The 64,000-nt window shown below is 46.7% G+C and overlaps 2 long non-coding RNA genes across 2 annotated transcripts; one reads left to right on the forward strand and one right to left on the reverse strand.

Annotated features, from left to right (window-relative positions):
• The first annotated feature begins 10,652 nt into the window (after window positions 1-10,652).
• LOC140407069 (uncharacterized) lies at window positions 10,653-20,648 on the forward strand. Its single transcript, XR_011939426.1, has 3 exons — window positions 10,653-10,839; window positions 17,911-18,030; window positions 20,174-20,648. It is a non-coding gene; the product is annotated as an uncharacterized lncRNA (long non-coding RNA).
• Window positions 20,649-41,151: 20,503 nt separating this feature from the next.
• LOC140407070 (uncharacterized) lies at window positions 41,152-59,609 on the reverse strand. Its single transcript, XR_011939427.1, has 3 exons — window positions 59,501-59,609; window positions 42,690-42,857; window positions 41,152-42,509 (listed from the first exon to the last, which is right to left on the reverse strand). It is a non-coding gene; the product is annotated as an uncharacterized lncRNA (long non-coding RNA).
• Between the last annotated feature and the right edge of the window lie 4,391 nt (window positions 59,610-64,000).

The raw sequence follows: 64,000 nt of genomic DNA on the forward strand, positions 1-64,000 counted from the left end.
CTCAAAGGCAATAAACTGGCAGGAATTAAATGCTCTCCCATTTGTATTGCTGAGGGTTGTCTGGCGGGACAATGCTTTGACTGGTGGAGTAGAATAAAAGCTCCTTTCCTGGCACACGGGGTAAGCACTTTGTTACTTTATTGTGTCAATTATAGAAACGTACAAGACAACATGAATCATCCCTGCTTATATCACTTCAAATTTGCAATTCAGTTCAAATCATTTCTCATGCTTTGCTGTCAGAGAAATAAAAGAATTACAAAGAGTTACAACAAACAGTTCTAGAAGCTTTATTGGGCCGATGAATGCACGTATGATGTATGTGATTGTAAATGTGAGGCAATGTCTCTGCTGAAGTTATATTTTGATATATTATGAGGGAAAGGATTTTTGTCTTGTTTCGAGATTTACATTGCTCTTTTATTTTCAGTTTAGTCAACCATTTTTCACGTGCCTTTAAATGGATTGTACAGCAACTTAATACTGCTCTGGACATTTTAATTAAGTATTATCATGGTGCACTGTAATCAATTAGTCTGAATAACCACTGTGTCCCGATGAGTACTCTAAGCTTGAGATTTAATTGCAATATATGAGGCTGGCCAAGAATTGCAAGTGAATGATCTCCAAAACCACAATGGTTCCCCACAATGACTCACCATGCATTTTATAGCCTGGTAGATTAAAAATTAATAAATTAAATGCACAGAATAAGAGGGATGTTTGCAGTAACATAAACCTAATCTTATCCTCATTAACCACCATTTATTCTGAATCTGTAGAGCTTTACTTTTGATTAAATAATGCAGGACCTTCAGATGGGCACTATTTTTTTTTTGCGTAAGTAGAGTATTAAAAGAGGTTACCGTGAGTATGTGGCGTTTCTCAATGGCTAAATTAGAACAGGAAGCCAGCTGGTGAACGAGGCTATGAAGTCTCAGGCAAGGGACCACTCGGAAGCGACGGCCGTCGACACAGTTAGATTTATTTCCTTGTATATTCACACCTACTTCCCGAAGGGACTCCACAGCCACCCCGCACTCTGGGCCGAGGTATTTATGTCCCAGCAGTCTCTAGTTTAAAGGGTTGGCTCCGCCCCCAACACCTGGGTAAATCATATTCAGGTGAGGCCACAGGGACTCTGAGGTTGCAGAACCCTGGGTCTTCTGCAGGGTTATAACAGAGACGTACTGAGTCCATCAGCAGAACTTGCGGAGGGCCACCCTGCAAGGTGAGAATACAGCTTCATGACGAGCAATAGGTACAATACGTTGTCTTAAGGTGTACATTCTTCTTTTAATTAAGAACAATACATCAATGCTGCACCAAGAAGATAACAGAACAACTTTACAAATAATAATAGTCATCTTTAGTGTCACAAGTAGGCTTACAGTAACACTGCAGTGAAGTTACTGTGAAAATCCTAGTCGCCACATTCCGGCGCCCGTTCGGGTACACGGAGGGAGAAATCGGAATGTCCAATTCACCTAACAGCACGCCTTTTCGGGACATGTGGGAGGAAACCGGAGCACCCGGAGGAAACCCACGCAGACACGGGGAGAACGTGCAGACTCGAGCGAAGCCGGGAATCGAACTTCACTGATGCCATAGAAACCTATTTGGATTTCATTGCTCCTCTCTTTCTATTGTTGCACCCTTTTTATTGAGGAAATCTGGCAGTAAGACCATAAGACCATAAGACATAGGAGCGGAAGTAAGGCCATTCGGCCCATCGAGTCCACTCCGCCATTCAATCATGGCTGATTTCAACTCCATTTACCCGCTCTCTCTCCATAGCCCTTAATTCCTCGAGAAATCAAGAATTTATCAATTTCTGTCTTAAAGACACTCAACGTCCCAGCCTCCACTGCCCTCTGTGGCAATGAATTCCACATACCCACCACTCTCTGGCTGAAGAAATTTCTCCTCATCTCTGTTCTAAAGTGACTCCCTTTTATTCTAAGGCTGTGCCCCCGGGTCCTAGTCTCCCCTGCTAATGGAAACAACTTCCCTACGTCCACCCTATCTAAGCCATTCATTATCTTGTAAGTTTCTATTAGATCTCCCCTCAACCTCCTAAACTCCAATGAATATAATCCCAGGATCCTCAGACGTTCATCGTATGTTAGGCCTACCATTCCTGGGATCATCCGTGTGAATCTCCGCTGGACCCGCTCCAGTGCCAGTATGTCCTTCCTGAGGTGTGGGGCCTCGGGAGGTGGGGCATCCAGAGCTGATCCAAGCTACACTCTTCAATTGAGTACCATTATCACCATGTCTCCTGACCACAATGTTTGTGCATTTGCTGTAACATCTTAAAATGACAGGTAGACTTGGCCGTCGTCGACAAGGAAAACGCAGACGTATTTTCTGCTGGCATAAATGTTGGTGCTGTGAAGCAACATGCTAACCACTGTGCTACCATGCTGTCCAAATTGTATTATTCTTTACAATTTATTACAAATTTCAACCGTGAGCCAAGTTGTATCGTTCATGGTTGACCTTTGCGATTAATTGTGAAGAAAAGCACAATTTGGGGGAGATAGAACATAGAACATAGAACAATACAGCGCAGTACAGGCCCTTCGGCCCATGATGTTGCACCGAAACAAAAGCCATCTAACCTACGCTGTGCCATTATCATCCATATGTTTATCCAATAAACTTTTCAATGCCCTCAATGTTGGCGAGTTCACTACTGTAGCAGGTAGGGCATTCCACGGCCTCACTACTCTTTGTGTAAAGAACCTACCTCTGACCTCTGTCCTATATCTATTACCCCTCAGTTTAAAGTTATGTCCCCTCGTGCCAGCCATTTCCATCCGCGGGAGAAGGTTCTCACTGTCCACCCTATCCAACCCCCTGATCATTTTGTATGCCTCTATTAAGTCTCCTCTTAACCTTCTTCTCTCCAACGAAAACAACCTCAAGTCCATCAGCCTTTCCTCATAGGATTTTCCCTCCATACCAGGCAACATCCTGGTAAATCTCCTCTGCACCCGCTCCAAAGCCTCCACGTCCTTCCTATAATGCGGTGACCAGAACTGTACGCAATACTCCAAATGCGGCCGTACCAGAGTTCTGTACAGCTGCAACATGACCTCCTGACTCCGGAACTCAATCCCTCTACCAATAAAGGCCAACACTCCATAGGCCTTCTTCACAACCCTATCAACCTGGGTGGCAACTTTCAGGGATCTATGTACATGGACACCTAGATCCCTCTGCTCATCCACACTTTCAAGAACTTTACCATTAGCCAAATATTCCGCATTCCTGTTATTCCTTCCAAAGTGAATCACCTCACACTTCTCTACATTAAACTCCATTTGCCACCTCTCAGCCCAGCTCTGCAGCTTATCTATATCCCTCTGTAATCTGCTACATCCTTCCACACTATCGACAACACCACCGACTTTAGTATCGTCTGCAAATTTACTCATCCACCCTTCTGCGCCTTCCTCTAGGTCATTGATAAAAATGACAAACAGCAACGGCCCCAGAACAGATCCTTGTGGTACTCCACTTGTGACTGTACTCCATTCTGAACATTTCCCATCAACCACCACCCTCTGTCTTCTTTCAGCTAGCCAATTTCTGATCCACATCTCTAAATCACCCTCAATCCCCAGCCTCCGTATTTTCTGCAATAGCCTACCGTGGGGTACCTTATCAAACGCTTTGCTGAAATCCATATACACCACATCAACTGCTCTACCCTCATCTACCTGTTCAGTCACCTTCTCAAAGAACTCAATAAGGTTTGTGAGGCATGACCTACCCTTCACAAAGCCATGCTGACTATCCCTGATCATATTATTCCTATCTAGATGATTATAAATCTTGTCTCTTATAATCCCCTCCAAGACTTTACCCACTACAGACGTGAGGCTCACCGGTCTATAGTTGCCGGGGTTGTCTCTGCTCCCCTTTTTGAACAAAGGGACCACATTTGCTGTCCTCCAGTCCTCTGGCACTATTCCTGTAGCCAATGATGACATAAAAATCAAAGCCAAAGGTCCAGCAATCTCTTCCCTGGCCTCCCAGAGAATCCTAGGATAAATCCCATCAGGTCCCGGGGACTTATCTATTTTCAGCCTGTCCAGAATTGCCAACACCTCTTCCCTACGTACCTCAATGCCATCTATTCTATTAGCCTGGGGCTCAGCATTCTCCTCCACAACATTATCTTTTTCCTGAGTGAATACTGACGAAAAATATTCATTTAGTATCTCGCCTATCTCTTCAGACTCCACACACAATTTCCCATCCCTGTCCTTGACTGGTCCTACTCTTTCCCTAGTCATTCGCTTATTCCTGACATACCTATAGAAAGCTTTTGGGTTTTCCTTGATCCTTCCTGCCAAATACTTCTCATGTCCCCTCCTTGCTCGTCTTAGCTCTCTCTTTAGATCCTTCCTCGCTACCTTGTAACTATCCATCGCCCCAACTGAAACTTCACACTTCATCTTCACATAGGCCTCCTTCTTCCTCTTAACAAGAGATTCCACTTCCTTGGTAAACCACGGTTCCCTCGCTCGACGCCTTCTTCCCTGCCTGACCGGTACATACTTATCAAGAACACGCAGTAGCTGATCCTTGAACAAGCCCCACTTATCCAGTGTGCCCAACACTTGCAGCCTACTTCTCCACCTTATCCCCCCCCCCAAGTCACGTCTAATGGCATCATAATTGCCCTTCCCCCAGCTATAACTCTTGCCCTGCTGTGTATACTTATCCCTTTCCATCATTAACGTAAACGTCACCGAATTGTGGTCACTGTCCCCAAAGTGCTCTCCTACCTCCAAATCCAACACCTGGCCTGGTTCATTACCCAAAACCAAATCCAACGTGGCCTCGCCTCTTGTTGGCCTGTCAACATATTGTTTCAGGAAACCCTCCTGCACACACTGTACAAAAAACGACCCATCTATTGTACTCGAACTATATCTCTTCCAGTCAATATTTGGAAAGTTAAAGTCTCCCATAATAACTACCCTGTTACTTTCGCTCTTATCCAGAATCATCTTCGCCATCCTTTCCTCTACATCCCTAGAACTATTAGGAGGCCTATAAAAAACTCCCAACAGGGTGACCTCTCCTTTCCTGTTTCTAACTTCAGCCCATACTACCTCGGAAGAAGAGTCCCCATCTAGCATCCTCTCCGCCACCGTAATACTGCTCTTGACTAGCAGCGCCACACCTCCCCCTCTTTTGCCTCCTTCTCTGAGCTTACTAAAACACCTAAACCCCGGAACCTGCAACATCCATTCCTGTCCCTGCTCTATCCATGTCTCCGAAATGGCCACAACATCGAAGTCCCAGGTACCAACCCATGCTGCCAGTTCCCCTACCTTGTTTCGTATACTCCTGGCATTGAAGTAGACACACTTCAAACCACCTACCTGAACACTGGCCCCCTCCTGCGACGTCAAATCTGTGCTCCTGACCTCTATACTCTCATTCTCCCTTACCCTAAAACTACAATCCAGGTTCCCATGCCCCTGCTGCATTTGTTTAAACCCCCCCAAAGAGCACTAACAAATCTGCCCCCCAGGATATTTGTGCCCCTCAGGTTCAGATGTAGACCATCCTGTCTGTAGAGGTCCCACCTTCCCCAGAAAGAGCCCCAGTTATCCAGAAATCTGAATCCCTCCCGCATGCACCATCCCTGTAGCCACGTGTTTAAATGCTCTCTCTCCCTATTCCTCATCTCACTATCACGTGGCACGGGCAACAACCCAGAGATAACAACTCTGTTCTAGTTCTGAGCTTCCATCCTAGCTCCCTGAAAGCCTGCCTGACATCCTTGTCCCCTTTCCTACCTATGTCGTTAGTGCCAATGTGGACCACGACTTGGGGCTGCTCCCCCTCCCCCCTAAGGACCCGGAAAACACGATCCGAGACATCACGTACCCTTGCACCTGGGAGGCAACATACCAAACGTGAGTCTCTCACGCTCCCACAAAATCTCCTATCTGTGCCCCTGACTATAGAGTCCCCAATTACTAATGCTCTGCTCCTCTCCCCCCTTCCCTTCTGAGCAACAGGGACAGACTCTGTGCCAGAGGCCCGTACCCCATGGCTTACCCCTGGTAAGTCCCCCCCCCACAAGTATCCAAAGCGGTATACTTGTTTCTCAGGGGAACGACCGCAGAGGATCCCTGCACTGACTGCTTTTTCCCAGTCCCTCTTACAGTTACCCACCTATCTCCAATCTTTGGTGTAACTAATTCCCTGAAGCTGCTATCTATGACCCCTTCTGCCTCCCGAATGATCCGAAGTTCTTCCAACTCCAGCTCCAGTTCCCTAACTCGGTCTTGGAGGAGCTGGAGATGGCAACACTTCCTGCAGGTAAAATCAGCAGGGACACTAACTGCATCCCTCACCTGAAACATCCTGCAGGAGGAACATTGCACTCCCTTCCCTGCCATTCCTCTAACTTTCTACCAAGATTTGGCTAACAACTAAATTAATTTTTTTATAAAAAATAATAATATAATAAAATATGGTACTTTCCTCAGACCAATGGGTTTTATTATTAGGGTAGAGGAGGAGGGCGGGTGGGAGACACTACACGTGTAGTGTCTCGGGTTTCCTCTCCACCATAATTTATTGGTGAGGGTCTTCCCAGACGTCCGCGGGTCGACTTCCTGTTCCCGCCTAAAACACTAATTTAAAAAAAAAAAAATTCTCAGCTCCTGCTGAAATTGACTAACCAGCCAGCTCCACTCCCGCCGAAATCGACTGGCCTGCCCCTGCAAAGACAAGTGCTTTTAAAGGACAGACTTACCTCCCAGCAGCCACTTCCGCACTGCTCCCGCTGAAACTGACTCACCAGCTGTTCTCCCGCCGAAATCGACTGGCCTGCCCCTGCAAAGACAAGTGCTTTTAAAGGACAGACTTACCTCCCAGCAGCCACTTCCGCACTGCTCCCGCTGAAACTGACTCACCAGCTGTTCTCCCGCCGAAATCGACTGGCCTGCCCCTGCAAAGACAAGTGCTTTTAAAGGACAGACTTACCTCCCAGCAGCCACTTCCGCACTGCTCCCGCTGAAACTGACTCACCAGCTGTTCTCCCGCCGAAATCAACTGGCCTGCCCCTGCAAAGACAAGTGCTTATTTCAAAGAAGATTCTGCTGAGGCATTTGTTCCAATAGCAGACTCCGGGAGAAGATGGATCAGACATTATACCATAAGCCAAAATTAGCTTCACAACATCCAGAGTGCCATGCCGCTGGTGGATGTGGCAGAGTTGTTAGTGGAAGCCGGGTTAATGGGGGGGGGGGGGGGGGATTTAACTTTTACGAGAAAACACAAAAGACGACCCTCTCTGTCCTCGTCTCCTTCGAAGCTAGCAGGAGAATGTGTTTCATCTGAAGAGCAAGTATACTACGGCAGGAAGCACAATGTCACAGTGTGAAATATGTGCATGTAATCTCAGCAAGACCTGGCGTAACTTTGCAAAAGGCCCTCAATTCAGGGGAAGGGACCGAGAGCACACACAGAACATGAGCCTTTGGCCCCATCCTTACAGCCTGGAGCTATCTGTACATCATTAAAGATGGTGAGTCAGGGAGCAAATAGTGCGCAGAGGTCAATAAAAATCAGACAAAAACTAATGTTCACCAGCCGTTTTTTTGGATCACTAAATTTGGCCAAAGGAATTTAGCTTGAAGCACTCGAGGCGGGAAGATCTCATTTGTTTGTGCAGAGCTGCACCTGCAGACTCGGAATGATCTTGATAACACAGTTGCTCACCACAAGAGCTGCTCAACAAATCCACAAAAAAAAATTGAAAGACATTCATCTTTCCGATCGGAAGCTCCGTATGATAAAAGTCAGAGCATAACGAATAGATTTCATGTTCAAATGAAGAAGCATTATCTAAGCAACTAGACTTGTGCCAGTTACACAATAAACTTATTTATCCAATATAACTGACTGCTCTTTAAATCGGAACCTGCTTGCACATGGCTGGGGGGCAGTGGGAGTTGGGGTGGGGGGGTAGTGCTGGTCTGGTAATGGCGGTGGGAAATTATTACTGCCCGCCCCGCCATGTGATTCAGCGTGCTACTCTGATGCATAATTACAGAGTTTCTGAGCGGAATCGAGTGCGACTTTCCTCCATACCGCACGGTGGAAATGCGCCACTGCTTTTAATCTCTGGAACAGAACATTCTGCCCTCTAGAAGTTGGAAGAAGGGACCAAGGTTCAGGTTTGGCACATATCGTTCACCCTTCCCCACCTCAATAGCCATAGCATAGAATTTACAGCGCAGAAGGAGGCCACTCGGCCCATCGAGTCTGCACCGGCTCTCGGAAAGAGCACCCTACCCAAGGTCAACACCTCCACCCTATCCCCATAACCCAGTAACCCCACCCAACACTAAGGGCAATTTTGGACATTAAGGGCAATTTATCATGGCCAATCCACCAAACCCGCACATCTTTGGACTTTGGGTGGAGAGATGATCACATACATTGGAGATGGAGGCTGAATGGCCTTCTTCTGTGCTGTAACTATTCAATGATTTTCTTCCATGATGAAGTCTTTGTCTTTGCAGGGGCAGGCCATGATAAGGGCAAAAAGGGCTGGATTCTCCGTTCCTGAGGCCGGCGCGAAAGGAGAACCCGTGGGAGTTTCACGATGGGAAAATTGGCCCGATTCCGGTACTGGTGAGGGGTTAGCACCGGCATCGCGTGAAACACCTGCGGATCGCGCGGAAAACAGCCGGAGAATCGCCGGGTCCCGCGCCGCGCATGCGCAGGGCTGACGGCCTGCATTGGTCGCATCAGAAAACATGGCGCCGGCCATGCTGGAACCCTAACCCGCCCACCCCGACCCCACAGCCCACCCCCTGTCCACCCTCCACCACTCCACCAGCCCTAGCAGAAGCTGCCCAGCCAGCGGCACGGATCCCAGACGAATGTGGCGGCGCTAGACACTGTCTGCAGCTGGCACGCCGGGTTCCCAACCTCAGCGACCACATGTGGCCCGCAGCTTCGGGAACTCGGCCCACCGGGGGCGGGGCATCACAGGTGGGCCGGCCGATGATGCACCAACGGCGTTGCAACTGCGCGTGGTGCGCGGCCTGATGATGCTGGTTTGGAGGGGAAGAACATTGCGGAGCGGCACCAAACCGCCGGCTGCCCCGGATCCGACATCGGAAGCCACTCTCCGCCCGATCGTCAATCCCAATTCCGGCGTGGGCTTCGGAGAATCCAGTCCAAAGTCCTTCGCATGAGGAACGATCAATGCATGGAATGAATTTATGGCTAGGTTTCTGGCTTATTTGATGGGGGAACTGTAACTTCTTTCTGGGGGGGGGACTACTGAATGGCCCTCCCCATCCAATCTATCTTTAATAGAAAAACTGGATGTGTAAATCTTTGCTGCTGCAATGGCTGATTTACAGACCTGACCTACATAAGATAATAAATAGCTGGTGGTGAACTGCAATGCCATAATTCAATCAAACTGCTCTGATAACATTATATCCATGAGAGAGAAGCTTGTATCATTTCTGTGTGTCAGCCGGGCCCCCTGAGGTTGAGCTCTTACTATAAAACACAGGGCTGCAGAGGCGCATAAATCAATTAGTCCAATCTAATTGATAAATGGCCTACCTTTGTCTCTTTCTTCAATGAGCATTTGTCAATTGCATATAAAACCAACAGTGCAGCGAACATCACATTTCATGGAAAAATAAGTGTCAGGCGGCAATGGCTCTCATTACCCGCAAAGTGGAAAATCCGAACTCTTTCATCCCTCCCAACACCCGTAGAAAAGATTCAAGATGTCCTATCAGGCTCACTCCTGCAACATGGGCGCCTTTGCCTGCGAGGCTAAATAAGCAGCCCCTGCGCCATCACTCAACTTATACATTTTCTTCTCGCATAGTGCACACCGATATTTTACACGATATGTACAGATACAATTTAGCCCCCAGCGATTCGGAATATGTATTAACGAGCATCCTGTTCCATGCGCTGTACCGAACAAGGGTATGAGCGATGAACTGTCAGAGAAATAGCCGAATGCTGTTGGAAAGTTCCTCTTCAGCGCTATGCAGTATGCTTGTTGGGCTGGTGATTGGTTTTTTTTGCCTTTTGCGCTATGAAATGCGACTTTGGTGGATTGATATGAGACACGGGCATAAAGTTGGTATTTGGTTACAGATTGTCAAATCCATCATTTGTGAAATATTAGACTTGAAAGGCTCTCGCCAAATTTCAGTGAAAGCAGTATTACTTCTTGAAGTAAACCTTTCGATTGTCAAACCACCGAGATCCCATCAGAGCCGTAATGTATCTATGAAATGTTGGTTCATTAGCACGTTAAAACCCTTCAAGCAAGCACCACTCTCAAAAGTGGCATCCATGCTATCGTGCAGAAATAATTAAGAGCGATAATTATGTGAGTTGTGCATTTATTTAATTAGCTACAGGAAGTAATATCCTGCCATTTCACACAGATGCCTTCATCTGAATTGCTAAAATAATTAATTACCTAAATGAAAACTAAGAACAGGAAGAATTAAGTCAGCACATCACACATTCTTTTCAAGCTGCAGCTGGAAGGCTTTATTTGCGATAAGTTGCTGAAGGTACAAGGCACCATTTCGATGATTGGCATGTTGCGGAAGGTTTGCGCATTGATCCTAACTTTGGAACTTGGTGCTGTTGCAGAAGCTCCTCGGCCAGCGGTGCAGATCCCGGACGAATTGTGACGGCGCTGGACACTGTAAGCAGCCGGAACGCCGGGTTCCCAACCTCAGCGACCAGATGTGGCCCGCGTCGTCGGGAACTCGGCCCATTGGGGGCGGAGCATCACAGGTGGGCCGACCGATGATGCACCGACGCCGTTGTAACTGCGCGCGGTTAACCACCCAAAGGGGTGGTCTTTGAAACTTGGGCAATGCAGAAAGGTCGGCACATTGTTCTGCTGTCTGTGGGAAAGGAGTTGCTTTTCCTGCTCCTTTTACTTGGAAAACATGGCACATTGTGAACATTTGGCTGGCTAAAGTAGTACGGTCCCTATTTCACTAATATGCCCACTGAATTGGTCGAGATTGAACTATCACCATGCAAGGTCCGTGCCGGAATTAGCACTGGGCCCTTTGCAACCTCAAATAGGGAGTTTATTTTCTGTTTGAGAGCCCCTTTCCCGACATTTGGCAATGTTCAGACTGGACCTTCTGCTTTCAACCTTGTGTCTGAATGTGGTACTCAGAGAGACAGAGCAAGCCATCATCGAAAAGGCAAACTTTTAAAATAAGGCCTTATTTCAAAAAAGGTTAGGTTTAGGGTTCCTTCCTCCACACCAGTCCTGAAAACCATTGGGGACACACACCCAATGCTCTCCCGATCCCGTTGTTCCAGTGAAAGATGCTGCCTGACATACAGTAGTCCCAAATTTTAAATCCACTTTGTCTGTAACATGCCTCAGGGCACGCAGTAGATGTTCACAGCTAACCTGTCCAAGGCCCAAAGTCAAGTACACGTGAGCTTCAAAGAAGAGTCATGTTGCACGAGAAACGTTAGCTCTATTTCTCGCTCCACACATGCTGCCAGACCTTTCCAGCACATTCAGTTTTTGTTTCAGATCTCAAACCTCCGCAGTATTTTGCTTTCGCTATCGAGTATATTATATTACTATTTCTGATAGTAATGTATTGCTTGGTGCAACATGTGTTACTCACTTGCTTCTTCCAGGATGATCTTTAACTCAATGTGGATTAACACTCGTAGTCTTCCAATTAATGCAAATACTTTATTGAGTAACGTTGACTAATTAACTTGTTTGTTGTGGAGAAGATATGAATTTGTGAGATTCGTTGCCATGCCATGTTATGTTTGTACTCCTGCCATTGTTTTGGACTGTGCTGCTACATTGTCCTTCATTTGCAGAATTGTACCATATTGTACAGGTTGTTGTTGTTGTCTTTGTTGTTGTTTTTGTTGTGCTTCTTGTTGTGTTTCTTTTAGTTGTTTTTGTTGTTGTTCTTGCTGTTGTTGTTTATGTTGTGTTTCTTGTTGTTTTTGTTGTGCTAAATGACTGTTCCATGTGGATAATTCTAGTCATTCTCAAAGTTACTGGTATCAGTGTCCTTTGTGGTATCTGATGTTTCATTGAGCTTTTCGACTTGAGGTATGTGTGAATGATCTGATGTTGCATTGATCTTGGTGACATCAGTCATTTCTGGTTGATTTGGTTTCTCTTTGCTACCTTGGTGCTCCTTTTCTGGAGTGATTTCTGATTGACTTGCTTCATTTTTTATCCCTTGGTGCTCCTCTTCTGGCGTTAACATTGTCAAGATTTCAGTTTCTTGTGGGTTGTCAAGAGTGGATGAGGTTTTAATTGATGCGGACTCACTGGACTCAAGTAGTTTTACTTTGATTGTTGAGTGCTTCTGTACAGATGAGCTCAGATCATAGATTATCATAGAATTTACAGTGCAGAAGGAGGCCATTCGGAACATCGTGTCTGCACCGGCTCTTGGAAAGAGCACCCTACCTAATGTCAACACCTCTACCCTATCCCCATAACCCAGTAACCCCACCCAACACTAAGGGCAATTTTGGACACTAAGGGCAATTTATCATGGCCAATCCACCTAACCTGCACATCTTTGGACTGTGGGAGGAAACCGGAGCACCCGGAGGAAACCCACGCACACACGGGGAGGATGTGCAGACTCCGCACAGACAGTGACCCAAGCCGGAATCAAACCTGGGACCCTGGAGCTGTGAAGCAATTGTGCTATCCACAATGCTACCGTGCTGCCCAATCTGTCAGTCTCGCTGTGATCTTGTACATCGTGTATGCTGATTATGATCACTGTGTCAGTATTCGTACATACAGTGGTTGGACATTCATTGTCTTCTTGTTGTTCATCAAATAAGGTGGATAGACCTTCATAGTCGGCTTGTTGTTGATTAAATGAGCTGGGTAGATTTTCTTCTGGTTGCTGAAATAAGGTGGATAGACCTTCTTAGTCTTCTTCATGCAATGGTTGTCACTCTGGAGTCTTTTATTGCTTCCATTCTGTGGAGTGTATCAACGAGCTCTCTGTGGAGGCTTGCGTCGCTCTCTGTGTGGAGTCTTTCATCGCTGTCTGTGTGGAGTCGTTTTCTTCTTGTATTTGACAGGTTGCTGTCATCCAATGTATCAACGATCACCCATTGCATCATGGAATTGGATTCACCTACCATGAGTAGAGTCGTATTCAGCTTTTCAACCGTGTTGCTGATGCTATGATGATCATATCTGAAAAACTCAGCCATGTCTGAGTAGTATTCTTTAATGAACAAATCATCTTCTTTCGTTTTGGATTTGTTAATGTGCTCTTCACTTTAGATGCTGCAGACTGTGTGTCCTCGGGTGCTGCGAAGGTTGTTTTCAGCTGCTGGTTGAAATTCAGGCAATGTTGTGCCTTTTGAGGTAAAACATTTGGGTTTTGTACCTTTAAGAGTTTTATTTGTGATGTTCGGGCAGTTTCCCTTTAAGTGCATGGTCTGAGTCTTCTGACGCTCGTGACGTCATGCGTAATAATCGATTGCGCATGCGGAAATCAATCTTCAGACGGTGTGCGCTCCTTTTTCAACTGGGCATGCACAGCTTCTTGGGCATTCACAGATCGATCTTCACCCAGAGTGCACTTTTTTAACTGCGCATGCACGGCTTCTTGCCGATTTGCGTTTTTGGTTGATGTGCGCCTGTGCGTACTTGTTCGAATCAGAGGTACCGCGATGAGGAAGCTGGTTTGAAAGCTGAGAAACCATTTTAACAGACTCGACCTTGTGGTAGACCCTTGTGCCGCTTTCATGGTAGTACAACTCATACGGTTCTTTACTGTTTTCGTGAGTTAAACACTTTTGGTTCGCGATTTCCAGCGTTAAATCTTTCTCTTTTAATAATGATTGGCTGAGTACCTCATCACATATTCCCTTAACAATTTGGTCTCTGAGCATTGAGTCTCTGAAAGCAGCAAAGTTGCAGGCTTGTGCAATTGCCTTTAAATCTGTGACAAATCTGATGAATGATTCTTCATGTTTTTGCAAATGTCTGGTGAACCCGAATCTCTCAAAGATTTCATTTTTCTGCGTTTTGCGATGGGTTTCGTTAGAGAGAAGAAGGTTAAGAGGTGACTTAATTGAGGCATTCAAGATGATCAGAGGATTGGATAGGGTGGACAGTGAGAGCCTTTTTCCTCGGATGGTGATGTCTAGCATGAGGGGACATAGCTTTAAATTGAGGGGAGATAGATATAAGTCAGAGGTGGGTTCTTTACTCAGAGAGTAGTAAGGGCGTGGAATGACCTGCCTGCAACAGTAGTGGACTCGCCAACACTAAGGGCATTCAAATGGTCATTGGATAGACATATGGATGATAAGGGAATAGTGTAGATGGGCTTTAGAGTGGTTTCACAGGTCGGTGCAACATCGAGGGCCGAAGGGCATGTACTGTGCTGTAATGTTCTAAAGTCGAATACCGGTACAAATTTTCATCTTTTTTATATTTCTGGTTCTAATCTAATTTATCTAGTAAGCTTTCTTGAAGTCACTTCCTGATACCATATTATATTACTATTTCTGATAGTAATGTTATATTGCTTTGTGAAACATGTGTAACTCAATTGCTTCTTCCAGGATCATCTTTAACTCGATGTTGATTAACACTTGTAGTCTTCCAATTAGAGCAAATGCTTTATTGAGTAATGTTGACTAATTAACTGTGAGTTTGTTCTCTCTCCAATGCTTAAACGAGATGTTATATGAACAAGATTAACTAAGAAGTTCTTATGATTATCTACACCTGTGCTGAGCTGTCCGTGTATGCTTGTGGTCACTAGACCCTGTTCTTGTGAAGAGACTGATCCTGGCTTCCATCTGTCTATTTATACATCCCTAGTGCTGCCCTCTAGTGATTACTTTGTTGTAATGTCTTTACATTAAACCCTTGCAGATCACTACAGAGTGTGCCTGCCCTGATCCACTGCAGGATTGTTCCCCTTGCCCAGTTTGTACTATGTTCGCCAATCCCACACCAGAGACCCAAGCACCAAATCAAGGCTAATGCTCGAGTGCCAGAGGAGCACTGCACTGGCTGAGCGCCATCTGTTAACTGAGGTGCCATCTGCTCTCTACGTTGGACCTAAATAACCTCATGGCACTATTTGAAGGACAGCAACAGGGTTCTTCCTGGTGCCCTGGCCAATATTCAACCCCCCACTATCTTCAAAACAGGTATCGGTGGCAGAATTCTCCGATCACTGCCGCCGAAATCACATTCGGCGATTGGCTGGAGAATCCCCGTTCACGCTGGAATCGGATGCGGTGCCATTTTTCCGCTGCTCCGCACCCTCATTCGGCGTACTCACAGAGCATGCCGTCGGGATGGCCTCAGGACATCACATGAAGCCCTCCCCCCATGCCCTGCCCCCAATGGGCCGAGTCCCCGACGGCGTGGGGCGCGTGTCCTCACAACGTTCGGGGATCTCGCGTCGCGGCTGTGGAATGTGGGCAGCATGGTAGCATAGTGGATAGCACTGTGGTTTCACAGCGCCAGGGTCCAGGTTCGATTCCCCGCTGGATCACTCTGTGCGGAGTATTCACGTTCTCCCCGTGTCGCAAGAAGGCTTACATTCACGCTGCAATGAAGTTACCATGAAAATCCCCCCGTCGCTACATTCCGGCGCCTGTTCGGGTACACAGAGGGAGCATTCAGAATGTGCAATTCACTTAACAGCACGTCTTTCGGGAGGAAACCGGAGCACCCGGAGGAAACCTACGCAGACACGGGGAGAATGTGCAGACTCCGCAGTGTGACCCAAGCTGGGAATCGAACCCGGGTCCCTGGCGCTGTGAAGCAACAGTGCTATCCACTGTGCTACCGTGCTACCTATACTACACTCCCTCCCTAGTTATAAAAATACAACTTATAAATTACAATGCAAAATGGTACGCAGTGGTATTGTCACTGGACTGGTGAATACTCTCCACTTGCCGGGATGAGTGAAGCTCCAACAACACTCAAGAAGCTCAACACCATTCAGGACAAAGCAGCCCCGCTTGATTGCTCCCCCTTCTGCAAACATTCACTCCCTCCACCACCAACGAACAGTAGCAGCCGTGTGTACCATCTACACGAGGCACTGCAGTAACTCACCAAGAGTCCTTAGACAGCACCTTCCAAACCCACGACTGCTACCATCTAGAAGGACAAGAGCAGCAGATACCTGGGAACCCCACCACCTGGAGGTTCCCCTCCAAGTCACACACCATCCTGACTTGGAAATATATCGCTGTTCCTTCACTGTCGCTGGGTCAAAATCATGGAACTCCCTCTCTACCTGCACAGTGGGTGTACCTGCACCACATGGACTGCAGCGGTTCAAGAAGGCAGCTTACCACCACCTTCTCGAGGACAATTAGGGATGGGCAACAAATATTGGCCCAGCCAGCGAAGCCCACATCCTGTAAAATGCACAAAAATGAAAGAACCCAATGTGACTAAACCAATATTAACAAGAGCTGAATGTTTAACAGGTTGGGTTCCCTACTTGTGTTTACTGTGACCATAACCCAAACATATATGACCGATACTGCCAGAGTAACTTACATGTGAAGAAAATGTTTTTCCTTAACTCCAGTTTGTGTTTACCAGAAATAATGAAACAAACAACTTTGTTTCTTCTTCCTTTCAACAAACTTTTACTTAATCCATCAGGCTTCTTTTTCTGCCTGGGTATCTCCTTCCAGTCCTGTTAGCTCTCTCACCATCTCTAACTGTGTTAAAGCTGAACTTTGGTCACAGGTTTTGCCCACGACGGACAGCCTTTCTGTTGTGGCAAATGTAGCAGAACGGCACAACAATCGTACCCAGACATGGCACTTCCCATTTTCACTGGGGCTGGAATGTGGGCGCATTTCACAAATTCACATTTTATGGAGGCAGGCAACCATTTAAATCAACACTTTAGAATTTTATTCACTGCCTCAAAAGTGGCACAAAACAAATTCCAAATGTCTTCCCTTAACTCAAGCGAGCGGGAGGGTGGGCCTTGCGGTCCTGCGTGGCAATTATTGTTGCCTCCTGACTCATGCACTCAGGTGTTGGGAAGAGCTTTGTGCTGGGGATGGATGCATAATGTTCTGTGCACTGGAACATAGAAGATGGGCCCGGCACCCGTGATCATAGAGGACAGTCACCATCAGACGCCAGAAGGAGAGGGGGAGGTCAGGAGGAAGAGGCGGCTGCCTATGTCCCAGGAAGGAAGAGAAGGAAAGGTAGGACAACCAGGTACTACCCTGTGGGAAGGGTGGTCAGATGTAGGACATCCTACCTCAGCGTGATGGAGAACCAGTGCCAAAAGCGACTGAGGTCAAGTCACGAGGTGGTGACAGACATATGTCACATGATCCAACAACGACTCATGCCATGCCCTGCCTGTGGCTGTGCAGGTAACCACTCTCAAATTCTATACCACCTGATCCTCCCAGGGATCATCCGACTTGGCTGGTATATTCAATCACACACAGTTGCATTAAGGCCTTAACTAATGCCCTGTTTGCTTGTGTAAGGGAACAGATTCATTTCCCTATAGATTTGGTATCTCCGACCCAGGGAGCCACGGCCTTGCCCAATTAACAGGCTTCCCTCAGGTGCAGGGTATTATTGATTGAACCCAGCTGCCGTAAAGGCCCCAACTCAAAACGCAGACACCTTTGTCAACTGGGAGCCCAACCATTCAATCAACGGACAGGTGGTTTGTGGCCAACACAAGGTCTTCTTTCATGTGTGCGGAAGGTTCCCTGGCAGCTGCAATGACACCTTCAAACTAAAGAGTTCCCAAGTCGCTCAGATATTTCAGCCACCGACACAGATCTCTGATTGGCTTTCAGGTGAGAGGGGAAGAACTTGGCTAATGATCGCATTTAGGAGACAACAAATGGAAGCAGAGAACATCTACTACAGCAGTAATGGTGTCACCAAGAGCACCATGGGCAGTTCACATTTGAGAGGTATGTTTCAGCTGCTTCTAGCTCTCTGCAATATGCCCCAGCAAGGGTATCAGGAATAGTAGTGATGTGCTGCACATTGCACAACATTGCATGGTGGAGGGGCGTACAAATCGAACATCATGAACAGAGCTCCAACCTTTGGAATGAGGAGGAGGAGAAAGCCCCTGTTTATTGGGAAATTCAGGAATGGATGTAAACCGGGGCTGATTTAGCACAGTGGGCTAAACAGCTGGCTTATAATGCAGAACAATGCCAGCAGCGTGGGTTCAATTCCCGTACCGGCCTCCCGGAATGTGGCGACGAGGGGCTTTTCACAGTAACTTCATTGAAGCCTACTTGTGACAATAAGCGATTATTGTTATTAAATTGACTCCACAATTACTCATGAGACTGCTTACCCCACCACAAGAGAGCAAATAAACATCATTGAGTTGGGCTCAGTCACATTCACATCACCGAAACCCTCATGGGCCTCATCGTGTTGCAAGCCTGGCCCCCTCATATGAATGGCGATGAATGTAAATCGAGGGCAGCACGGTGGCGCAGTGGTTAGCACTGCTGCCTCACGGCGCTGAGGATCTGGGTTCGATCCCGGCCCCGAGTCACTGTCTGTGTGGAGTTTGCACATTCACCCCGTGTCTGCGTGGGCCTCACCCCCACAACCCAAGGTGTTCAGGGTAGGTGGATTGGCCATGCTGAATTGCTCCTTAATTGAAAAAAATATATAAAATGACTAATTCAGGGCCCATGCCAGCAAATTGTTCAGAATGAAACCATGCCCACGATGCTGAGAGGGACATGACATTAGAATTCAAACTCTATGCCCTGTATGTTGTAACATACAAGTAAATAAGGCATTTCATGGATGAAGAGCCCATAACTGAGCAACAACTGCTCCTGGAAAGGACTTGCTCAACATCCATTCTGAGCAATGGTCCAGTTTCTGACATGAATGAAATGAAAATCGCTTATTGTCACAAGTAGGCTTCAAATGAAGTTACTGTGAAAAGCCCCTAGTCGCCACATTCCGGCGCCTGTTCGTGGAGGCTGGTACGGGAATTGAACCGTGCAGCTGGCTTGGTCAGTGGAGCAGAGCACCTGCCCTTATAGAACACGCTCAGTTTTCAGTTGATGAAGAAACAGGCAGGTGCCAGGCTGACGATTGGCTCTGTCAGATTACCATCCGGGTTGGTGAACATTTACTCCACCCTGTCTAACTTCACTCCCATGTTGCTCATCCCCTTCAGTATTCCTCACTGGAACAGGTGTAGGCCCTTCAACCGCTCAAGTCCATTCCTTCATGCAGTTCCTTCAAGGACGATCAGAAGTCATAATTATTGTACGGGTTGTGATGTCTGGTCACTTTGCATTGAATGGGCACTTTTCAAATCAGCAATTTTATTTTTAAAGAGGTGAATCTGAAACTGGTTCCTTTGCAGAAATTCCACTGCAAACCTCATTGCACTAACTTCCCTTACAATGGATTACAAGGTGGCAGTCTCCCAGGGGATTTTATAAATAGATTTTGAGAGTTTTCGCCTCACATTTTTGTATGATTTACTCAGTTCCTTGTCCACGGTATTTTAACCTGCCTCATTCATTTAGGTGCGTGCCTGTCATCTATTACAGTCTGCTTCACCCAGTTCAGCGTGAATCTTTGTTCCCACCGTTTTATGCCTCACTCCCTTCAGCATGCATTACATCCACTTCTGCATGCTTAACCCCGTTAACTTGCAGTTGTATCAATCTTCGTACTGCTCGGGTCAGTGCCATTCGCTTGTAACTCATTCAGTTCATTGTGCGATGCATCTATTTCTGCATGCTTGACATGGTTTACTGTGTGTGTCCTTTCCATTCCTGTACGCCTCACTCAGCTTAGTGTGTGGTACATCCATTTCATCATGCTTCATGCGTTTCGGTGTCTGCGCGTGTCTTGCTTCTTCAGAATCCCCGTGCTGTAATCCAGGTGGAGTCATCAAATCAATGCTGGCAGATTGAGTGAATCCATGAGGATTTAGTAACTGAGCGGAGCAGTTCCATTTCTACTCCTCCGCTGCTTAAAAAGCTATTTCCTTTGGTGTGCAGACCATTTCCATGTGCATGCCAAGTCTGAAAATATTTATTTTCCTCACTATTTTCCCAGATAATCCCGAAGATTTGTTGCTTGTTTTCTCACCAAATGCTGCTGAGTTTGCGAAAAGCAAATATTTACGATTCATTACCACCCTGCAACATCTCAAAAATACTCGACTAATATGAAAATATCAGACTGTTTCATTATATTCCAAACTAAGGATGCATCCATGTGCTTATGACTTACGCAATGGAAATAACTGCACGGGACCAACTTCTTTCCATCGGGCAGGAGAATACCCATGAACAGATTCAAAAACAGCTTCTTCCCCACTGTTACCAGACTCCTAAACGTCTCTCTTATGGACTGATCTGATTAACACTACACCCCTGTATGCTTCACCCGATGCCGGTGTTTATGTATTTACATTGTGCACCTTATGTTGCCCTATGGCGTATTTTCTTTTCATGTACTAAATGATCTGTTTGAGCTGCACGCAGAAAATACTTTTCACTGCACCTCGGTACATGTGACAATAAACAAATCCAATCCAATCAGTTATAGATGAATTTACTTAGGCGTGTTTGGGGAAAGGGAGGAAGTTAGTTACTCGCAGGGCATATTTTGCACCACCCTGCTATGATCCTGAAGATTCCTTGGTTGGCTATGGTTTTGTGATGAGATGCATAAAGCAAGCTTTTACATAATGTTATGCACGACCTCCGACCACCAGGTGGCAGCGTAAGCCCACCACGAGACCACGTGACTCTTGGCTGGGGAGTTGGGAGTGGGTCGTGCTGGAGGTCAGATGTATTTTGCAGCAGCTCTACAATAGTTAATTAGTGCTAGTAGTTTATTTCTAGTTATCTCATCACTCAAATGTTTCACAATTAATTATTTAAACTAGATGTTCTGTAGTTCATCATTCACTTCGGCCAGTCTACAGAACATGACAGTTTCCCAGAAAATCTCACCTGGGAACCATTATTCATTTGTGATCTTTGTCACTGACTGTGATGAGATTGTTCTCAGTTCAGGCTGCTCACGACCCCCACTTTGTGTCCATGTCTGAATACCCCCACCAGCTGTCACCAGAGAGTAATCAGGGGCATGCAGCAGTGTAAGCAGCAGGTTTAAAATCACACCTATCTCAATTCCAAATAGTGTAGTCCTGTAGAAGGCAACTATTTCCTAACACACCTAATAGGTAAAATATAGCTATTTAGGATAAATATTAAGCCCCAGTTTAAATTAAGGATTTCAACACTCTCATAACCTCAGATCATCGCAAAACATACAGCTTACAAAACAGCATAACACAGCATTATTCACTTTACAACACAAAAGAACCTGATACTTGCAAAGGCAGTAGAGATTAAAACAAACACTTTAACTGAACTAATGAATACATTTTTCAAGACAGTGTCCAAGGACAGGGCAGAATTTATAGCAACAGTATGGCATGACAAAGTAACATGAAGGCTCTATTGTTATAACAGCGAAGTCAGCAAAAGACCAGTTCAAACTGGCCCTGATAACAGCACAATATCACATTCTTAAACATGCACAAGTATGCAGATACGAAACAATTAGAACAAATGTTGCATATTAAAGATGGACGGCTTGCCGTCAAATCAGATGTGTTTGAGTCGAACCCAAACCAATTAGGATTATATTAGGGTGTAATTACTTGGCTAAAGACAGATATGAAACGTTTCGTTCGGCCATTTTTTAGCTGGAGCTGGAGCTGGGCTGGATCATCAGCTGGATTTCTTTCTCTCTCTCTTTTTCATTAATCATCTATACTTTGATCTGAACTATTCACTGTCTCCCTGTATTCATATTTCAGTTTCAGACTTGACTTCTAAAGTTATTGCGAGCTGTTTGCCTAAGCAAGAAGATCATTTCTGTGATTCTTTGAAAGCTTCAAATTGTTTACGAATTGCCTTTTAAATGACTTTCAAATTGTAATCAATAGAAGACAAATGAAACAATTCCTATTTGCACCTGAGAAGTTTTAACTTAAATTTCTACTGAGTTCCAGTAATCGCAAAATGCTGCTGAAACCGAATGGTAGATCTATCAAGTCCTCCTGCTCAGCAACTCCAGGGAAAGGCTGCCACGCCAAAGTTAAATCAGAATTATGGTTAATTTTAGAACATAATCTCAGTTCATGTGATCATATGTTACATTTTAAAATCTAAATGAGATAGACATGCTAAGATTCAGGTTTCATCGTTTTTCCATTGGCAGTCCTTCAAAATTTTCTACTTCTCTCTCTGCTGCTCGCAATCCTCATTTTCAAAATTCTTTCATGGAATGTGGGCATCGATGACCCGGCCAACACTTCCCGTCCATCCCTAATTATCCTTGAGAAGGTGAGCCGCCTTCTTGAACCGCTGCAGTCCATATGGTGTAGGTGCACCCACAGTGCTGTTAGAAAGGGTACTGCATGGGGGGGTGGCGGCACGGTAGCAGAGTGGTTAGCACTGTTGCTTCACAGCGCCAGGGTCCCCGGTTTGATTCCCGGCTTGGGTCACTCTCCGTGCAGATTCTGCACGTTCTCCCCGTGTCTGCGTGGGGTTTCCTCCGGGTGCTCCGGTTGCCTCCAAAAGACGTGCCGTTAGGTAATTTGGACATTCTGAATTCCCTCTCTGTGTACCCAAACAGGCGCCGGAATGTGGCGACTAGGGGATTTTCATAGTAACTTCATTGCAACATCAATGTAAGCCTTCTTGTGACAATAAAGATTGTTATTATATTGCTTCATGTATTTTCAACACCCAGGGCCGTAACTCTGAGATCCCCAGCGTTGGATTTGGGATTTGCCTATAGAACATAGAACATTACGTAGAACATAGAACATTACAGCGCAGTACAGGCCCTTCGGCCCTCAATGTTGCGCCAACCTATGAAACCACTCTAAAGCCCATCGACACTATTCCCTTATCGTCCATATGTCTATCCAATGACCATTTGAATGCCCTTAGTGTTGGGGAGTCCACTACTGTTGCAGGCAGGGCATTCCACGCCTTTACTACTCTCTGAGTAAAGAACCTACCTCTGACATCTGTCCTCTATCTATCCCCCCTCAATTTAAAGCTATGTCCCCTCGTGCTAGACATTACCATCCGAGGAAAAAGGCTCTCACTGTCCACCCTATCCAATACTCTGATCATTTTGTATGCCTCAATTAAGTCATTAGAGGAAAACAGCCTCAAGTCCCTCAGCCTTTCCTCATAAGATCTTCCCTCTATACCAGGCAACATCCTGGTAAATCTCCTCTGCACCCTTTCCGATGCTTCCAAATCCTTCCTATAATGCGCCGATCAGAATTGCACTCAATACTCCAAATGCGGACGCACCAGAGTTTTGTACAGCTGCAACATGACCTCATGGCTCCGATACTCAATCCCTCTACCAATAAAAGCTAACACACCGTACGCCTTCTTAACAACCCTCTCAACCTGAGTGGCAACTTTCAGGGATCTATGTACATGGACACCGAGATCTCTCTGCTCATCCACACTGCCAAGAATCTTACCATTAGCCCAGTACTCTGTCTTCCTGTTATTCCTTCCAAAATGAATCACCTCACACTTTTCTGCATTAAACTCCATTTGCCACCTCTCAGCCCAGCGCTGCAGCTTATCTATGTCCCTCTGTAACTTGGAACATCCTTCCGCACTGTCCACAACTCCACCGACTTTAGTGTCATCTGCAAATTTACTCACCCAGCCTTCTAAGCCCTCCTCCAGGTCATTTATAAAAATGACAAACAGCAGTGGCCCCAAAACAGATCCATGTGATACACCACTAGTAACTGGACTCCAGTCTGAACATTTCCCATCAACCACCACCCTTTGTCTTCTTCCAGCTAGCCAATTTCTGATCCAAACTGCTAAATTACCCTGAATCCCATGCCTCCGTATTTTCTGCCAAAGGCTCAGCAATCTCCTCCCTAGCTTCCCAGAGAATCCTAGGATAAATCCCATCCGGCCCAGGGGACTTATCTATTTTCACACTTTCCAGAACTGCTAACACCTCCTCCTATAAGATGCGCTGGGGAATCCCTCTTGGACGTTTCCAGGTAAGCAGTTGCACGATAATTGCCCGGATGTATTAACTTCCTCTGGACAATTGCACTGCGTTGGGGACCATCCTAAAATGTCATTTAAATTGCAAACTTCGGATAACTTGCCAGGGTTTCGCTAATAGTTACCCAGAAAAAGTTAGAAGAATTAACAGCTCTTCTAACTTCTGATAGCTCTTGTATACACTCAGGCCGACACCCATAGGAATCCGCCAGAAATCTGGCTACATGCCCACCATCTCTACGGTATTCAACACCACCTTGAAACCTCAAGGACTTATCCCCACCCCCATCGCAGGCCAGCTCCCCCTCCCGACCTGAACTCCGATCACCCCCGCAGACCCAACCCTTCAACCTGAACACCCCCAATCCCAAACTCTGAACCTCCCCTCACCTCTGATTCACCCCAGACTCCAATCCTTAACCCCACCTCTGACCTTGTAGAATGTGTCAGTGAGCCACATAGCAAGCCCAACTGATAATCTTTAATTGGCCACATATATTCACAAACAGGGTCCTGACCTCTGCAGACAGAAGGAGTATGTCCATGGATTACATCTTTACCAACTAAGCAAAAGCTTGCGGGACAGCCATTCCCTAGTTCATTCCTCATGGCAGTACATTGCCCAATCAGAACCAACCTGCCTGGTTTGATTTTGAAACAAAAGCTTGGCAATTAACTGTTCTCTGCTGCATTCCCTATGGAAACGCCTCTGCCAGAGCCCAACCACTCAGCACTCTCCTCTCATGCAGTATACATTGTTGATCCCTTTACTGTTGATTAATCTTGTGTAGCTGTCTTGATGAGTGCAGGATGAAAAGCTTCTTTAGCATGTCTCTTCTTTCACAATACTCAAGTTCTGTAATACCAAATGGCTTTTTAATTGCATGGTGCTGGTCAAAAAATAAATCAGTGAAGGGTTCATCCGTGACCCCAGTATGATATCCAAAACAAATAGTAGATATCCTCCAGATGTCTGTAGTCACTCAGAATCAAAATTATTGGACTAATTGATAAAGTAAAACTGTTAGTCAAGAATTTTCCTGGCAACAGCAATAAAATGAAGTTAGCAAAACAGTATAGGTCTTGAAATGGCCAGCAGCAGGTAGAAATCTGCCTAGAGACAGCAGTAGGCAGTATTCAGAAGGCCCCAGTGAGATGCATCTATGAATGGCCTTTGAGTAAAAACAGTTTACATAGATGATTGGGAAAGATCAATGAGCTGTATATATGTCAACGTCTAGAGTCAAGGACGTTGACAGGGGCGGACAGCCAAATACACAGAAGGCATAATCAAAGAGGAACAAAGATATAATTGGCTGGACCCTCCGAAGCAAGGAGGTCAGATACCACTTAGCAGATGCCAGTCTGAAAAGCCAGTTTTCCAGGCAACCAGACTGAAGGTCACGTTTTTACATCTAACATCCTCAAAGTCTTAGAGTCAGGGCAATGCAGAAAACCTCCGTAAAGGCAGTTTACGGAGCTTTGCTGGACCAGGACAAGATGTTTCCCTGACTTGATTATTATCCCTGTATTGCGTGGTAAATATAAGATAGTTTTATCTCATACATTAATTTACTTTGAATGTTGTTTGGGGAAATGTGAAAGTCTTAAGGAGTTCAGTGATCATTGATATATTTTGAAATAAGGGGTATGTATGACTTTGTGTGTGTGTTCAGTCATTCATATACCTTACCTGTTGGAGAGTAGAGTAGTCCTGTTCATGTGAATTGTCTTTTCTTTACGTTAACAAAGTCTGCAATAATTGTTCCTGGATGACTGGGCTATTTATTTCCTCTTGTCTCCTCACACCAAAACAAAGTAAAACTAACAAACTGGTGTTCCTAGTTGGGACACCTTCATAGATAACATCAGCATGCTGTGTGACGTGTTTCATTTATTCATTAAGGGAGCAGTATGTCCAAAGTACGGCAAAGAGAAGGTTGTGAAGCCATGCTTTATGTCCAAAAAATGGCTTTTGAATTGACTGGCTTGTAGAGAAATAGTTAAATTCTAAATTTTCCAAATACGCCTGTGGGAACGTGTGCTGAGGGAGCACATTAGTTTTATAGAAGCCAGACTGCGGATGTGACAATGTGACAAAGTGAGTACGGCCAGTAAGTTAGATATCAATGTGAGTGATGGTAAAGACCACCATTCTGAAGTCACAATTCAAAACTTGTAAACCAATAGGGGGCAAAGTTGGGGGAGACGGGGACGGTATCAAACCGTACAGGTATACAGTTACTGGCACACGTGTTACCTTCGCTTTTGTTCTTCTTCCATTGTCTTCTTCCTTATGCCCGCTGGACCTTTGTTTCTTTTGTTCAGTAGTTTTTGTAATTTTTTAAGTGTACTACACTAACTTGAGTTTTGCAATAAAATTCAAACTCACACTACCACCACACCCTCGTCTCTTATTTGAAATATAAGAGATACTACATGGCTTGAAACCCATTGTTGATTTAGTTTTGCGAAGAACACCACATTCCAGCCCCTTGGGACCACAGTCAAAGATGGCTTCACGTTTATATCGTTGTGTCTTCTACATTCCCAAACCATTAAAATGGAAACAATCTGTCTCCAAAGCCACACCATGAATAATGGCCTTGGAAAAATCAATAGGGACCAATCCTAGCACTGTTGCTTCACAGCTCCAGCGTCCCAGGTTCGATTCCCGACTTGGGTCACTGTCTGTTTGGGGTCTGCACGTTCTTGTGACAAGCCTATTGTGACAATAAAGATTATTATTATTATAAAACAGCCAGACAATCATTTGGATTCTCAATGCGGTGCAGCCAAAACATTGGACATAATCACTTGGACTAGGGACTCTGGTTGGGAGAGGAATTCCCAGCCATGATCTAGACAAGTTAGAACGGGGATACACAAACCGTGACCATAGTTGGGTCAGTGGGATGTTGGGAGTGAGAAGGTTCTATGACAAGGCAACCCTTTGTCTGTTTTAAGCACCTGTTTACACTGTAAGCAACTGGGACACTGAAGAAACACACCCCTGCATCTGTCTGTCTTTCTTTCTTTCTCTCTTTCTCCATAACCACTTTAACATTATTGGACTCTAAATTGTTTAAGCGGTCTGTCTGTGTGTGTGTGTGTGTGTGTGTGTGTGAAACTGAGTGTTTTAAAATTATTATTTTACTTACATAGGGTTGACTACAATAAAAAACTATCTTCTCTTTCATAAAACTCAAGACAACGTGTATGATTTGTGTCTTCTCATGGCACAAACAATTAAACACTCGTGGAATCTGTTCTCGGGGAATCACATTACGCACTTTGACAAATGTTGCTGGAGTCAGAAACTGACAACTGAGGGTGAAATGGATTACACTGAGAACTTATTTTCAGGTAATATTGGAAGAGGTAAATGGACCTCGGATATAAATACAACAACTCAAGAGCTGGCTTCAAACTACATCAACAGGTAACCCCACCCACCACCCCTCCCCCGTCAATCATTAAAATTTAGAACAAGAAATGCTTTCTTTTTGATTTGATCGTGGGATATGGGCGTCACTGGCTAGGCCGACATTATAGCCCAGCCCCAAATGGCCTGGAGAAGGTGGTGGTGCTTCTTAAACCACTGCAGCCCATGAACTGTCGATACACCCTCTGTTTTTAGGGATAGAATTCCAGGTTCCTGACCTAGGTACAGTGATGGAATGCCAATATAGTGCTGAGTCAGGATGTGTGTGGCTTGGCAGGAACCTGCAGGTGTTGCTGTTTGCATGTGTCTGCTGCTCTTGTCCTTCAAGGTGACACGTTTCTGAGGGTGCTGTCGAAGGAGCCTTGGCAAATATAGTCGTCCTTGCCAAAGTCAGGTTAATGAAGTATTCTATAGTTAGTGCCCCAGTTGAAGGTCAGTGTGAAGCAACATTGAAATACAAAAGCAAAGTATATCGAATTGCGATCGCCCCCTTAGAAAGATAATGAATTGTAGATTTGCAAGCTTGTGGCCAAATTATGTTCCTAAACCGTGAAAGTTAAAGTATGTACTGGTGGCTGAAATGAAATGATGGATTCATAAAACCACTCATTTTCTCCATGTTGCTTTTGCTAGCTCTCTGAAAACGCTATCCAATCTGTCCAATTGCCCTGCGCTTTTCTCATAGTCCCTTCAATGCTATGTCCAGTTTTCTTTTGAAAGGTAGCACTGAATCTTCTTCCACCACCCTTTAGGATGGTATATTCCAGTGTAACAGGTACTGTCTTTCACCTCTGGTACTTTGGCACAGCATCTTCTGGTCACCAACCCGTCTGACACTGAAAACGATTTTCTCCTAATTTAATTTGTCAAAACCCTTCGTGAGTTTGAATTTCTCTATTAAATCCCCTCAAAAATGCTGTTACTGTAAGAAGAAGACTGCAAGTTACTCTCGTCAATTTGCAGTCTTCCTTGCCTGGTAATAATAAGAAGAATCTTTATTAGTGTCACAAGTAGGCTTACATTAACACTGCAATGGAGTTACTGAGTTACGTGAAAATCCCCTAGTCGCCACATTCCGGCGCCTGTTCGGGCACACAGAGGGAGAATTCAGAATGTCCAAATTACCTAACAGCTCGTCTTTCGGGACTTGTGGGAGGAAATCGGAGCACCCGGAGGAAACCCACACAGACACGGGGAGAACGCGCAAACTCTTCACAGACAGTGACCTGAGCCGGGAATCGAACCCGGGACCCTGGCACTGTGAAGCCATGGTGCTAACCACTGTGCGACCATGCCTCCCACAATGCAGCAAGCATGCCAAAAGGTACCACTTTCACAATGAAATTAACTCAAATGGAAGTTAGCTGCATGGAACAGATGGATATATCACTGATTTGGTTAACTGTCAAATGACAATATTCAAGATGTAAGGGGTTAATTCTAACTGTGATATGCTAATCATATATCATCATGCAATATCACATGGTTCATTGTTTCTCCCGCAGCCAGGTGTAACACGTAGCCAGCACAATAAGGTGTGTCTCAGTAAAGCCCCTGTTTTATAGATCTCTACAATTCTCAATAAATGTTCTGTATTCGCCTCATAATACCAATAATACCAATAATATTGTCGGAACAGGAGGAAGGGCCTGAAGATGAAAGATATGTTTAGTATGTCTTCTCCGTCTTCCTCGCAGCAGTAATCTACCCCATCACCCTGAAGCTCCCCACTGGAGTGGAGCTAACCTACTGGACAAGCGGGAAACTGTTCAATCTCCGGTGCCTCCAGCCCAGAGCCCAGACCACGCCAACCTCTGTCATCGAGCTGCAGTCCACAGCGGATACCTGTGTGTGAGCACGTTCAGAGGCAGAGCTACAAATTATCGTTGATGCATTCACTGAGGCATATGACAGAATAAACATCTGGAAAACAAAGGTCCTCTACCAGCCCGCTCCTGCCACACAAAACTGCCCCCCCGACCATCAAGATCCACGGTGAGCCCCTGGACAATATGGATCATTCCCCAGACCTCAGGAGCCTCCTCATCGATGACAAAATCCAACATCGACTCCAATGCGCCAGTTCAGTCTTCGGATGCCGGAAGAACAAAGTGTTCGAAGACCGGGACCACAAATCCAGAACCGAGCTCATGGTCTACAGAGCAGCCGTGGTCCCTGCCCTCCTGTATGCATCAGAAACATGGACAATGTACAGCAGACACCTCAAATCCCTGGAGAGATATCACCAACGTTGCCTCCGCAAAATCCTGCAAATCCACTGGCAGGATAGGTGTACCAGCGTGAGTGTCTTCTCCCAGGCCAATATCCCCAGTATCGAGGAGCTGGTCTCACTTGACCAGCTGCGATGGGTGGGCCACAATGTCCGCATGACCGACACAAGCCTCCCAAAACAAGTGCTCTACTCCGAACTCCGCAATGGCTAGCAATCAGTAGGTGGGCATAGGAAACGCTACAAAGCCTCTCTAAATGAATGTAACATCACCATCGACACGGACGAATCGCTTGCCTTAGAATGCACAAGCTGGAGAAGAAGCATCTACGAAGGCGCCAACCAGCACGAGCGTCGCAGGGTGGAGCACGCGGAGGCCAAGCGTAAAGAGCAGAAGGAGAGCGCAGAATCCAGACCGCCCCATCCACCTACCTCATCAAACAGCACCTGCAAAACCTGTGCCAGAGTCTGCGGATCCAGGATGGGACTATTCAGCCACCACAGAACCCAGCTCTCCGGTGTGAAAGCAAGTCATCCTCCACCCTGAGGGTCTGCCCAGGACAGAGACATGTCACCACGCAATATCACATGGCCTCTCCTGCAGCCTGGTGTAACACATAGCCAGCATTGTAAGGTGTGTCTCAATAAAGCTCCTGTTTTAGAGTTCTCTGTAAATATTCTGTATTAACCTAACAATACCAAGAATATTATAGGAACAGGAGGAAGGGCCTGAAGAAGAAAGATACGTTTATTATACCTTTTGAAAATTCCTTGAGGGACACAAAGAGAGGGGCACTCCTCGGGAAACCTTAACCCTCCACTGCCCTGACTTCCCCACTCCCTCCACCAACACATACCTTCTGCCAGGGACCATTTCCATGGTCTCCAGTGGCAGCCTCTTGTCAGCTAATTCTGTCGGCCAGGCAGGTGCTTACCACCCACATGCCAGCCAAGTATCTCTGCCAGCACGTCTGGGTGGACTCAATGCTTGCTTTGCCACATTCCCACCGGTAGTTAATACCCAGCGTTGGCTGTATAAACTGCAAACTATCAGCATGGCGTGAAATAGCCCACACTTATTGCCAGTCTCTTCAGCGACCAAGGGGTTAAATCGAGGCGAAAGCATTTGCAGCTGTCAAAAATATGGAACGCGCACAAACCTACACTAAACAATGCCTAAACATTGTGAAGGATGTCACCAAGTTCCTACTGGATATGTTTACAATGATAGTCTTGCTGTGGGTAGGAGAAGAGATTCAGCATGCTTTGAGAGACAAGAGAAAGCAAGAGGAAAAATAGAAGGATTGCCTGCTGATTTTTGACCCAGCAAGTGTATTAAATTTCCACAGATTATCTAAAGCCGGAGCAATGTTGTGGAGAAACAGTGTAAGCAGGCGGTTAAAAGCTGCATGTGCTTTGCATCCCTCAAGCAGAGCTATGCACAAATTGTTGGTGCTAATATTTGCATGTGAAAGCATGAATTAGCATACTTACCACCAGTGTAGAACTGATCATCAATACGTATCAAACCATTGAGTGATTGAGAATACGATAGCTCATGACCAGATAGCGGATGAATGTTTCATTACAGGGAAGTTTGTTAACAGTGCAGTAAGTCACTGCGAGGTATGTGTCGACGAGCAGAAAACAGTGCTCCTGAAAATTAAATTGGATCTCCGAATTAGCAGGCAAAGGAAAACCTTGTGCCTATAGGAGTGACTGGTGATTTAAAGAAGTGTGCCTGAGTGTAAAGCATAATTCTTCTCTGTTCGTCTGTGAATATTAGAATCGACATGAAGAATTGATGGAAGTAGAGAAATTGTCCACAAGGATTAACGTAACAGCGCCAAAATGAAAATCATCTCCTTTAAGATACATGCAGAGCATTTCTGCATCAGAAATGTTGACAGCGTGGGCCATGTCATTGAGTGAATTAAAGCAGCAGAGATTGTAACATGCTACTTGTACAGCATACTGAAACATCGGGTAGAATATTAACGATAAGGGAGGCAGGGTTAAATGGGACCCCGGCAGTAAATGCCAACCCCAAAATGATTTCACCCACTTGCAGGTTTGACTTGCAGGGCAGCACGGTAGCATTGTGGATAGCACAGTTGCTTCACAGCTCCAGGGTCCCAGGTTCGAATCCCGGCTTGGGCCACTGTCTGTGCGGAATCTGCACGTTCTCCCCGTATCTGCGTGGGTTTCCTCCGGGTGCTCCGGTTACCTCCCACAGTCCAAAGATGTGCAGGTTAGGTGGATTGGCCATGTTAAATTGCCCTTAGTGTCCAAAATTGCCCTTAGGAACGAGACGACAACGGCAGCGAACTCCGTCTGGGAGAAGCAAGGGACGACAACAACACGAACAGATGCCTACTTATGTGTGTAAATAATTTTGCCAAGTGTACAGAGCTGCTGCTGTTGAGCGGGGGCATAATACCGTCCAATGGCTTCTCAGGGAAAATTAAAACGTCAGCAGCAGCAGCGACCCGTAGGGGAGTGGGGGTGAGTGCTCCGTTGGGAGGGTGTGGGAAGACTGAGGCGCGTGGGGTCACGTCTAGTCAATTGCTATTGTACATTCTCTTTTTGCACTATGTTAATGTTCACTCTATTTTGCTGTGTTAGGATTAGTACTATTTATTATGAAAAACTTTGCAAAACTTTAATTTAAAAAATTAAAAAAAAAAAAAAAAAATTGCCCTTAGTGTTGGGTGGGGTTACTGGGTTATGGGGATTGGGTGGAGGTGTGGGCTTGGGTGGGGTGCTCTTTCCAAGGGCCGGTGCAGACTCGATCGGCCGAATGGCCTCCTCCTGCACTGTAAATTATGTGATTAAACCCAGGCTGGGTTGCAGGTGAGCGAGGTACACCTGGGCAACTGTCAGGTAAGTCATTAAAGTCTGCAGAGAGGCAGTTAACTCAACATTTACATTTAACAGCCAGTTTGCAGGTATCCCGAGCAGTGTAAATAGTGTAGGGGGTGATGAGCCAAGTGCACAGCGAGATGTGTTGCTCCAGTAAAACTGACAGGCTGGGAAACATGACACGAAAGGGTTGCAGCCCGGCCTGGGCGAGAGGCTGCTGCTCAAGGTGCTTCTGAGAATGTCCTGTCGCTGCTCGACAGGTGGTTTCCAACCGTCCAGGAAGACAGTTCACCTGTCTTGCATTTTATTCACCTTAATCTGGCCTTCCCTGCTACGAGCCTTCACCGTGACTTGGGAGAAGTTTATGTAGCTCTACCCGCTACCTCTGCTGAGGAATGCCATCTGCATCAGGAGCAGCACCAGCAGCGGCACCTCCTGTCCTCTCCTCAACCACGTGGCACTCTACAGTCCAGCAGAGATGGACGCTGAGGTGTGAGACCCACCACACTATAATGAGGATCAGCTCACTCAAGATGAGCGAGCACCATGGCCTCAGTAAACAGAGGTTTTAACAACAACTCCTCTTTTTCAAAAGTGACCTCCTCCCCAGTGGATGTGGGCTCCCGTTACCTGAACCGCTGACCGTACCGCATCCCGAGCCCACATTAAGGGTCAATTTAGCGTGGCCAATCCAGCTAGCCAGCACATCTTTGGGGATTGTGGGGGTGAGACCCAAGCAGACACGGGGAGAACGTGCAAACTCCACACGGACAGTGACCCGGGGCCGGGATTGAACCCGGGTCCTCGGCGGCGTGAGGCAGCAGTGCTAACCACTGTGCCACCGTGCCGCCCTTTGTCGTCCTAATAACGGGTGAATCAACTCATCGCCTGCCAAACAATGCCAAAAATCCACGAGACTCGGGCAATGAGGTTCTCTCAGGTGCCAAAACTTGGAATAAGATGGTTGAAGGCACTAACAAGAGCGAGGAGCCAGGGACAAAAGCAAAAAACAATCGTTTCCACCAGGAGCTAAAGGGAATTTTGAAAGCTCGATAGTCACTCTTTTCAAAACCTATGGCTGAAGGCAAGGCTAACAAAGAGGCACCTTGTACCATTAACCACCTGCTGGTGAAAATTCAGAAACCATTCACCGATGGAGTTATTGAGGAAGCTCGGACAGTTGCTGCCGACACTTTGTTCAATGACTTCAAAAACTAAAATGAAATTATGACAGCCATCAAGAGAATGCCGCTGGGCACTTTAACAGTAGCCAGAAGAGTGGGGTTGTTGTCTGAGGATGTGTCTCAGCAAATATAATAATAATAATATTATAATAATCGCTTATTGTCACAAGTAGGCTTCAATGAAGTTACTGTGAAAAGCCCCTCGTCGCCACATTCCGGCGCCTGTTCGGGGAGGCCGGTACGGGAATCGAACCCGCGCTGCTGGTCTTGTTCTGCATTACAAGCCAGCTGTTTAGCCCACTGTGCTAAACCAGCCCCTGTTACACCAAATGCACCAAGACATATTGTTATGCATCAGAGTTACACCATTGGCTGTCTAAAGTCACGTGTTACGCAATGATGTTATCGGAAGGTTTTGTGGAGTTCACTAATGTACCCTTTTTGAGTAGCATCTTGTAAATAAACCTCTTGCGCTATGTTATGCGAACTCGACGTGTGTATAACACTTATCAGACTGTGACCGTTTCTCAGTGCAGTTTGACGTATCAGTCGACACGATGGATACAGACCAGCTGATTGTTTTCATTCCCAAGGCATTCAAAGACTCAACAACAACGGAGGAATTTCTCATTCTTTTGCCACTCGAAGAGAGGGCGAGCGATGAGGACATCTGCAACAAATCCAAAAGGTATGCGACTGAGAAAAACATTCCGATTAAGAAACTTGTTTCAATAACAACCGATGGTGCAACGCCAATAATAATTATTATTATTGTAACAAGGAGGCTTACATTAATACTGCAGTGAAAATCCCCCAGTCGCCACACTCTGGCGCCAGTTCGGGTACACTGAGGGAGAATTCACAATGTCCAAATTACCTAACAGCACGTCTTTCGGGACTTGTGGGAGGAAACCGGAGCACCCGGAGGAAACCCACGCAGAAACGGGAGAACGCGCAGACTTTGCACAGTGACCCAAGCCGGGAATCGAACCTGGGTCCCTGGCGCTGAGAAGCAACAGTGCTAACCATTGTGCTACCGTGCCGCCCAATGCTGGGTGTCAATACAGGCTTCGCTGTACTTTGCAGAAATGATGCCGTATCACCCTCCTTTGTCAATTACCACTGTGTTATCCACCAACAAGTGCTGGCGAGCAAGGTTATTAACTTTTCTCACGTAATGACAGCTGGTGTCAAGATCGTCAACTCAATTCATGCCAGAGTTCTGCAACATGGCTTGTTCAAATTGTTACTCGATGAGCTTGATGCCACCTACGGTGAACTAATTGTTCATGCAGATGTGAGGTGTTTAAGTCAAGGAAAAGTCCTCCAGACATTTTAAAGATATGCTCCCTGAAATTATCACCTTTCTTAAATCAAGAAATGCAGGGTACAGCAATCTGTCAGATAATGCGTGGTTGCTGGTATTGCCGCTTCCTACGGATATACGTGTAAAATTGAATGAGTTGAATCACGAACTGCAAGGGAGGGGCAGGGACTTGTCACACGTGCTCGGTGCAGTGAATGCGTTCGAGTTGAACCTGGGGCCGGTGTTCCCCTCAGTTAAAGGACCAAATCACTGAGCACTTTCCCCACATCTGGAGGAAATGCAGCAACAGGACGAAGAGAAAGTGTTCCATCCAAACAAATCCTGACCACATTGGAAAAGGGATTCAACAGACGCTTTCAGGAGTTAGACAAGGTGGAATAAACCTCTCTGTTCGTCTCAAGTCCTTTTCTTCAAGTGGACATATCGAGAACGGACAGCACAATGTCAGCAGGTGTTTGAACATAGCGGTGGACTTCGCAGGAAATCATCACCGTGCAAAATGACTTGGAGCTGAAAGCTAGGTCAAGCGTCAAATACTTTTGGGGACTTGTAAACAGAGGGAAGACAGAACCCGTACAGTGCAGAAGGAGACCATTCGGCCCATCGAGTCTGCACCAACCCTTCAAATGAACACTCCACTCGCCCCATCTCTGCAACCACACTACGTAACCAACACATCCCTGGACAATAAGGGGCAATTTAGCATGGCCCATCCACCTACCCCATACATCATTGGACTGTGGGAGGAAACCGGAGCACCCGGAGGAAACCCATGCAGACACAGGGAGAACGTGCAGACTCCGCACAGACAGTGACCCAAGGCCGGAAGTGAACCTGGATCCCTGGGGCTGTGAAGCAGCAGTGCTAACCACTGTGCTCCCATGCCACCCCTCAGCTGACGTCCTCTGCACTCAAGCTGAAGGCCTACTTTGGTTCCACATACCTCTGTGAGATGGCTCTTTACCCAGAAGAAAATCATCAAGTCCAAGAATCACACTCGTCTCACAGATGCCCATCTGACGGATTGTTTGAGACTGACCACCTCAAACTGTGACCCAGACTTCACACCACTCACAGGCAGTGTGCAAGCCCAGGTGTCACACTCAGAATAGGTGACTGTTGTGCAAAGTGCACATTTTGGGGGGGTTCAGTAAAGTTGGATTTTTAAGAGTAGATCTTGTGCTGTATTTAGATTCTAAAAGTGACCTTGTGCTTGAAAAGGTTGGAGACCCCTGCCCTATGCCCTAAAGGGACGGGTGACATGTGAGCGCGATTCGTTTTGCAGGATCAAAGTGGTTCGAGGGCTGCAAAGTTTTCTTCACCACTCCAAAACCTTCTTCTTGGGGCTTCCTCCATTGGCAGCGCTGATGCTTCTTCAGTACCTGGTGTAATGGTGCCAATGTTGTGCCTAAATGTGAAATGAATAATTTATAAGAATTGACCATACCGAGGAAGGATTTGTGCTCACTATGTTTCTGGGTGCTGTGACATTGTGTATCGTCTTGGCCTTCTCTTCCAGGGAATGCAATCCTGTTGCATCAACTCAGAATCCTAAATTCTTCACATCTGAGGCCTGGAAAGTACGTTTTCCATGTTTGAGATGGACCCCAGTGTCGCGAGATCTCCTCAACACTTGCTGCAGGCTGGACTTATTCTCTTCTGGGGTGGTGCCATTGACTTCCGAATGGTAGCCTTGTTTACTGAAAAACATCACCTGTGGGAGTTTGTTGTGGTAAACCTCTGGGATGCTATGTTCCATTCTAATGCGTATGCATGGCTGATATCTTATTTAGAGTAGGTGCGGCATCTCGCCAACTTGACGTAGAGGTCCTCGATCCAGGGAATCGGGAACCTATCCAACTGGGCAGCCTGATTTATGGTTAGTTTGCAGTCCCCACAAATTCCTATCAGGTTTCAGAATAGGGACTGTAGGAATCGCCCACGGAGTGTGATTGTACTCAGCTCTTCTAATTAAGTCAACTTCAACCTTCTGTCATGTGAGGGTGCCTTTAAGAACTGGATGTTTAAGCAATGTACCTTTAAGAAAACAATGATGTCATAGAGTGGGTGCAGCTCAGCTCAGTTCAGCCATTTTGCAGTTTGGTTTCAGTTTAAAAAGAGCTAGGTGTGTGTCCGTGTGTTTCCAGAGAGCTGCAAGTTTTGAAAAGAGCTGGGTGTGTGTCTGTGTTTTGCAGTTAGAAAAGCAGGTTGTGTGTGTCTGTGTGTATACAGAGAGCTGCAGGAAGAAAGCAAGGTGCTGAAGCTGAAGTCAACCAAGCTAATATATCTCTGCCATTCTACAGAAACAATATGTATCCTTCAAACTGATGTGATATTGTTTAAAGATGTTAAGGCTCTTGGAAGTTTGAAGGAACATTTTAAGGAGTTATTTACTGTTGCAATATTTTCTGAGTTATCTTTGAAGTAAGGGGTGTTAAGAGATCCAATGTTTATTTAAGATGTTAAGTTGAGTTCATGGAATAAACAGTGTTTTGTGTTTAAAAACCCACGAGTCCATAATTGTAATCCCACACCTAGGGAAAAAGCAGTGTGCTAGGAAAAGCAACAAATCCATTAAAGGGAGAAGTTGGTTGAACTCCATGATACATTTTGGAGTTCTGAAAACGCCTCGCCCATAACACTTCTGATGCAGGGCACAAGGCACTGGTCTGCCTCCAAAGAAAACAAACCTGGGCTTTGAATCCAAATTGGCGCCTTTAATCCGATCCAATTCTTTGTGTAAAATGTCCTCGTATCTCCTGAAGACATCTTGAAGGACATCATTGGAAATTTAAAAAAAACTCCAGCCAATTGAATCTTATCTTCTGTAACCTGTCTCTAATCATCAGGCGAGGTCTATGCCCTTCCATGATACCCAAAGACAGATTGTCCCCTTGCTCTGGTGCGTTGACGGTTCCAAGGATTTTCACGGCTTCCCCAGTGCCAGCAGAAAGCTTGGGTGTGGTGTTGTTCAAACCTGAAGGTCGAGTTCCGTCACAGGCATTCTTTTTTTTTAATTTAGAGAACCCAATTCTTTTTTTTTTCCAATTGAGGGGCAACTTAGTGTGGCCAATTCACCTATCCTGCACATCTTTGGGTTGTGGGGATGAGACATCACAGATAAACTAGAAGGCTTGTTCTCCCACAATGGTCACCACTTCCAGTTTGAGGGGTTTGCAATTTAGCCTGAGGACAATTTCATTTTGGGTCGTCTTATTCAACTGGGCAATATTGAACTGATATGTTGCATGCTCCTCTTCAGAGCTCTTTTCCAATATGTTCAGTGGCGCTGTGGATCGGAGGCCGGTTTAGCCCGCTTGGCTAGACAGCTGGTTCATGGTGCAGAGCGAGGCCAACAACGTGGGTTCGATCCCCGTACTAGCTGAGGCTGGCCCCGCCTTCTCACCTTGCCCCTCGCCTGAGGTGTGGTGACCCTCAGTTAAATCACCCCCGGTCAGCTCTCCCCCTCAAAGGGGGAAGCAGCCTATGGTCATAGAACATAGAATAGTACAGCACAGTACAGGCCATTCAGCCCATGATGTTGTGCCGTCCATTTATCCGAATCTAAAATCATCCTAACCTACACCCCTTCAATTTACCGCTGTCCATGTGCCTGTCTCAGAGTCGCTTAAATGTCCCTAATAACTCTGACTCCACCACCTCTGCTGGCAGTGCATTCCACACACCCACCACTCTCTGTGTAACAAACCTACCTCTGACATCTCCCCTATACCTTCCTCCAATCACCTTAAAATTATGTCCCCTCGTGACAGCCATTTCCACCCTGGGGAACAGTCTCTGGCTATCCACTCTGTCCATGCCTCTCATCACCTTGTACACCTCTATCAAGTCACCTCTATTCCTTCTTCGCTCCAGTGAGAAAAGCCCTAGCTCCCTCAACCTTTCTTCATAAGACATGCCCTCCATTCCAGGCAGCATCCTGGTAAATCTCCTCTGTACCCTCTCCAAAGCATCCACATCCTTCCTATAATGAGGCGACCAGAACTGGACACAATATTCCAAGTGTGGTCTAACCAGGGTTTTATAAAGCTGCAGCAAAACCTCGCGGCTCTTATCTCATCTGAAACTGCTGGTGCTGTTTTATGCATTGGCGCGCATTGCCTAGTGCAGCAACATCTTGAACGTGACCTCTGCGATTGTGTCAGAAATACGCAAACTTTCGAACAAGGACCATATCTGGCTCTGAGCTGTGCCTGTTGATCCTGCTGCGGACCCCATGGCTATACCGCTCCGTACCTGATTGACCTCCTCTTCAGCTGTGCTTTGAAGATCAGTGGTGCCTTTTCCGGTGCACTCCGTCGCTGGAGCGACCTCGATCGCTTTTTCCAATGTACTCGCGGTCTCCACCGGAAGCCTCTTCTGGATATTAAGGTTATGGATCCCATAAACCAGCCGATCACAGAACATGTCACTAAGCGCAGTCCCGAACGTGCAGTGCTCAGCAGGTTGACGGCGCCTGGCAATGAAGGCTGAGATGGACTCTTCATGCTCCCTCACCACGGAGTTAAATTTATAACTTTGAAGGACAATCGAGGGCCTTGGGTTCTTTGACCAACTTAACTATCTGATCAAAGGTCTTTGAGTCGGGTCCCTCTGGGTTCCTAATTAGATTATACATCTGGGGCCCGTAAACTGTCAGAAGTATTACCTTCTGCTTGTCCTCGCCTTTGATCTTGTTTGCGGTAAAAAGGTAGTAGAACCGTTCGATGTACTACCTCCAATCCTCAACCCTTGGTCAAACGGTTCTAGTTCACCGAAACAAGCATTTTCACTCATGTTTCAATGGTTCCCGACTCTCTTTGCAGCTTCTTACCTTTTTAAACTTCTCCTTCCTCCCCCATTCAAACCACGACGAACTGCAGGCTGAGATCGAACCCTCCACCTCCCCGCCAATGTGGCGGCTCAGATCTCAATATAACAGGTCGAGTCACCTCAGCTCCGGGGTCCACCACGCCAGGGGTCCCGCTCCCAGGGCCTCGCGCAAACTCCCCACCAGCCGGGTCTTGTATGCTTCCACATGACAGGCCTCAAGCCGTCCATACGGACTGGCAAACCCGCCACCGCCAACCCCCCCCCCCCCCCCCAAGAGGCCACGCTATGCCGTCCAGCATTCACAGTATTTTGATTTTCTGTTTGTGTGGGTACATATTGCCAGTTGTCGTCGAGGTAGCTCTCACTGGAGCCTTTCCACCCGGGTTTGCTACCTCCCTCCTGCGGTTCTACGCTCGTTTCTCCTTCAAAGGGAGAAAGCCGAGAATTCCGGGTGTGGAAAATGGATCAATTGGAGATGGGGAAAGGACAGCGTTATGGGCGGTGATTGTGAGAGATGGGTGTGAGATGGCAATAAGATTAATGTGAGTATTGGTTGTCCAGATGGGAATTGAAGGAGGTGACTGCAGAGGGGAATGAGTGGAGTTGTAAGATGTGTAGGTCTTAGGAATCCCAATGCTGAGAATGTCAGAGTGCGGGTCTCGACAACTGGAGATGTTCACCTTTCCCGCCCTCCAGAGCTCACTGAACGTCTTGGGGGCACTATCTCCAGGTCTCTTCCTCAGCCACTTGCCTGCTTGGGCTGAGAGACTGGTCACATTGCTTCATTTCAATCCCTCAGGTCCTGCAGAACCTTGAGGCCAGAATGCATTTGCGATCTCAAACCCAGAATGTGGGGCAAGTGGAGAATCAACCTATTTTTGTCAACCCAACCACCCTGCGTTGACTGAGAACCCAGCAGCAGGATGCTGATGACTGTTATATTATATTGCCACTCCAGGTGCCATGTTATATTGCTGGGTTTAAAGTAATAAATGTTGTTACGACCTGTAGGTGATGTTGAAGAACACGCGAGTCTTTGAAGTAAACTGAAAGAATTTATTAAGTAACGATAAAACTAATAAATGAGTTTGACACTCCACTGAACTAACTCTTGCAATAAAGTCAGGATAACTAACTGTACAAACTGTATCTGAACTACAGCTGATGGCTAGGCTGTGACCTCACTCTGTTACACTGCTGCTATCTGGTAACTCTTGCATGGAAAAAGAGCTGAAAGAGCTGGGGCTTCTGGGAACTCAGTTATATAATGGAGCTAGTAATGCCCTCTAGTGGTAGTGCCACAGCTAGGTTTTGTGATTAATCCTTTAGTTACATGTCTGTCTACATATCATTACAATGACGTCGCTGAGTTAAAGAACCACAGTGCATTGCAAATAGTTTGCCAGTACCGGCCGCCCTGCTGCAAATGGGTCCAATTAGGTAAAATTTGACCCATTGAATTCCACCTTGTTACACACAGACTGGGGTTGATTAGCATCAGTCAAAAGTACATCCAAATCCAGACCACTGCTCTAGTTTCCCTGAAATAGTCGTGACGTGCCTGGCACAATACACGTGTCTGGGAAAATCGAATGACATTTACATCTGCAAGTACCACCAGGTAAAATCTATACAAGTTAACCAGCCATAGTTCAGAAGTTAAAGGATTTGAACAGCTTTGGGAATTCACCACTTCTCGCTGTCACTTTTCTTAATCCAGAACAGATAGTCAAAAGCATAATCAAAAGAACAAAACACAGCAGTCAGGATGTGTGCACCAACTTCTGATTTCAGAGGCTGACTGTTAGAGTGAGGTAAACCACACATGGAACTGCCGTGCAGTCCGGGTTAAAGTCAAACTTCCCATGAACAAATGCTCGGTTAGGGCAGCACGGTGGCCTAGTGGTTAGCACAGCTGCTTCACGGCGCCGAGGTCCCAGGTTCGATCCCGGCTCTGGGTCACTGTCCGTGTGGAGTTTGCTCATTCTCCCCGTGTCTGCGTGGGTTTCGCCCCCACAACCCAAGAATGTGCAGAGTAGGTGGATTGGCCACACTAAATTGTCCCTTAATTAGATAAAATAATTGGGTAATCTAAATTTAAAAAAAAAACAAATGCTCGGTTTGCTCAAATTATCTGAAACTATTTGGAAGGAACTGAAGATGGGTGTCACAGTGGTTAGCACTGCTGCCTCTCAGCGGCAGGGTCCTGGGTTCGATTCCAGCCTTGGGTCACTGTGCGGAGTCTGCATGTTCTCCCCGTGTCTGCGTAGGTTTCCTCCGGGTCCTCCGGTTTCCTCCCACAGTCCGAAGATGTGCAGGTTACGGGTATCGAGCCTGGGTGTGGGTGGGGTGCTCCTCTGAAGGGTACGGTGCAGACTCGATGGGCTGAATGGCCTCCTTTCGCACTGTAGGGATTCTATGATTGAACTAGTCCAGGAAAATAAGCAAAAAGGATGTTAAAGATGGAAAGGTTTCTGATTCATCTCCATTTCTAAATGACAATGGAATCTACAGATTCTCAGAAGTCACACATTCTTTACAAAAGTCAATCAACGAGAAATAATGCCTTAATAAGACTTTGTGAATACAGAAAAAAGTAACACTCACCACCCAGATCATATGGACACTGAACAATCATTAAACTTGTAGTGTTTGTGGTTGTCTGTTTCTTTAAGACATTACAGGCGAAAAGAATCGCCTGACTTGAGGGACCAATGGTAACCAAGGGTGAGTGATCATTCTAGAGGGTGGAGTCCTCTCTTGGGCAGAATTCATCTGGAAGACATGAAATAAACATGTATGGGCTGGAGTGGCAGCTCTGTGCTACTCCATGGCAATCCTGCACTGCATACCTCCTGTGCCCAGTTACTGTTTATTAGTAAACACTTTCTTGTTCCGAATGAAGTTTGAAGACTTTTGACAAAGCCATAATTGTGCCACAATACAGAACAAAACAAGATTTTTAAAAAATAATAATTTATGGGATGTGGGCGTCGCTGGTTAGGCCAGCATTTATTGCCCATCCCTAGTTGCCCTTCAGAAGGTGATGGTGAGCTGCCTTCTTGAACCGCTGCAGTCCTTCAGGTGTAGGTACACCCACTATGCTGTTAGGGAGAGAGTTCCAGGATTTTCTTTCCCCAGCAACAATATTTCCACTTGGAGGAGAACCAGTTGGTGGTGTTCCCAGGTATTTGCTGCTCTTGTCCTTCTAGATGGTAGTGGTCGTGGGTTTGGAAGGTGTTGCTTAAGGAACCTTGGTGCTGTGCATCTTGTAGATGGTACATGGTGTTGTCACTGTTTGTCGGTGGTGGAGGGGTTGAATGTTTGTGGAAGGGGGAGCATTCAAGCGGGGCTGCTTTGTCCTGGATAGTGTTGAGCTTCTTGAGTATTGTTGGAGCTGGAGTCATCCAGGCAAGTGGAGAGTATTCCATTACACTCCTGACTTGTGCCTTGTAGATGGTGGACAGGCTATGGGGGGGGTCAGGATGTTGGGTTACTTGCCGTAGGATTTCTAGCCTTTGACCTGCCCTGGTAGCCACAGTATTAATGTGGCTAGTCCAGTTCAGTTTCTGATCAATGGTAACCCCCAGGATGTTGATTGTGGGGGATTTAGCGATGGTGATGCCATTGAATGTCAATGGGTGGTGGTTAGTTCCTCTCTTGCCTGGCACTTGTGTGGCACGAATGTAACTTGCCACATGTCACTTGGAGCAGCACGGTAGCACAAGTGGATAGCACTGCGGCTTCACAGCGTCAGGGTCCCAGGTTCGATTCCCGGCTTGGGTCACTGTCTGTGCGGAGTCTGCACGCTTTCCCCGTGTGTGCGTGGGTTTCCTCCGGGTGCTCCGGTTTCCTCCCACAGTCCAAAGACGTGCAGGTTAGGTGGATTGGCCATGATAAATTGCCCTTAGTGACCAAAAAGGTTAGTTGGGGTTACGGGGATAGGGTGGAAGTGAGGGCTTAAGTGGGTCGGTGCAGACTCGATGGGCCAAATGGCCTCCTTCTGCACTGTATGTTCTGTGTCGGCCCAAGCCTAGATATTGACCAGGTCTTGTTGCATTTGGACATGGTCTGCTTCATTATCCAAGGAGTCATGAATGGTGCTGAACATTGTGCAGTCATCCACAAACATCCCCACTTCTGACCTTATGATGGAAGGGGGGCCATTGATGAAGCAACTGATGATGGTGGGGCCGAGGACACTACCCTGAGGAACTCCTGCAGTGATATCCTGGAGCTGAGATGTTGAGATGTAAACACAAAATACAATGCAACAGATTAACTGCAGTGAAAACCAATCGAAGAATGAAATTCATCACACTATCAGCATCAACTGCTGGAAATCCACCAGAACGAACAATAAAAAACCTGCTCGTAGGAAAGCAGTGACTCAGAGCTGGAAGTGAAGCACTGAAGGACCACTTCTCCCAGAAATGCACTGATTCAGAAAGTTTGTTTGATACTTTTTTTTAAATTGTTCAAATGCTGGCTAACATTCAGAAATAAAACAGTGTGTGGCAAATGAGCCTCTGAATGACAATATAATTACCGAATTATTGTTATTGAACCAATTAATTTTTGTTCAGTCAGAAATGTTTAAGGGGTCGATATGGGCTGAAAGTGAGGGTTGTGTGGGCGGGCGGTGCACTCAATCAGATCGCAAATTGTCCAGGTCTGCGCAGCAAGAGAGCGGGCAGATTTCAACCCCGTGGGAAGTGACAGATGATAGGGCAGTGGGATGCCGGGCAGCATTTCAAGTGCACAATCTAACACTGCAAACAGGAACAGACAGTTGGAAAATGCGCAATGAGAAAACATGAAAAAAATGATGAATAGCTTTTGTGGCGTTAAAGAGGAATACATGTGGGATGGTAAAGGAGCTGCCTCTGACATGGCAACATGATTGGGGCTGGGAAGCATCTTAAACAACAAATGGCATGGAGATTCAAAAATATCCCTGATATCAATCAGTTTCATTGGATTGTACATTAATTAGAATATATTTGAGTAAACATGATATCAAGAAGATTAAAGAAGATTCTTATTCAAACTGTGTTTAGTTGTTGAGACAGGACAGTTAAATCAACTAATTGTTCAGACTTTTACCCAATAGCATTGATCTTAAATTAAAGCATTATATGCTGAGGAGAAATGAACAATTGGCCACGTTTAATTGGTATCAGACTGAAATATTTGCCACATATTCTCTAGCTACAAAAAAAACCTGCTTTCCTCATTATTACTCATCTGGATCACTTGCTGAAAATTGACAAATAATATTAATCTTTATTGTTGTCACACGTAGGCTTACATTAACACTGCGGTGAAGTTACTGTGAAAATCCCCTAGTCGCCACACTCCGGCGCTAGTTCGGGTACACTGAGGGAGAATTCAGAATGTCCAATTCACCTAACAGCACGTCTTTCAATACTTGTGGGAGGAAACCGGAGCACCCGGAAGAACCCCACGCAGATATAGGGAGAACGTGCAGACTTCGCACAGACAGTGACCCAAACCAGGAATCGAACCCGGGACCCTGGCGCTGTGAAGCAACAGTGCTAACCACTGTGCCACCGTGCCGCCCTAGTGTGCATTGAGATCGCAAATGCAACATTTTGCTTTCGGAAGCTCGATTGTTATAAACAGGCATCAATTCTAAAAGTAGCAACAGGTTAATTTTGAGAGGCAAAGATTGTCTGAATCTTGTTTACACCGCAGGCCTGTGGAGATCACATTCACTTTGGATCAGGATCACCCTAATTGAATGTCTTCTGAGAGCATTTGTACCGAGGGCAGACCATATTGTATTCAGGAGGTCAAGCAACATTGAATTAACTGAGTCCAATGCTTCTGATGAGTTGGTTACAAGAGTTGGTAGAAATTACTGTCGAGCATTTAAATAAGTTGCATCCAAACTTCCAGTTTTCAATACAGGCCAGTCTAAGATTCAGTTTTAATTGTGAAATATATCCTGTATTTGCACATTTAAAGCGTATGGCTAAATCCTGAATAAGATTTCAAAGTTAAGCCATATCAGTATCATTAAAGGATATTCACATTTTGGATATAAATCGGTAAGAATTGAATCATACGTATTCTATTTTGCTGTCAATGCTGTATTCTACCACGTTGGAGTGAGTGGTGGAGGGTTAAATCGGTATTTCAATTGCAGTTGTTAATTATCTTCACACATTCTGTTTTCCCTTTGAGGAATAGTGGGGGAGAATTATCAGGCTGATTGTCAAACCGTTGAAACACATCACAGACAATGTGACACACAAGCCCTGGATTGGGGCTTGAAACCAGAGTTTCTAGCTCAGTATGTCGTGCTCAGAGGCAGGGGCTGTACCGACTCGATCACAAGACCTCCCTCTAATTGCTATTGTGGGAAGACGGAAGTGATTCATGTTACAAATGGAAGGAGGCTGGGTAACAATGCAATGACTGTAGCAGGGAAGTCTCTGAATCACATTATCTCACTAAAACCCTCTTTTAGTTCTGGTAGGTAAACTTGTGCTGGTAACAGATTGCTGACAGACTGGGTTAAAATGGAACTCCTGCAGGGTAGCACGGTGGCGGAGTGGTTAGCATTGCGGTCTCACGGCGCCGAGGTCCTAGGTTCGATCCCGGCTCTGGGTCACTCTGTGTGGAGTTTGCACATTCTCCCAGTGTTTGCGTGGGTTTCACCCCCACAACCCAAGGATGTGCAGGCTAGGTGGATTGGCCACGATAAATTGCCCCTTAATTGGATAAAATGAATTGGCTACACTAATTTTTTTTTTAATGGAACTCTTGCAACATTAGTTCTGCTGCTTCAGGTTTAATCATTTTAAATCACAAAGTACTGCTACGTTCCTGATCAATGCATGGCAACTTCAGAGCAGCACAGTGGTTAGCACTGCTGCCTTACAGCACCAGGGACCCGGGTTTGATTCTGGCCACGGGTGACTACCTGAGTGGAGTTTGCATCTTCTCCTCGTGGAGTCTGCGTGGGTTTCCTCTGCTGGGTGCTCCAGCTTCCTCCCACATTCCAAAGATATGCCGGTCAGGTGGGGTTGTGGGGATCGAGCGGGAGTGTTGGCCTGGGTAGGGAGTTCTTTCAGAGGGCCGGTGTGGACTCGATGGGCCAAATGGCCTCCTTCTGCACTCTGTGATTCTATGAACTCTATAATTATCTTGGATCTAGACCTATAAAACTCTATTCTGCATCTGAAGCTGGTGCTGTAGCTTGGTGAAGTTTAGTCCTTTGTTGCCTGTCTGCTCCCTCCCTTTCTTCCCTCATTCCATTCTGTCCCTTGTAAGAGATTAAAGGTCAGAAATTGGATACACTAGCAACTGTTTAACATGGATCAATCACATAGGCACATATAAAAGAACAACTTTTTCAATAAACCCTCACCTTTTGTATGAACAGAAACAATAAACCAAGGGTGCTGTTGTTTATCAAAAATTAGTTATAGGGACTATTGCCATTGCAGTACCTATTGTACTGATATCTCATGTGATCAGGTTGCCCAATCAGGGTCTTCTGTAGGCTTAGCATAACTATTGTGTAATGACACGAAGCACCGCACAGGTTAATCTCATTTTTAAAAAAAAGTGCTGTTCATCCATAATATCTTCTAATCCCGAGGAAATCATTTCTCCAGAGATACCGACTTACTATTTCCAGTCCTTTTTTGTTGTTGGTAATTTCAGCCGAAATTATTTCTCGCAGTCTATCTCACATATGCCTCCTCAATGCTGACTTATTGATTCTGTCTTCAGAGCAAGCCAGATCTCTGCTCTCCTGCAGGACTCGGAGGCAGTGTGATACTTTGAGCTGATCTATAATCTAGGTTTGAACAGGTCGTTGGATATGGGCAGAACTCTCGTGTGAATTACTGTACTTTGTGGGCTGCAGGCCCCTGCATCAAGAATCTATTTCTTGAAAGCTAACATATATTTAAAAAGGAAGATTCTACAAGGTTATCATTTTCTATGACAAAAAGAAAATGTTACTCCTTGTGTTGCACCGTTGCTGTATTTCACCCAGTGGAAAAATCTTATTACATAGAATCATAGAATTTACAGTGCAGAAGGAGGCCATTCGGCCCATCGAGTCTGCACTGGCCCTTGGAAAGAGCATCCTACCCAAGGTCAACAACTCCACCCTATCCCCATAACCCAGTAACCCCACCCAACACTAAGGGCAATTTTGGACACGAAGGGCAATTTAGCGTGGCCAATCCACCTAACCTGCACATCTTTGGACTGTGGTAGGAAACCGGAGCACCCGGAGGAAACCCACGCACGCACGGGGAGGATGTGCAGACTCCACACAGACAGTGACCCAAGCCGGAATCGAACCTGGGGCCCAGGAGCTGTGAAGCAATTGTGCTATCCACAAGGCTACCGTGCTGCCCATATTTTGTGTTGTGTAGTATGTAAATTGTCTTTACAGAACATTAATACACACTCTGTTTTAATAGAACGTGTGTCGATGCTGTTTTGAATATATTAATGCACTCCACCTCATATTCTGCCTTCAGATGTTGAGTTCAATAAAATCAAACTTTGACTCAATCACCAGAGGCTGACGCTGTCAATCCACATTTCTTTTGTGCAGCTGCACCAACAGCAGGATCTGGGATATGGTCCAAATCAGGAATTGCAATATGAATGATGCTAAATAGTCTCTTTAGTGAAATAACAGTGGGCTACAAGTCTCATCTTTTTGCTTTGCACAGCTGTGAGATGCAGTTAGTTCTGATTAAAATTTGGTTTCAGATATATTTTGAATAATGCAAATTCTGTGTCAATGCAAATGGTGCCAGTGGCCAGCCCCCCTTCACCCAACAGAACGTAAGTACAAGATGGGCCATTTACTCTTGCCCATTTTGTTCATGTGCAATAACATTGCAAATGCCTTGGGTACTTTTGTTGAAATTATCAAAGACCATAAGACATAGGAGCAGAATTAGGCCACTCGGCCCATCGAGTCTGCTCCGCCATTCAATCATGGCTGATACTTTTCTAATCCCCATTCTCCTGCCTTCTCCCCATAACCCCTGATCCCCTTATTAATCAAGAACCTATCTATCTCTGTCTTAAAGATGCTCAGTGATTTGGCCTCCACAGCCTTCTGCGGCAAAGTGTTCCACAGATTCACCACCCTCTGGCTGAAAAGGTTCCTCCTCATCTCAGTTTTAAAGGATCGTCCCTTTAGTCTGAGATGGTGTCCTCTGGTTCTAGTTTTTCCTACAAGTGGAAACATCCTCTCCACGTCCACTCTATCCAGGCCTCGCAGTATCCTGTAAGTTTCAATAAGATCCCCCCACATCCTCCTAACACATCCCCCCACATCTCTTTGTTCTTTTAGAGGGATGCAGCACAAGGAAGTGCTGAGGGTTTTGGCAAAGGTTGGTATCATGACCGGTACAGGCTTGGAGGGCCGAAGGGCCTGTTCCTGTGCTGGATTGTTCTTTGGGTTTGGACGCAAGTACGGGGACTGGATCTTCCTTCCTTCCTGATGTCGGGTCCCTTGCTTAGACATTGAGTGCCATGGAACGTGAGAGTGCCTTCCCACGGGAGCTTGTAACCAACTCTGCATGTGTTTGTTTGTCCTGCTTGCTGCATGGTGGGCATCCTGCCTGCTTCTGGGTTAATATCAGCGGTAGCAAGATGGGGCTTTAAGTGGACATTAAGTGCCCACTTAAAGGCCTGAGTTGGCGGAGAGGTGAGTGGGCTTTCTACAGGCTTTCCTACCAGAGACACAATTGGGGTGGAGGCGCGACAGTAGCCATGTCCCGACCTGTCAGACAAATGATTAAATGCCCCCTGCTACCCACCTCGCCATGGACGAGGGGGCAAAATTCCACCCACCAATTTGCTGGAGACCTATCGAACAATTTTTCCGGTCAACACTTGCTTCCTAATTTTTCTTTACGTAAATTTATTTTCCCTGTTTTGTGGACTCTCGTGCACGTGTGTTTGTCACTTTGGATTACAGAAACATTTATGAATTGTGTTATATCGCCAGAGGAGGCTTTCAGTTGGTGACTCCCTGTTCTTGCCTGAAAATGAGTGGCCAGCAGTTGGACAAGGAGAGGGGAATTAGGCAGTCCAGCAGAGTTAGCTTTCAGGCTATCCTTCAAACAAGTGCCCAATACTCTTGCCTGAATCAGGTAGGGAGCTGGTTCTGCTAATTATGTTTCTACAGCTGTGGTGAGATCAATCAACCACAGCTGTTCATTGTATTAATGGCAAATGCTTTGATCCTCTTAACATCGCTTAATCTAATCCAAATTACGAATCAAGCATTGACAGGCACATCAAATAAAGAATAACAACTTATAACGTGGTAAAACTGTAAGTCAAATAAAGCTAGCACTCCCCTTCAAGCCGTGTAAGCAGACTCCTGCTGAGCTGAGTCCATTATCCACTCTTGAAGTTCAGCCAAACATTCATAATGAGGCCACCTGGCAACTTTATTAACAGAAGCAGTTTGAACAGATGGCCAGACATCTTTATTTTCGGATGGCATGATTATGAATGTTTGGTTGAACTCCGAAAGTGGCTACTGGACTCAGCTCACCAGGTTTGCATAGCTTGAAGGAAAGTTCTAGACTTGACTTCTTGATAGCTTTACAGGGTTGTAATAAGTTTTTCTTTCTATAATAACATTGCAATGCCTGTTTGATTATTTGGAAAAGGTCAAAAGGATTAAAGCTTTCCGTATCGATACGAGGAAAGACCATGGTTGATTGGTGCTTCTTTCTAGTCTGAGATTTTGTCCTTCAGACATGGGCACTTGACAGGTGCGAAACATGCTCCCGGCCGTGATCTGCCATTGAGCGCAGTCTGACACTGGATGACCAATTAGTGGTCAACTAGCACTGGAAAAGACTGAGTGCTGCCGTGGAGGGCAGGAAGAGGGCAGCAGAGAGAAACAGGAGGGTGCAGGCTGGCACTTCCACTGTGTCCCCACAGGGGACATCCTGTCCTGGGTTGAGTTTACAGATTAAAAGGCTGCCTTGCCTGCCAGTCCCTAAAGCATATAGGCAATGTAAAATTCAATGTAAATCATTTAAATTGGCTCCTTGATTGTCAGCAGGCAGGCTTTGAATCTCGCGCCCACCAGTCGACCGAAATATCACGCAAAGTGCACGATAATATCGTCTCGTGTGATTTCATGCGGGTCTGGTATGCGCCTGCACATAATACTCTTGCCTATGAGATTGTAAGATTAGCAGTTATTTTACAAAGGAGGGGTTTCAAAGCCCCTTTGCTAATTGGGTCAGTTTCAGGAGCATTTCAAGGGCTTGCCAGACTTGCCAATGTTGCGTTGGTTCTGTTCATAGTCGCTACTTGAAGAATGGGAATGGAGGATGCTTGGGGCATGAATGAGGCATGGGGGTAATGGAAGGCGTGTGGTAAGGCAAGGGGGTGCGGAGGATGTAAGTAAGTGATACAAGGGGACATGGGGTGAGGGAGGGTGTGGCATGAAGATGTGAGGGCTCTGGAGCCTAACAACCAAGTAGAGGACTGTGTTGCTATATTAGAGGACTGAGGTGGGCTTTCTAACCAGCCGCCTTAGCACCTGCACGACTCCTTCATTGCCCTGGAGCTGCTGAGGGAGTTGGTTGACACGAACCTTGCCCACCAATGTCTCACAGAGATGTAACTACCATGGGGAGTGGGAGCATGTAATGGGTTTTAGATTGCAAAGTCAGAAAATGGTCCAAATTGCATTCCTGACGCAGATGGGAAGATCAAACCGAATATCCTTGCTGCCTGCAACTCTCCAGCATAACAACGAAGCTAGTGGGCGGGCACCCAATGCATAGTTCCCCATTCATCACATTCAGATTCCGAGGTATGTGCGGAAAAGACCCCCTGCGAGTCACTTCCAATTGAACTGGAGAGGAGCATCGGAAATCACAATTCCATCATCACAAATTATTTCTCAATGTACACATTGAAGCTCATGGCAGTAAAGATCGCAGGGAGTTTCAGCCTCACAACAGCCATTAAGATCTCTGAGTGCCGCATGTAAATACTAACCACAGCATGTCCATTCTGACCCTCCCGCAGGAATCCTCTCAATCTTTGTTGGAATTGAAAGATGAATGTGTCATGAACATCACAGCACATACACACATACATAATGATAGACAGAGCAACGGACCAATTAGCACACATAACACGACAGCCAATCACAGACAAGAGCATACACAGTACAGAACAAGAAACACAACACTTCCTGGGCAGTCCATCAGGAGACGGCACAGGGCAATGACCTCCAAGCCAGACACTCAGACAGTCACCACGTGCTGAGTACCAAGTTTGTTATATAAATAGTTTAAAGGAATAAAACTGCGTTGTACCAATCGCAACCGTGTTGGTTCGTCTGTATCTCAGAGCACCCAACACTTCATGGTACCAGAAGTGAATCAAAACCTACCCACAAATCTGCCATCCTGCGCCATGGACACCGTCAACACACCGCAGCCGTTGCAAGTCGCTGGGAACCTTGGCATTAATTGGACGCTGTTCAAGCAGCGCTTCGAACTCTTTATGGAAGCCAACGAAAAACAGGGCACCTCGGACAAAAGGAAGATCGCCATCCTCCTCACCACCGCAGGTCAGCACGCCATCCATGTATACAACTCCCTGGTGTTCGCGGAAGGCGAGGACAAATCTAAATATGACACGGTCCTCCTCAAGCTCGACCAACACTTCAACGTTGAGGTCAACGAGAGCTTTGAGAGGTATGTCTTCCAGCAGCGCCTGCAAGGTAAGGATGAGCTCTTTCAGTCCTTCCTGACACATCTCCGCATACTCGCGCAGTCCTGCGGTTACGTCACCACCTCAGAGTCCATGATCCGGGACCAGATCGTTTTTGGGGTTGCCTCTGGCAGCCTACGCCAGCAGCTTCTAAAAATAAAAGGCCTGATCTTAGCATCTGCAGTTGAAGCCTGTGTCCTGCACGAGAAGGCGACTAGCCGCTATGCCCAATTTTAGGTGACCGAATCGGCGCGGAGGGGGTCCTACGCGACCGGATCGGCGAGCCAGGTGCCCCACGAGGCCGAACGGGTCCAGGCGATCGAGTTTCTCCCGGCCCACGGCCCGGACGAGGGCGGCCGTTTGACGCGCTTTTCGAGGCCTCCCGCGCTTGTGCACGCCAAAACCTACGGCAATACTGAGGGACGTGATGCGCAGGCGCGCTCGACGCAAGACCGAACTGCGCATGCGCAGTGGAGTAACGAACGCCATGACGTCACGACGTGCAGCAACTGTGGAGCTGCACATTTAAAAGGGCGATGTCCTGCAAAAACCCGACAATGCCTACGCTGTGGCAAGGTGGGCCACTACGCTGCCTACTGTCGAGCGGCTCAACCTGTTGATCTTCCGCATCTCTGACAACCTCGCAGGAACGTGCGGACCATTCAGCCTCCACATTACGACATCCAAACCGATGACACAGATGACTAAGACGCCTTCCGGGTTGCGGTCATTGATGGGAACCGGGTCAACACAATCAATCCGGGTGATGAATGGTGTGCCACCCTGACAGTCAACCCGAATTCGCCGCCCACCTACTAGACTGGACTTATGAGACTGTTTACATGTTGAACTCATGCAACCACTGTTTTAACATGTCTATGTTCTTCTCGTTACAGGCATTCGTTTTATCGTTCCACATTTCCACGGTTTTCTTTTTTGTTATGGTACAACCTCATTAGTATGTCACACCCGACATCGCCCCTTGTATATAGTTAAGCCCCATGTACATGCTGTAAATATTACACACACACACATTTAGCTGCACTCAGTACACATTTCTATTTATAACCACGTAGGCACATAATCTTGTAAAAAAGGGGGGATGTCATGATATTCAAGTGAACATCACAGCACGTACACACATACATAATGATAGACAGAGCAACGGACCAATTAACACACGTAACGCAACAGCCAATCACAGACAAGAGCATACACAGTACAAAACAAGAAACACAACACTTCCTGGGCAGTCCATCAGGAGACGGCACAGGGCAAGGACCTCAAAGCCAGACACTCACACACTCACCATGTGCTGAGTATCAAGTTTGTTATATAAATAGTTTAAAGGAATAAAACTGCGTTGTACCAATCGCAACCGTGTTGGTTACGACCAATGGGCAGTCAAGACACCCAGAGGTGACACTACCACAAGGTGGCGACCCATATAAAAGGACAGGGCACACATGCTCTTTCTCTTTCCATAGGCGACACTCCGGGAGACAAGGGCAGATCAGGAAGCATCACACCCACCGCATGGATTAGAGCAGACTGGTTAGTTAGATTGAGTTACCATAGCAAGATCAGCAGGAGAGTCAAACTCAAGTAGGAGAATTGTTAACTGTTCAATAAATGTGTTAAACCTATCTCCAAGTCTGAACCTTCCTTTGTCAGAGTATACATCAAGGAAGCAGCTTATGCTACGTGAAGAAGCTTAACACAACACCCAGGTGTGGGCTGGGAGTGGGAGACCCTTCGGGGAGGTGTAAATAGTAAGGAGAATAAATCAAAACCTTTCTACTGTCATCGCTTCTGAATGGTCGCTTGCCTGGGACTTTCCAGTTCCCTTCATTAATTTATTTTAAATTTTTAAAATTTATTTTATTTTATAAATTTAGAGTACCCAATTAATCTTTTCCAATTCAGGGGCAATTTAGCATCAGCAATCCACCTACCCTGCACATCTTTGGGTTGTGGGGGCGAAACCCACGCAGACACGGGGAGAATGTGCAAACTCCACACGGACAGTGACCCAGAGCCGGGATCGAACCTGGGACCTCGGCGCCGTGAGGCAGCAGGGCTAACCCACTGTGCTGCCCTTTCCAATTCCCGTTATGCTTCCTTCTTGCCAATTGGCTATTTTCTACTTTCAGTATTCACCAGTTATATTTGGCAAAAACCTTTCTCCCGGTTCCGTGCCGCCGTGGATGATATTGAACAGAAGCAACAAGGAGAGGCAGAGAGAGCAAGAGAAAGAAAAAAAAAAACAGGGAGGCAGGAGAACGGGGGGAAAGCAGTCAAGGAGGGAGGGGGAGGAAGAAAAGAAGAGGCGATGGACAATTCTGAGCAAGAGATGTGTTTTACAGACACAATAGTGCTGGGACCTTACCTGAAGGGTTCTAAATGGTTATCAGTTTCTGGGGGGGGGGGGGGGTGGGGGGGAGGATCTGCGAGGGGGGTATGGTGAGCATGGCCTGAAAAGTTGAGCCAGCTGAAAATCCCCCAGTTTTTCCACACAATACTTGAGGTAAATCTACCATGAGGATTGTTAAAGTCACTAGGATTGAGCAAAGTGCCAAGAGCGGGAGAAACAAAGAAACCGTGGAACCCCTGGAGGAGTCCAGGAATCTGCTGCAGTTATACAAGCTTCCCACCCAATGATTTACTTACAGCAGCGGTTCCCAAACCCCTGGCACTCCTCCAGGGTGGGTCCGGCCAGGACTCGAGAGGAGCCAGGGCAGCGAGGGCCCCAGAGGAGTGTGAGTGGGGGTGGGTGAGAGTGTGGATGTGGCTCACAGTGTGGGTGTGGGTGAGAGTAGGCAAGGGTGAGAATGGGTGAGAATGAGGGTGGTTGAGGGTGAGAGTGGGTGAGAGTGGGTGAGGGTGATTCTGCATGCGGGACATAACCGTCTGATTCGTTAACTGCAGGGTTTCAAGTGGAAACAAGCACACTGAGCAATCATTAGCAAACATTCCTGTTTCTGACCTTTCAATGGAGGGTAGGTTATTGATGAAGCAGCTGAAGATGATTGGGGCAAGTCACTACATTCATACAAACATATGTAAATGTTAGAACCTGTCCGGGTCCTATTTGCTGGGGACAATTGGTTATCCCAGGGTTCTTGGGGAATATGAGTTCCCCCAATGAGGGAGGGGGTGGGGCAATCAGTAGTTGCAGTTGTATAAATAGAGCTGGCTAGTGTGGTATCAGCTGGGGAGAGGGAACCGGTCAGGAACCGCTGGATCATTGTAAATAAATTACTTTCTGTTTGACTCTATAAACTCGTGCTGGACTCTTCGTGGCCCTCACAAAAGTAAATACGAACATACATTTGAATTCTAAGCAGAAAGAGGCCATTCGGCCCTTCGAACCTGCTCCGTTATTCAATAAAATCATGGCTGATCTGTTTGTAACCTTAACCTCACATTCCCGCCTACCCCTGATAACCATTCACCCCCTCCCCTCCCACCCCCACCCTCCCCCCCATTAATCAAGAATCTGCTTTCAAAATATCTGAAGACTCTGCTTCCACTGCCTTTTCAGGAGGAGGGTTCTGGAGACTCACTCCCTTGCGGAGGAACTTCCACAGCGATGTCCTGGGGCAGAGATGATTTGCCTCCTACAACCACAACCATCTTCCTTTGCGCCAGGTGTGACTCCAACCGACATTTCCCATCCTGCTTCCCGTTGACTCCAGTTTTGCTCGAGCTCCTTGATGCCACACTGGGGTCACATGCCGCCCTGACGTCAAGGGGCAGCTATTCCCATCCCACCTCTGGAGTTCAGCTGCTGCCCGGTTTAGGACTTCCTGGCAAGTGGAATATTGTGGCATCAGCGATTAGAACCATATTTGCCTAAGGGAACCCCCCCCCCCCTTTGCAAGCAGGGCAGCACGGTAGCACAAGTGGATAGCACTGTGGCTTCACAGCGCCAGGGCCCCAGGTTCGATTCCCCGCTGGGTCACTGTCTGTGCGGAGTCTGCACGTTCTCCCCGTGTCTGTGTGGGTTTCCTCCGGGTGCTCCGGTTTCCTCCCACAGTCCAAAGACGTGCAGGTTAGGTGGATTGGCCATGATAAATTGCCCTTATTGTCCAAAAAGGTTAGGAGGGGTAAGTGGGTTATGGGGATAGGGTGGGAGTGAGGGCTTAAGTGGGACGGTGCAGACTCGATGGGCTGAATGGCCTCCTTCTGCACTGTTTGTTCTGTGTCTTATGAGCACAGCATCCACTGGGCACCTGTGTCAGCCTTTAGCCACAATAACCCCTATTTTACTCTCATTGTACAGCCAAAAGAGGTTCACATACACGGCAGAGGCAATGGCCCTGATAATTATTTGGATGGGATTTTGAAAGGAAGAGGCTGGGAGTTCAGGTGGGGAACACTGTGGAGTCTTACCCCCACCCATAATATGTGTGGTTATTTTTTTGACAGGGTTCCTGCCTGGGAGCCAATCTGATTGACAGGCTAGGCTCCCTGTTGAGCAACAAAGAGGTGGCCACCCAGGAGAAGAGAGGTTTCCTGTTCCTCGGGTAGAAATCGTGAGGCCAATTAGAAAGCTTTATTTGCAGGGCAGCACGGTGGCGCAGGGGTTAGCACTGCAGCCTCACGGCGCCGAGGTCCCAGGTTCGATCCCGGCTCTGGGTCACTCTCCGTGTAGAGTTTGCACATTCTCCCCGTGTCTGCGTGGGTTTCCTCCGGGTGCTCCGGTTTCCTCCCACAGTCCAAAGATGTGCGGGTTGGGTGAATTGGCTAATGATAAATTGCCCTTAATGTCAAATTGCCCTTGGTGTTGGGTGGAGGTGTTGAGTTTGGGTAGGGTGCTCTTTCCAAGAGCTGGTGCAGACTCAAAGGGCCGAATGGCCTCCTTCTGCACTGTAAATTCAATGATAATCTATGATTAATCTAGGACAAAGGTTCGGCACAACATCGTGGGCCGAAGGGCCTGTTCTGTGCTGTATTTTCTATGTTCTATGTTCTATGTTCTAACCCAAAAGATGTGCAAGCTAGGTGGATTGGCCGCACTAAATTGCCTCTTAATTGGAAAAAATAATGAATTTGGTACTCTAAAATTTTTTTTAAAAAAATAAAGCTTTGTTTGCATAGCTGGGAGGTGATCATGGGGCATTGGGTCGAAGTTGCAATCAGAGTTCGGGGGATCCGGGGTGGAGGGGGGGGGGTGATTGCAGGGGTGATCCGATTGTGAAAAGGAGTTCTATAACTGGTGGCATTTCAATAATTGGGAATGGGATACAATAAAGTGGAGTAGCAAATAGATTTGCATGGTGGGCTGAGGGGTACACTCCGACTCTCTTGGCCCACAAGCAGGTGCTGGAAAAGTACTTCTCCCTTCCATGCCTCGTCCTGAAGCCTGGGAAGCCAAGCATCCAATGTTAAAGCTGGAGGTGAGGTGAAAATGATGCATGCGACTTTATTAAATTATTTAAATGAGAAACCTGTCTCCTGAGTGCGGGTTGGAAGCCCACCTATGTTAAAACCGAACGTTGGCAGGTTCAAGGCTGTTTGGATTTGGGATAGAGGTTTCCAACATTTTTACATCCCAACGCAAACCAACCCGCGTTCACTGGTTAAAGTTACCACTGATGCATCCACATTGATCTGAATTAGAATCACCCCTTAAACCATGGGCAGCCCAGTGATCAGCACTGCTGCCTCACAGCGCGAGGGACCCAGGTTCGATTCCGGCCTCGGGTGACTGGCTGCGAGGAGTTTTCACTTTCTCCCCGTGCCTGCGTGGGTTTCCTCCGGGTGCTCCGGTTTCCTCCCACAGTCCAAAGATGCGCAGGTTAGGTGGATTGGCCACGCTAAATAGTGCCTTAGCGTCCAAAAGGTTAGGTGGGGTTACTGGGATAGGGCGGGGGATTGGGCCTCGGTAGGGCGCTCTTTCAGAGGGTAGGTGCAGACTTAATGGGCCAATTGGCCTCCTTCTGCACTGCAGGGGTTCTATGATTGCTATTGGTCTAGACTGTTTACATGAGCAAAGCAATCTCTCTGTACAACCTGAGACAAGCAATGGAACCTGGCACAGTTATGGGGCGGAATGCCTTCCTACTCGGAGAATAACAATTTAATGGACCACACCATTTGTTGAAAGAAAGGTTCACTTGCTGCATAATTAAAGAGATTATAGGCAGTAAATATTAAAGTGAATCAGCGACAGAGCTGAACCAAGGGCCTAATCTACCCTTTAATGAATTAGAACTAGAAGTACCGCTTCAAGCAGTGGGCCATAAATGTTAATGTTGCTTGCTGCTCCAGAACCGCCCCCCCCGTACAGGAGAGGACTGTCTAAGAAGAGGTGCCGCCCGTTATGAATGCTAATCGCACCCGACCATGTACATGGAGGCAGGAACACAACAAGCAAACGTGTCAGGTCTGGTCACTTTCCCAGGCAAATAACAAGCTAATGTATGAGCTCCACACAGAAGCGTTTCTAATCAACCTGCCACACAATGATAATGCACGCAAAGATCCCATCGCTACACCTCTTTCACTTCTTGACACATGCAGAATTCAACATTGCGCACTTTCCACTTGTGAAAAAACCTGGCAGTCTTGTACATTTCCATGTTTAAAGGTGTCCCCGAAAGTCCTCCAGCAAAGTTTGGTTTCATGATGCTCATCTAACTTACTTGCACACTTGGGTGATTGCAAGGTTCAAACTTGGATGTGACAGTATGTGTTCTTGAGATATTCAAGATCTTAATATTATTCGCCTCCTCGTCGGACAAGGTTGCACACCACTGAAGATCTGTTCAATGTTTGAGTGTTTTTGAGGGGTAACTATGGAAACTGTTGCTATGGGAAGCATTAGGGAGGTGGGGCAGTGGGTGAACTAGGAGCTTTTCTTCAAGGTTAATATTATCCATGTCCAAATGTTTTTTTCTAAAGTCACTCATTCCCTCTCACGCTGACATACACTCAACACAATATGACGGCACTTTTTGTATTCCTGTGAAAATAATAGTTAAAGGACTACCTTTTTAACATAGGGTTTTTCCTCTGTTTCAGTCGGTATCATCCCCAAACCTGGGTGCAGATGAAGCCAGCACCCTCATTACTCACTTCACGTCTTGCCAACATTATCACATAAACAACCACCCATTTACACAGCCTGAAGAGGTAGCACTGGGTGAATCATACAGCAAGAGCTTTCTTCAACTATAGAGGCTGGAGATAGAGAGCTCAACGTGACCTGTATGAGAGAGGTTGGTGCCTGAGCAGAATTATTTTCCAGAATTATTTGATCCTCTTCACCATACCCCGCACTGGTAGGATGATACAGTGCAGCGGGAGGATACAGTGCAGTGGGAGGATACAGTGCAGCGGGATGATACAGTGCAGCGGGAGGATACAGTGCAGCGGGAGGATACAGTGCAGCGGGAGGATACAGTGCAGCGGGAGGATACAGTGCAGCGGGAGGTCATTTAGCCGATTGTGCTTATCGAGGATATTTCAAAGAACTGTCTGATTGCCCCCCTGCTCATTTTGCATACCCTCGCAAATCTTTCCACTTCAATATTTCTCCAATTCCGGGCCGGAATTCTCTGACTGTTCACCGGCGGCGGGAATCTCTGGTCCCGCTGGCACGCAACGCCACCCGTGGGTTTGCCGGAGGCTTGAGCGGCTTCAATGGGAATTCCCATCGACACCAGCGACGAGAGAATCCCATCACCCGCTCCGCGTCCCGCTGCCGGGGAACACGCGGTAAGGAGGCCAGAGAATCCCGCCCCACCCCTTTGAAAGATCCTCCTCCTCATTCCTGTACCATGCTCTGAAATGGGCGTTGCCAATCATGGACGTCCGTTGAATTGCTCCATGATGATGCTAGACAAAGTGCTGTGGTGGTTTGCTGTTGCCTTCTCCAATCTAGCTGACCAGGGAACCCTCCCGCTCTTTCGCTCCTGCCAAGAGGCATATCGGAAGGATTTACAGGTGGACAATCCACCTGTTTGGCCACATTGTGAAGGCATCTCCCTGACCATCAAGTCCTGAAGTTGGACTTGAACCCAGAGCTCCGCACCCAGAAGTAGGGAAGCTATCCACTGCCCCACAAGACTTTTGAAAGTTACTGTTGGTATTTCACTCAATCGCGGTGTGTCATTCATTAGACGGCAATGCATGAAGCTGGTGTTGTTTGTTTGGCCATCCTGAGAGAGCTGTTTCCACAGGGCCTGGCAGTCCGATCTGGAAATGAATATGGTAACTGTAGTAAAGGAAGGATTGGCAACCACCAGCCAGTATTTTATTCTGACTGGAAGCCTGTGTCCAGTGGGGTCCCACAGGGACCCTTGCTGTTTGCAGTTTATATATAAATGTTTTAGACTTCATCGTGGAAGGGTTGATCGGTAACTTTGCAGATGAAATGAAAATTGGTGGGTGGTAAATAGTGAGGAGGGGAGCCTTGCATTACAGGGGGATATCGACGGCGGGTCAGATGGGCTGGTCAGTGGCAAATGGAATTCAATCTGGATAAGTGTGAGGTGATGCACTTGGGCAGGACAAACAAGGCAAGGTGATACATGATAAACGACAGGGCCCTGGGAAGCACCGAGGATCAGAGGGACCTTGGTGTGCATGTACACCAGTCCCTTCAGGTAGCAGAGCAGGTGGATACTGTGGTTAAGAAGGCATGCGGTATACTTGCTTTTGTTAGCTGAGGCATAGGCAGGACGGCTATGCTGGAACGTTAGTGAGGCCACATTGTGTGCAGTTCTGGAATCCACATTATAGGAGGGATGCGATAACACTGGAAAGGCTGCAGAGGAGATTTGCCAGGCTGTTGCCTGGGCTGGAGAGTTTTAGCCTAGAAGAGAGATTGGGTAGAATCGGTTTGATTTCCTTGGAGTAGAGGAGACTGAGGGGGGACATGATTGAGATGTATAACATTATGAGGGGTATAGATAGAGTAGATAGAAAGAAACCTTTGCCTTTGGTGGAGGGATCAATGATGTGGGGGCAGAGATTTAAGGTGAGAGGCAGGAGGTGTAGAGGGGCTGTGCGGGGGAACGTTTTCACCCAGATGGTGTTGGGGGTCTGGAACTCGCTGCCTGAAAGGGTGGTGGAGGAAGAGACTCTGACAATGTTTAAGAAGTATTTAGATGTGCACTTGCAATCCCAAGGCAACAAGTCTATGGGTTAAGTGCTGGACAAAGGGGTTAGAATAGTTAGGTGGTCAGTTTTGATTGACGCAGACACCATGGGTTGAAGCTTCTTTTCACGCGGTATTTACACCGAGTCTTTCACGATGTTATCAACACGAGCTCCCAGATCTACTCTGGCCGCAAAAGCCCACACTCTGCACCAACATCCCTGCGCTTGATTCCCATTGGGTGATGGGGTCACATGGCTCTCCCAATGTACGCCCCTTAAAGGGCCAGCTACTACAGCAACCTGCCCTTTCAGGGTCTGCTTCGGCAGGTGGGCAGACGCTGAGCTCCGCCATCTGAAGGTTCCTGCAGGTACCATGTGGAATATAGCTGCACCATGCAGGGACAGTAATGGTCAGCTCACACCTGAAATGGCTTTACCCTTTCTTGCTGCACCGTCTGTGAGATGGTGCTGTGTCGCAACACAGCGGGAAACCCTCCTCCTAAGGCACTTAATGCAGCAATCTTGACATTAAAGAGCAAGAGAGGATGCTGGGACTGCAATGTTATTCGTCAGCAAATGTATCCCTGAACCAAAGGGTCCTGGTGTTCTGCCCAGTCAAAGCATGGACTATTCATAACTTCAAACATAGGCTGTGTTCCTGTGGAAGCTTCTGGAACTGTCATGTGCATTTTCAATTGATCCCTCACAAGGTGGCTAAATGGCTGCCAAGGGTCAGGTGACGTTTGCTTATTGAATACAGACTATCTCAAGCTTCTGGAAAATTCTAAGTGAATTATCGCGGATGAGGGGCATCCACCTATCATAGAACATAGAATATACAGTGCAGAAAGAGGCCATTCGGCCCATCGAGTCTGCACCGACCCATTTAAGCCGTCACTTCCACCCTAACCCCGTAACCCAATAATCCCTCCTCCCCTTTGTGGACATGAAGGGCAATTTAGCATGGCCAATCCACCTAACCTGCACGTCTTTGGACTGTGGGAGGAAACCGGAGCACCCGGAGGAAACCCACGCAGACACGGGGAGAACGTGCAGACTCCGCACCGACAGTGACCCAGCGGGGAATCGAACCTGAGACCCTGGCGCTGTGAAGCAACTGTGCTAACCACTTGTGCTACCGTGCTGCCCCAATGATTATTCCAAGACAGGTGTCACCTGTGGGATTTACATATGTTTGACTGCACGTTCTCCCCATGTTTCCTCCGGGTGCTCCCGTTTCCTTCCGCACCGAAATATCTGCAGGTTGAGTGGATTGGCCGTGCTAAATTTCTCCTTCGTGTCCAGGGATGTGCAGGTTAGGTTACGGGGGTGGGGTGGGGTGGGCGAGGTTGGCGCAGTGTGCCTGGGTAAAGTACTCTTTTGGAGGGACGGTGCAGACTTGATGGACTGAATGTTCTCCTTCCGTATTGTAGTGATTCTATGTTTCTATGATTCTCGTCTCAGTGATATATTCAAAAATTAAAGTCAATAAACTTTTCAGAAATCTCATCAATGCTTCACCAAAACAAACCTGAAGAGAAATGTTATCCACAAAATAAGTTTGAAAAACCACCATCTGGATGTCCAATGGCTGTTGATGACTGAAGTTGGCCTCGGATGCTGAAATCCTTTATTACTCCAAGAGTCAGAAAAAGTCTTGGAAGGTCTGCAGAAGGCATCCAAAGAGACAGCAGCCAGAAGGGACCCAAAGAAACAGCAGCTACACCAAGAGGATGTGTCATCTTTGCCTTTTAAGAACCTGGAGACTGGAAAGTGTTTACAAAGCCCCCCTCCCCAGACTCATTCCTCAATCTAAGTCGCCCTGTAAAAGAAGTTAGACGTCCTGCTACAACCCACACAAGTCACGACCTGCTGAACATTCCTTCCTCCGAGGGAGTTCTACGATAATCCTAACATCTGACTTCATCTATCTAAGCTCATTTAAATTGCAATTCAAGAGGGATAAGACTTCCTTATTCACCAGACCTGTGAAGACTCTCCTCTTTTGGTGAGCTAGGCATGTGAGCAGAGAACTATTC

Source organism: Scyliorhinus torazame, unplaced genomic scaffold, assembly GCF_047496885.1.
Source record: "Scyliorhinus torazame isolate Kashiwa2021f unplaced genomic scaffold, sScyTor2.1 scaffold_1145, whole genome shotgun sequence".
Taxonomy (NCBI): domain Eukaryota; kingdom Metazoa; phylum Chordata; class Chondrichthyes; order Carcharhiniformes; family Scyliorhinidae; genus Scyliorhinus; species Scyliorhinus torazame.